The sequence below is a fragment of the Cryptomeria japonica genome, chromosome 7 (assembly GCF_030272615.1).
Source record: "Cryptomeria japonica chromosome 7, Sugi_1.0, whole genome shotgun sequence".
In the NCBI taxonomy this organism is placed as follows: Eukaryota; Viridiplantae; Streptophyta; class Pinopsida; order Cupressales; family Cupressaceae; genus Cryptomeria; species Cryptomeria japonica.
Genome location: NC_081411.1, coordinates 315,219,712 through 315,291,800, shown reverse-complemented (window position 1 = coordinate 315,291,800; position 72,089 = coordinate 315,219,712).

Sequence of the window (72,089 nt, the reverse complement as noted above, 5' to 3'; positions counted from 1 at the left end):
TCGAAAAATCAAATTTGGTCACAACAAAACAAATTCACAGATAGGAAAGATCGCACTAAGGTTACAGAAACGCGTCTGTGTCTGTTATAACCGCGTCTGTGTCGGATAAACGCGTCTGTGAAGTACAGAATAGCGTCTGTGTTTTTATCAGCGTCTGTGTCAAACAGAGACACGTCTGTCTCTGGGAATCGCGTCTGTGAAGTATACAGGCGCGTCTGTGTCCACAATTGCAAAAAAAAAAAAAAACTGTTACAGTCCCGGCAAACATCAACAGGAAAATCTCAGAATCACGTCTGTGTTTAACAGAGTGGCGTCTGTGTCAGGAAACTGCGTCTGTGAAGGATACAGTCGCGTCTGTGTTTAAAATTGCAAGAAAATTTCAGAGTCCATCAAACAAAGAAAATCAGTTTCGGCATACTTGAGCTTCCTAGGTTGTCTCTTCAGGTTTCATCTAGCATTCAACCTGTCTTTGGGTCTCACATAGTCCATCATTGCTTCATACTTCATTTTACATTCATACTTGTCTAAACTTGAGTCAAAAGGTCACTTGCTTGTCCTCATCATACTTTGTCAACACACTACATACTACTACACTTTGCTAAGTGGTCCCTCATCAAGGTTTCTTACCTTTGGGTTTCATTTGGTCTTACTTAGAGTCAAGGTCAGCTTACCTCATCAAGAGAAACTATCCTCTCTTTGGAAGTCACACCTACTCTACTACTTACATACTTGGTCTTACACTTTGGACATTGCAAGTACACCTAAGATTCATTTACACTCCATACAACTCTTGGTCTTCCATACTCTTTTCATATTTTCCATCTAGTCTCTCACATATTGGTCAAACACCTAGTTCATGGTTGAAACCCGCCTTCAAAAATCTAGGAGAATAGCTAAAGAAGCTCAAGAATCTGCAAACATGAGTTCTTATGAGTATGACAATGATCTATTCTACAATCCTGAGCACACTACATTACCAGACATGAATGTTTATAGACACAATCCAAATGTGGAAAGCGCAAACACTATAAACAACAATGCTACACACAACGACAATGTTGACAATTCTTCAATACTATCAGCAGACATACAAGAATCCATAATGGATCCTCAATTCAATAGATTGGTTGAAGAGATAATGAGGAGAGATCGTCAATACTTTTTAAACATGATGGCACAAAGTGGAGCTAAAATACCACATGATTTTGACTTATCTCAACTTATGGAAAGTCGACCCTCACAACAAACTCAATCCAACATGGATCAAAGGAGACCAAATAGTGGAGGAAATAGAGGACCGAACATGATGCCTGAGTCACCATCAGTTTTGCTTCAAAAACCGGCAATCCCACATACACAAGCTCAAATATATGATACTTACACTCAAAGACCATCATGGAGGCCTTATGCTCAAACACATGCTCAAGATATGGGTCAATTAAGACAAGTGGATACTCAAGGACATCCTCAAAATTTTGACACAAGGAGACCTCATGTCAAAATTGGGGGCAACACAATGGAAAATGAAAGACCTATTGAATATGGTTTATACACACAAAACAGATATGGGGTCCCTCAACAAGAAGTTATGCCAAGTGCTCCACATATGTCGCAACAATATAGACCTCCATATGGACATGTCTATGATCAGTATCATCCATACATGCAACAAGCTCCTCCTCAAATGGGTGTTTCAAACATGGGGTATGCTACAAGAAATCAGTCTCCTCCCAAAAATAATTTGGAGCAACAAATTAGAGATCTACAAAAGAAAGTGGAAGACATGGGCACATCAAAACCCACATATACTATGAGAGATATATGCCCTTATCCCTTCGATAAGAGCATTCCAATGCCTCCGTTTCCTCCGCAGTTTGTAACACCAAAATTTGACAAATATAGAGGGAGAGGAGACCCCAAGGCACATATAAGACAATTCTTCACAGCTTGCATTGAGGTAGCAGCAGAAGAAACATACTTGATGAGGTTGTTCCCACAGAGCTTAGGAGATCAAGCGATGGAATGGTTTTCTCAATTACCTCCCGATATTAAGTCATGGGGCGACTTAGCAGAGGCATTCATTCAGCATTTCTCTTACAACATTGAAACAGATGTCTCAGTTACTACCTTGTGCAATACGAAACAAAAGGAAGGAGAATCTTTCGCAACATTTTTACAGAGATGGAGAAACTTAGCTAGCAGATGCTCTTGTGAAATCCCGCAAAAACAAATGGTGGAAATGTTCACACAAAATGTTAACAAGGCTATTGGCTATGATCTCAGAAAAGCTTGTTTGTCTACATTCAAGGATGTCATTGAAAAGGGCCTAGCAACAGAAAGAGTCTTAATTGAACAAGGAGTTATCAAACTATTCAAAGAAAACAAAGAGGACTTCAAAGGAAAGGACAAACCAAAATTTTGGAACAAGAACAAGAACACGGTTAATGATGGTGTTGTTGATGCCAACACAGTAAGACCAAAGTTCGTCTTTTCTGGTTCAAGTTCTACCAACAATCAAGTGAACAATCAAACGGCTGCTAAACCACGAAGGAAGTACACTCCATTGGGAGAACCACTTGAATCAGTATTCAAAAAGCTTGTAGCAAACAAAGTGATCACAGTCCCAGATTTTCCTCCATATGAACCAAAGGTAAAACCAAATTGGTGGAATGATGATGAGTTTTGTGAGTTTCATAAGAGCAAGGGTCACAAGACAAGTAATTGCCATCGATTGAAAAACATTGTGCAAGATCTCATTGACAGAGGAGATATTGAGATTGAGGGACATTCATCTAACCAAGAGCATGAGGTGTTTAAGGAACCATTCCCAAAACATGACAAGGGAAAAGGCAAAGTCACAGATGATCAAGCCAATTATACTAGAGCACCTTACAATTATGATTCCACTATTAATCACATCTCAATGGACAATCATATTTCTACCATTACTATCAAAAATAAAAATCCTGAGAATTCTTCTCAAAGACCCAAAATTGTCCTAAAAGGTGTGGGATCTTCGTCCGCATCTACCTCTGAATGTCATGTTACAACCCGTTGAGGTAAGATTACATTGCCAGGTACCTCTACTAAGAATACCAATCTTCCGTCAACTAAGCCTGAGTACGACCTTGTAGAGCAATTAGGGAAAACACCCGCACTCATCTCCATTCTTGAGCTCTTACGTATATCTCCTGCACATAAAGCTATCCTTGATAAAACCTTGAGAGATACTGCTGTCCCTACTGATTTGAACGTGGAGCAGTTTCAAGCCATGGTGGGATACCTATCCATTCCACACTCCCTCACATTCACAGAAGCCGATGACGCCTCCATAAGTCAGCCTCATAATGCACCTCTACACATTGAAGCCTTCATACATAAACACCGAATAAAATGAGTCCTGATAGATGGAGGAGCAGGTCTTAATATTTATACATTGAGCACCATCAGACAATTGGGATATTCTGACAAAGCTGTAAATTCTACAAACCAAATCACTATTAAGGCTTATGATGATGAAGAGCGTTCGTCCAAGGGCACTCCTTCTTCAGCACTAAGAATAGGGCCAGTCACAAAGGACGTGGTTTGTCAAGTCCTGAATCTAGACCTCACGTATAACATATTGCTAGGACGTCCGTGGATTCATGAAATGAGGGCAGTCCCATCAACATACCACCAATGCATTAAGTTTCCTCATAATGGAGTCGAGGTAACGGTCAATGGTGATCCAAATCCATTCATATATTGCAATAACTTGAGATCACATACTGAGACTATCATTCCCAGCAATCGTGAGGCTACTCCTTCTTCAGCATATATTGATCCTGAGTCATTAAAGCCCTCGACATCCAAACAAGGTGAACTTAGAGCCAAGTTTCAAGACAAAGGCATGGGAGAATACACTCTGAATCAAACAATGTTCTTACGACAAGTCATGAACTCCCCCAAGGAATATGGGAGGCCACATCCTAATAAGCAAATCTCCATCATGCTACTCAAATGGGATCCTACCGTCTTTCAAAAATGGGGCGAACTAGAGGAAGAAAATTTATATAAAATGCTATATAAGGACGCTGAAGAGGATACACATGATCAAATTATAATACCCTGTGAGAACTATGGCAAAGGTTTCAAAATTCTGCAAAGATTTGGGTATGATGGAAAAAGTCCTCTTGGACTACGCAAAGAAGGTGTCATGGAGCCTTTACAACCTGAGCTAACTACAAGAAGGGAACGCTCCAAGGGGCTTGGTTTTCTAAATCCCAAGATTCACAATAAAAGAACAAAACAGATATGGCGAGTCAAAGTGGTTGAAGTTCAACAAGAAGATGCCTATTCTACAGATTCCAACGAATGGGAATGGGGTTCAGACAAATCCTCCAGCGACTATGAGCTCAACGAGACATTTAGAGAGCCAGAGGAACCTACAGAGGAGGAGGAGTTTTACAAGAAATTCAGAGTTGGTCAAGAACCGACCCATGAGGATCCCGCACAAGATTCGTTTCAAGGCCCTAGGTCAAGATCACATAGGATGAGGACACCTGTCCCTGAGGGTGCTACTAGTGATGATAATTTGGACTCACTCACGATCGAAACTGATGAGGAGAGTGCCATTGATGACCTCGATGACTATCTTGACATACCTGAATATAACCACATCTTCACTATTAGCCTTGCGAACTCTGAAAACACTAAAGACCTTCCCCTCGTACACCCCCAACTCATTGACTGGGATCAGGATGGACCAGCACAGCTGGATACATTTCAAAATGACAAAGCTATTGTCGATTATCTTGGCATTCGCGACGATCTTCTTCTTGGAGACCATAAAGCAGGATACGCCATAGAGCTTAATAACATGGCATACTTTGGTGAGGGTGTCGGGCCTTCTAGTCGCAAAAATGTGAAAATAAAAACAAAACAAGGGTCTTATGGCGAAAACCACACTGTGGCGCTATTTGACTTTAAAAAAGTAAAAAGAAAGGACGTATCTGAGGGTGAAAACCTCTTTGAGGCGCCCGAAGATGGAAGGCTTGACATTCTCCCAGCATCATACGAGGAAAAATCATCCATGTTGGTAGAGGAGACTATAAAGACAAATATTGGTACAGCAGAGGTTCCACACAACATATTTTTGGCTCAATCATTGACAGAGGCTGAGAAAGCAAAATTCATAAGCTTCTTTAAGGAATGACAAGTCAACTTCGCATGGTCTTATGCTGATATGCCTGGACTAGACCCCGATTTAGTAATGCATCATTTAACAGTCAAACCGGGGGCAAAACCAGTAAAGTAGAAATTGAGGAAAATGCATCCACAAGTGGCATTATTAGTCAAGGCAGAGCTGGAGAAATTACTGGATGTTGGATTCATACACCCAATTGATTATCCCGAATGGATTTCCAACTTAGTACCTGTTAGCAAACCAGATCACAGCATCCGAATATGTACAAACTTCAGGGATATCAACAAGGCTTGTCCGAAGGACGATTTCCCATTACCAAACATTGATTTAATTGTTGATCTCACAACAGGCCATGAGATGTTATCTTTAATGGACGGATTCTTTGGATATAATCAGATCAGGATTGCACCTGAAGATCAACATAAAACATCATTTACTTGTCCATGGGGAACCTTTTGCTGGAATGTCATGCCCTTTGGGCTAAAAAATGCAGGTGCCACGTATCAATGAGCTATGACTACTATCTTCCATGATCTCATGCACATAACCATGGAAGATTATGTTGATGACCTTTTGGTTAAATCAATAGACAAGAATACACACTTGGACATACTTTCAGTTGCTTTTGATCGGTTGGAAAAGTACAAGGTAAGGCTAAATCCTAAGAAATGTGTCTTTGGAGTAACCTCCGGGAAGCTCCTAGGATTCATTGTGTCTAAAAGAGGAATAGAAGCTGATCCAGCAAAAGTCAAGGCTATCTTAGACATGCCGCCACCCAAGAATATTAGTCAACTTCAGTCTTTACAAGGGAGACTTCAGTCCATACGAAGATTCATAGCACAACTTGCAGATAAGTGCAATCCTTTCCAGCACCTGCTACACAAAAACATCAAGTTCAAATGGGATGAGAACTGTCAACAGGCTTTTCAGGCGCTCAAAGACTATCTTTTGAACCCGCCAGTTTTGATGCCACCAATTCCAGATCAACCATTGCTACTTTACATATCAGCTACTCCAACAGCACTGGGGGCACTTCTAGCACAGCAAATACCTGAAGGCAAGGAAAAAGCAGTCTACTATATCAGTCGCACATTGGTGGGATATGAGCTGAACTAGACACCAATTGAGCGTGCATGTCTCGCTGTGGTCTTTGCTTCACAAAAATTACGACATTATATGCTCACTCACAAGACTAAGTTGATTGCCAGAATTGATCCACTAAAATATCTTCTCAACAAAACTACACTTACTGGGCGGCTAGCCAAGTGGGTAATGATCTTGAGTGAATTCGACATTGAATACGTGGACAGAAAAGCCATAAAAGGACAAGCCATCGTAGATCAACTGGCAGATGCTCCCATGATAGATGATGTTCCTCTACAGTCGGAATTTCCAGATGAGTCCATTCTAACAATATCACCTGCAAAGCCATGGCAACTATACTTTGATGGCTCATACACACAGCATGGGGCAGGAGCGGGAATACTCTTTATAACTCCTCAAGGCGATTCTATACCAAAGTCATACCGCTTATCATTTCCTTGCACCAACAATATAGCGGAATACGAGGCATTAACAACTGGGCTAAGAATTGCAGTTCAGTGGAAGATCCAAGAACTTCATGTTTTTGGGGATTCTCAACTGGTCATCCGTCAAGCAACTGATGATTATCAAACAAAGGATGAAAAGCTAATGCCTTACAAACAACTGGTAGATGATCTAAAACAGCACTTTGCAAAGATAGAGTTTGAGCAGATACCAAGAGAACAGAATCGTGCTGCTGATGCCATGGCTACAATTGCTTCGCTCATTGATCTACCACAAAATGAGACCTGCTATGAGTTCCTGGTTGACAACCTGCTGATTCCGTCATATGAGATCACTCCTACGGAAATGATATGTGTTGTTGGTCTTGAATCCCAGTTATATGGTTCCATATTCACATACCTTCGCAACAATATCTTACCTCCCGATCTATCGAACAACCAACGCCGCACTTTCATTCGCTAATCCTCCCGATACGTTATCCTAGCTGATATCCTATACCGACGAGGTCTAGATGGCACCCTCCTTAGATGTTTAGAGAGTGACGAAGCTCAGATTGCATTACGAGAAGTGCACGAAGGGATATGTGGTCCGCATACTAGTGGTCCTACCTTGGCCAAGAAACTCATCAGGACTGGATACTACTGGCCTACTATGGAAAAAGATGCATATCAGTTTGTCAAGAAGTGTAAGCAGTGTCAAATTCATGGAGACCTCATACATGCACCAGCACAGGAACTACAACCACTTGCATCTCCTTGGTCCTTTTGTCAGTGGGGACTCGATCTCATAGGCAAGATTCACCCTCCTTCTTCCAATGGACATAAATTCATTATCACAGCCACAGAGTATTTTACAAAGTGGATTGAAGCCATGCCTCTCACACAAGTTACTGGGAAACAAATTGCTACTTTCATTCTGAACTACATCATTTGCCGATACGGGATCCCTACTTCCATTATTACCGATAACGGGCGTCCTTTCAAAAATCAGGATGTTCGTGAACTCTGTGAGCGCTTCCATATCTCTCACCGTTTCTCCACACCATATTACCCCCAAGGTAATGGCCAAGCTGAGGCGTCTAATAAAACAATTCTCAAAATCCTTAAAAAGACAGTCGACGACGCTGGCCGTAACTGGCATGTCCAACTCAATCCTGCACTTTGGGCCTACCGCACAAGTGTCCGCACACCTACAGGAGCTACACCCTACTCACTTGTTTACGGCTCTGAAGCCATCTTGCCTATTGAGGTCGAGCTACCTTCTTTACGGGTCTCTTTAAGAAACATAATCAACGATGAAGGCTATAGGGTCTCTCGCTTACAAGAACTCGAACTGCTGGAGGAACGAAGACACACTGCTTTTAATCATCTCAAGGCTTACCAACAAAGAATGAGTCGCAGTTACAATCACAAGGTCAAGCCTCGCACATTTGAGGTAGGTGACTTAGTCCTCAGAGAGAACCCCAAGAATCAGCAAGACAGAGATAAGAAGGGCAAGTTCGAACCAAACTGGCTTGGTCCTTACATCATCACAGTAGTATATGGATCTGGGGCATATCAGCTCTCAACTACAGAAGGTGAACCCTTGGAGGATCCTATCAACAGCATGCACCTTCGCAGGTTCTACACATAATTTTTGGAATATCCTAATTCAAAAATACAAAAAAATCAAAAAATTCAAAAATACAAAAAAAAATTATAAAACAAAAAAATCGTTACATGGTGAAAACCTGGCAAACAGGGACCTTGTGACAACAAAAAAATTGAAAAATCGAAAAAAGTAAAGAGAAATAATTTCGTCCAATGGTGAAAACCACTTCGGTGGCGCCCTGGGCAAGTACCATGGTGAAAACTGGGTCACCAGTGCCATGCGTAGAGACATTGCTCCTCCCTCCTTCAGGATTCACTTTCATCCTTTCACTTTGCACACACTCACGACCAATTCATCCATAATAAACTTACCCATTCCCATCATGGCTTGTTATTGATCTACCTAAGATTGGTTAGCCATCCATAACCCTCCCTTTTTCACTCCCTTTCCATCCATAATAAATCAGATCCTATCTGTGACTACGGCCAATCCTACGTCTAGTAATGGGTGTGGAACTGAGAACGTCACGTGTTTGAGGAGTACAGTTTCTTCCAGCTTCCTTCAAGTCTATCCGCGCACAATCCGCAATAAAGCAACATTTGCATCACAGATCCGCAATAAAGTTTCATCTTCTTCGCAATAAAGTATCAGTTTCGTGGATTCAGTCAGTTTTAGATGAGACACAGTAGTAACAATGGGCTTCAACAAATCAAATCTTTCAACAGACTCAGACAACATTATGGTTTAGTGCTATCTATCCTTTTTGTGAAAGTGAACATTGTGACCACAATCAAAATTTGACTTATACAAGTGACAAGAGACACTAAACTTGAGGACTACAGTGGATGTTGGTGTCGAGTCTTGGTTTTCTTTTGATTTTATCTTTTTGGTGACATGTCTTTTAGCTTTTCCAGGATGTCTTTGACTAGAGATTCTATCTCTAGGATGTCTTTTACTAGAAAGGCGAGGATGGGGTATCGTCACCTATTTGCATTTGCTGTCTGTGGATTGTCTTTTAGTAATGCTATGACTTGTCCAAGGATATGAGGACACTGTGAGTCTAGTATGAACTGGGGCATTCCTTGTTTGTGACTGTCTTATCTCCATGCAAACAGGTACAATGACTTTCTGGGCCGAACAAATGCCTCGATTGTCATAACCTATTCTGCCATAATAAGCTCAATGATGATAATGCACAAGAAGCTCTTTCACGTTCATATCTTCTGTCTTCCATCCCCCTTTCTTGATTGACTTCCGTTGTCCTTCTCGAGTCCGTGTAGCCCGCTATCACATGACTGAGTATAATGACACACTGAAACATTTGCATTTCATATAGTTACACCTACATCACCACATATAAGCATTTCATACATACATATAGATATCACAATTGCATCACATCCTGCACACAACACTTGTTAGCACAATTTACATTTGCATTACATACATTCACATTTGCATCATGCATCACATATACAACATAAAAGAACAAAAATATATTGCATTGCATCATATAAGCATCCATATCATAAAACATGTATCACATAAGAACATCTCATCACATAGGTATGCATGCATATAGCTGCCGCAAAAATGGATCATCTCTCATATATAATCAAAATGTGTCATGATACAATGATGTCAAAAGAATCATATGGCTACAAAAGAATCACCCGCAGGTGTCTACAATACAAGAAGTGATACATATACTGATACAATGGGAGCCCACTATAGCTATGAGGAACTCCCTCCCTCGGAGCCGCCTGGCCTCGACGGAGTCTGAGCTATAGATGGACCCGCTCCAGGATCCCCCTGTCTCTCTGGTGGTGGTGGAGGCCCCATGACCCCACCGCTGGATGCCTGTCTCCTGCGACTCCCTCCCGTAGCCGTTGCTGTGCGCGACGATCTATGGAAGCTCCTAGCCCGCTGATCTGCTGGCACGACTGCATAGTATAGATCCCTCCAGTAGGCGATCTCCTCTCCGGCTCGCAAAACATATGCGTAGCCTGCCCCTGCATTCTCTGCTGCCCGCCTACCTACCCTCAGAGCTATCTCGGCCTCTGTGTATCTCTTGATGGCCTGATCCCTCTCCCGCTCTGTGTCTCTGACCCTGATCCTGAGGTGGTCTCTCTCCCGCACCAAATCCTCAATCTCATCTGCCTGGCCCTGGCAGATCTCCCGCAGCCTCAACACCTCATCCTCCTCAAAATCTCCGCTCTTAGCCTCTGCCTGTGGCTCCTCCCCTACAGGTGCCTGTCCCTCAGCCTCTGCCTGCACCTGTCCCTGTGCCTGTATAGGTACCTGTGGCTGTACCTGTCTCTGTCCCTCTGCCTGCACCTGTCTCGGTCCCTGTCCAGGACCCTGTGCTGCTGGCACCTGTAGGGGCAGTCCACCCCGACCTCTCACCACTGGAGCTGCTCTCTCCTGTCCTCCCTCCCTCCGAGGTGCCACCCGCCTCTCTCCCACCACTCCCCTCCGCCTCCGCCGGCCCCTACCTCCATCCCCTCCACCATCATCGTCATCTCCTCCACCCTCTCCCTCCAGTGGCTCTGCCGGATCTGTCAACCTGGGAAACGGATGCTCTGCCCAATACGCAGAGTACTCTGCGTCCATCCCTGCATCATCTACCTCTGGCCACATGTCCCAGGGCATCGGCATCATCTCTGCTAGCTGTGTCACCGCCTGATCATAAGATAATAGTGGCCCAAACTGTAACTGATCTCTGACCGTACGGGCATACATGCTCGAGCCCCGTGGCATCCGCTGGATCCGCCCAAACTGCCTGCATACCCTGTCTACGAGCTGCCTCTCCAGAATATAGGGCGTCCGCCCAATCAGATATCTGCTCCTGAATACATATGGTAGCTCCAATGCGTCGTCATCCCACTCCTCGCACCCCAGGTACGGCCTCCAGATGACCATGTCTATGTCATCTATGACACGCCTCCAATGTTCCAATCTACCAATCCGAGGCTGGGAAGTAATCATGTCGTACAAGTGCACGAAGCTCCGCCCTTGTCCTCTGCCTCTGAAATGAATGGGCCGTGTGATGGGAAGGTGCTCATAAGCCCACACCTGCAAGAGAGTCACGCCGCAGCCCAAACCCACTGATCTGTGGTACACAAACTGATGCAGCTCATAATATAAATGTGCCAGGACACATGGCCCCCATGCATACCTAGTGTGCTCTACCATCAGCGTCTCCAATGCCCCTCCCCAGCCCACTACCAATCCTCGTGTGGCCCTGTCTGGACACAAGTACCCACTGATGACTCCCCCAATAACTGCCGGCAATGCTAAACCTGTGGCAGTCATGGTATCCCAGGCTACATGACCTGCTCGCATCTCCAAACCGGGATCCTGAAACACCCGTCTCAATGCCTCCCTGTCACCGTCACGGTCATAGGGAATCAACTCTCCATCAATGGGGATATGCAGTATCCTGTAGACATCCTCTAATGTCATTGTCATCTCACCCATCGGCAGGTGAAACGTGCACGTCTCCGAGTGCCATCTCTCGGCCAACGCAGTCAGCAACCCCATGTTTGCCCGAAACTCAGGCACATAGAGCACATGTGTGAGACCCATCTCCTCAATAGATATCATGTCCTGGATCGACAACTCTAGTCGCAGTCTCTGAGTCGACGGGAATCTCTCCCGTGACTCTAACATCGGCAAATACTCCTGCAGTCACACAATCAATCTTGTCAGTTATCGTGGCATTCACTGTTTATCACAAAATGCTACTTGCTACCTAAATGCATCTGGTTATCTATCCTAGTGACACTCACTGTTCATCACAAAGTGTTGCTATCTACCCTAAGTAGTGCTCCCTGTTCATCACAAAGTGTCACTCACATTCGCACTCCCTGTTCATCACAAAGTGCTGCCTATCTTGGTGCTCCCTGTTCATCACAAAGTGCCTTGATCTATCATAATCTTCCTAGAGGACCTACTTGAGTGTATCCTCTCAGCAGCTTATCTAATCGACAGCGTATGTTCATCACAGAACTGCCGATTTGACCTAAAAGACTAAAACCATGCATTTAAACACACAAACGCACTTTTAACACACACACGCGCTTTTAACTCATAAACGCGCTTATAGACTGCACAAACGTGCTTCTGCTACACAGACGCGTTTTCTGAACACAAACATGCATATGCCAGACACAAACGCGACCAGAGAACACAGACGTCCCTACATGACATAAACGCTCCTAAAAAGCACAGACGCTGCTACATTTCACAAACGCGTCCGCATTCAACACAAACGCGGTTCCAGACACAGACGCGCCTGGACCTGACACAGACGCGCCTGTTGGACACAGACGCGCCTGGAACTGACACAGACGCGGTTGCGCATTTTTGCACTTTTCAACTATCCTATTCCTAGCGCATTTATTGCTCCTAGCATGCATTAATGACAAAATTGAAATGCGTGAAACTACGAGGAGGTTTTCGGGTACTCACTGGCTCTCCTGCCTCCGTTGGCCTCTAGAATCGGCGAACATAGTCAAATCTATGAACCAAAGCCATCGCTGCTGACTGCTGCTTCTCTTTTCTCGCTCTGCACTGTGATCTCGTAAGGGTGTGGATGACAATGAGGATGTCTTTTGCCCGTGGTCTATCTTATAGCCTAGCCTAGCCCTCGTCTTCATTTCCCGAGTCAGTCTTTCTCATCCCGTGACTTTGTCACTTTATTCGCTCAACCCATTCTATCCCATCTTTCTTATCGAGAGATTGTCTGCAATCTTTTTAGACATTTTCATCCAATCTCTCGAGGGGGCATATAATTCCCATCTTGGGGCAACTCTGTATCAGTTCATCTTATCTTCTTTGAAACAACGCGACAAGCCGCATTGTCTCAAAGAGGGGCAAAATGTAGACACTCAAAATTGTCATGTCTAATTAAATAAATATTTTATTTATTTAATTATCTAAGCCTAATTCTTCTATTAATTAAATAAATTTTTATTTATTTAATTAATTCATTTATCCTCTTCTAGCCTTATTTCTCATTTAAATAAATACATTTATTTATTTAAATTATCCCTTTCCTAAATTAAATAAATATTTTATTTATTTAATTGTCCTACTTCTTCTATTAATTAAATAAATCTTTATTTATTTAATTAATTCATTATCTTTTTCTACACATGACACATGTCATTCATCTCTTAATTCCTACACTACCTACCTCTGTCATTATTTTATTATTTCCTCTACCTACCCTCTAATCCTAGCCAACCTCTCTTTTTACACCTCTCAATCTTAACCCTCCATTTCTTATTGTGTCTTCTATTTAAGGAGATGCTTTCTTCATTGTCAAACCCTAACTACTTGATCAATTGACTACACTACAATTCCACTTGCAACCACATTCCGTTCTTTGTTGAGCTCTTGTGCATACAAAAATCTGAGAGCAAGTATATCAAGCAAGATCAATGGAGATAGGAAGAATGGAGATCAAAACCCTATTGGACATGTGATGGTATAATCTTTATGATTTTGAGTTATTTTGCATTGTCTTAGGTTATCTTCATATGTTATGGTGGATCTTTGTTCATTGTTAGGCTAGGGTTTAGTGGTTGAATCCATTTTAGTCTTTCAATATTGTTGTTTATTGTTATCCATTTTCACCATATACAGGTAGTGTAAGAATTAAGAGATGAATGACAAGTGTCATGGGTAGAAAAGGATAATGAATTAATTAAATAAATAAAGATTTAATTAATTAATAGAAGAAGTGGGATCAATTAAATAAATAAAATATTTATTTAATTTAGGAAAAAAGATAATTTAAATAAATAAATGTATTTATTTAAATGAGAAATAAGGCTAGAAGAGGATAAATGAATTAATTAAATAATAAATATTTATTTAATTAATAGAAGAATTAGGCTAAAGTAATTAAATAAATAAAAATGTTTATTTAATTAGACTGGACAATTTTAGGTGTCTACATTTTGCCCCTCTTTGAGACAATGCGTCTTGTTGCGTTGTTTCAAAGAAGATAATATGAACTGATACAAAGTTGCCCCAAGATGGGAATGATATGCCCCCTCGAGAGATTGGATAGAAATTTCTGAAAACATCGCAGACAATCTCTCGATAAGAAAGAAAGGCTAGAATGGACTGACCAGATAGAATAGAGTGACAGAGTCATGGGATAATGAAGACTGACTCGGGAGATAAGGGCTAGGGCTAGGGCTAGGGCAGTCTATAAGATAGACCACGAGGGGAATACATCCTCATTTTCATCCACACATCCAAGAGATCAGAGTGCAGAGAGAGAATAGAGCAGCAACAGTCAGCAGCGATGACATTGGTGCATAGATTCGATCGCATTTGCCGATTTTAAAGGCCAACAGATGCAGGAGAGCCGGTAAGTACCACAAAACCTTCTTGTACTTTATTGTAATAAATGTTTTTATTAATGCATGCTAGGTAGTGCAAATATGAACAACACTTTGTGATGAACAGGAAGTGCAAAAACATGTAGTACTTTGTGATGAACAGGGAGTACCACTAGGATAAACAACAACACTTTGTGATGAACAGTGAGTGTCACTAGAATAGAAGCAACACTTTGTGATGAACAGTGAGTGTCACTAGGATAAAACACCATATGATAGATATAAGCACTTAGGATAAAGAGCAGCATTTTGTGATGAACAGTGAATGCCACGAGAATAGAAGCAACACTTTGTGATGAATAGTGAGTGTCACTATGACTAACATGATTGATTTGCTTGACTGCAGGAGTACCTACCTATACTGGAGTCACGGGAGAGATTCCCATTGACTTAGAGCTTGCGAGATGAGCTGACAGGTGATGTGATGGGCTTACACCATATTTTGTATGTGCCTGAGTTTTGGGCGAACATGGGATTGCTGACTGCACTGGCTGAGAGATGGCACTCAGAGATTTGTACGTTTCATTTGCTGATGGGTGAGATGACAGTCACCTTGGAGGATGTTTACAGGATACTAAGGATACCGATTGATGGGGAGTTAGTTCCCTATGATCGAGATGGAGACAGGGATGCACTGAGATGAGTATTCTAGGATCTAGGACTGGAGATGAGGGCATGACACATGGCATGGGACACGATGACACAGACTGGATTAGCACTACGAGCAGTACTGGCAGAAGTGATCAGTGGGTTCCTGTGTCTAGATCTGGTGACACAAGGGTTGGCTGTGGGTTGGGGGAGCACCTTAGAGACACTAGTTACATAGCATCCCAGATATGCCTGGTGACCATGCGTGGTGGCACACTTATACTATGAGCTGCATCAGTTTGTTTACCATGGATCTATAGGATTGGGCTGTGGAGTTACATTGCTATAGGTTTGGGCATATGAGCACCTTCCAGTTACCCGATCGATACATTTCAGAGGTAGGGGTTACGGAGGTAGTTTTGTTCATCTATACGATATGATTACATCACAGCCTCGGATTGGAAGGTTGGAGCATTGGCGTCGAGTCCTGGATGAGATCGACATTGTGATATGGAGGCCATACCGAGAGTGCGAGCAGTGGGAGGATGATGCAGCAGAGCTACCCTATACCTTTAGGAGCAGATATCTGATTGGGGAGGTGCCCTATGTATTGGAGAGGCAGCTGGTGGACAGGGTATGCAGACAGTTTGGCAAGATCCAGCGGATGCCATGGGGTTCTGATATGTATGCACAGATAGTGTGGGACTAGGCACACTTTGGGCCACTGTTGTCATATGATCAGACAGTGATGCAGTTGGTTGAGATGTTTCCCATGCCATGGGATATGTGGCCGAAGATTGAGGATGCACGTATGGATGCAGAGTACACTACTTGTTGGGCTGAGCATCCATTCCCATGCCTGATAGATCCAGGAGAGATGATTGATGGGGATGATGGTGGTGGGGATGAGGATGATGATGGAGATGGTGGGGGTAGAGGCCAATGAAGGAGGCGAGGTGCAGTGGGAGATAGGAGAGTGGCTTCATGGAGGGAGGGTGGAGAGGAGAGACAGGCTCGGGTGGTGAGGGGCCGAGGTGGATTACCAATACAGGTGTCAGCAGCACAGGGTCCTAGATAGGTGCAGGGACAGGGATAGGTATAGGCAGAGGCATAGAGACAGCCACCAGTACAAGGGGAATCGCAGGTAGAGCCACAAGTAGAGGGGGCTAAGGAGGAGGAGCAGGATGAGATACTAGAGTTGAGGGAGATCTGCCACGGATAGGCAGATGAGATCCAGGATCCGGAGAGGGGGACAACTAGGCTTAGGTGATAGCTGAGGGACATAGAGCGGGAGAGGGATCAGGCTATTCAGCGCTATACAGAGGTTGAGATGACACTGAGGGCAGGGAGGCAGGTAGCAGAGGACACAGGGGCTGGGTATGCAAATGTTCTACAGGCAGGGGAGGAGATAGGCTACTGGAGAGACCTATACTATGGGGTAGTGCCACCAGAGTAGCGGGCTACGAGCTTCCGCAGACCATCATGGATAGCGATGGCCACGGAAGGGAGTCACAGGAGATAGGCATCTGGTGGTGGGGTCATGGGTCCTCCACCACCACAAGATAGGGGAGGCAGGAGAGATGATCCTGGGGTGGGTCCTTCCAGGGCTCAGACTCTGTCAAGGCCAGGCGGCTCCAAGGGAGGGAGTTCATCATAGCCTTAGAGGGCTCCCTATGTATTAGTTTTTGTACCATTTTGTATGATGATGTAGACACCTGCGTGTGATTGTAGCCATATGATTTTGACATCATTGTATCATGACACTTATGATTATATGTATATGAGATGATTCATCTTTACGGCAGCTATATGCATGTGTACCTATGTGATGAGATGTTTCATGATGTATGTTTCTATGTGATGGTTATGATATGGATGCAAATATGTACATAATGAAATGCAATATTTTTGTTCTTTTATGTTTTTAATATGTGATACCAATGTGAATGTATGAATATGATAATGCAAATAACTATTTACATGATAAAAATGTAAGATGTGCTAACATGTGTTGTGTGCAAGATGTGATGCAAATGCTGCTTTATTGTGGATTGTGCGCGGATAGGCTGAAGAAAACTGGAAGAAACTGTACTCCTCAAAACATGTGATGCTCTCAGTTCCACACCCATTACTAGATGTAGGATTAGCCTTAGCCACAAATAGGAGCTGATTTATTATGAATGGAAAGGGTGAAAAGGGGGTTATTATGAATGGCTAACCAATCTTAGGTAGATCAATAACAAGCCATGATGGGAATGGGTATGTTTATTATGAATGAATAGGTTGTGAGTGTATGTAAAGTGAAAGGATGAAATGGAATCCTGAAGGAGGGAGGAGTAATGTCTCTATGCATGGCGTTGGTGACCCAGTTTTCACCATGGTACTTGCCCAGGGTGCCACCGAAGTGGTTTTCACTGATGGATGAAATGTTTTTCTGTATGTTTTTTAATTGTTTTTGTGTCACAAGGTGCATGTTTGCTAGGTTTTCACCAAGTAACGATTTTTTATTTTTATGATTTTTTATTTTTGTATTTTTGTATTTTTTTTGTATTTTTGAATTAGGATATTCCGAAGAGCTATGTGTAAAACCTGTGAAGGTGCATGTTGTTGATAGGATCCTCAAAAGGTTCACCCTCGATGGTTGAGAGCTGATATGCACCAGATCCATATGCTGCTGTGATAATGTAGGGACCAAGCTAGTTTGGTTCGAACTTGCCCTTCTTCTCTCTGTCTTGCTGATTTTTAGGATTTTCTCTGAGAACTAAGTCACCCACCTCAAATGTACGAGGCTTTTCCTTATGATTGTAGCTACAATGTTCCTTGACTAAATGATGTGTAGCTTGAGTGTCTGTCTTCCTTGATAAAGGAACTGAGATAGAATTACTAGTGTGTGGACTACAGAGGCTCCTATGTGTGTCACTTGAAGAAGTTTGGGCATCCCTGATAACAAAGTCCTTTGAGGAAGCTCCATTAAAGGTCCATGATGTATCACCAGAAGGGAATGGATGTGTGGAACATGTGGATGAGTAATGAAGGCTTGTGATTGTGAAAAGAAGTGAAAGTAGGATAGCATGATGGAGACTTAGGATCAACAAGTTTGCTTTTTGACTTAAAATTTTAGAACTTTTGCCCCCAGTTATTTTGATATTAGGGAAGATCAACTCTTGTTCTTTTTCATTCATAGGATTTTTATCCTTGACTTTGATTCTTGTAGAGTCCAATAGCTTTTGATTTTGATTGTGACTAAAGGAATTTTCTTTATTTTTGACTTTTATATGTTTATTTTCAAAGCTTGATTTTTGATCCCCAATGAGTAAGGGCTTTTGTAATTCTTGTTGATCCAAGTCTGGAAGTGGAGTGGAAATGGAATGAGTGGATGATATGGTAAGGCTATGTAAGCTCTCAAGAGGGTTGGTGATACTCTCAATAGATTCTTTGTTGGAACCACTCTTAGGATTATTGATATCAAGAGTTGCTTGCACCACTAGAGGAGATTTACATTCAGACTTAGTAGCCACAACACTAGGTGGTTCACACCCAATTCCTTGCAAATTGTTTATAGATTGTTCCTATCAACTGAATACCTTAGGAGATAGTGGGAGTTGATCAACATGAAAGATATACTCACCACATCCCATGTCTTTAAACTTGAACTTTTCTTTGATCTCTGCTTGTTTTGATGTAGAAGCTTTTAAGGATTCTGGATCCACATATGCTGATGAAGGAATAGCTTCTCGATTGACTGGTATTGTTATTTCTGATCTATGTCGCAAATTATTGCAATATATGAATGGATTTGGGTCAGCTTTGACAGTCACTTCAACTCCATTGTGAGAAAACTTGATACATTGATGATATGTAGATGGTACGGCATTCATCTCATGAATCCATGGATGTCCTAGCAATATGTTGTACGTGAGATCCAGGTCTAGGACTTGACAAACCACATCCTTTGTAGCTGGCCCAACTCTGAGAGGCAAGGTGACTGTGCCTTTGGATGAACGCTCTTCATCATCATATGCCTTGATGGTAATTTTGTTTGCAGAATTCACAGCTTTATTTGAATATCCCAATTGTTTAATAGTGCTCAATGTACAAATATTTAGACCTGCTCCTCCATCTATCAGGACTCGTTTTATTTGATGTTTGTGTATGAAGGCTTCAATGTGTAGTGGTGCATTATGTGGTTGACTTACGGAGGTGTCATCGGCTTCTATGAATGTAAGGGAGTGTGGAATGGAAAGGTATCCCACCATGGCTTGAAACTGGTCTGCATTCAGATCAGTAGGAACAGAAGAGTCTCTCAAGATTTTGTCAAGAATAGCTTTATGTGCGGGGGATATGCGTAAGAGCTCAAGGATTGAGATAAGCGTGGGTGTCTTCCCTAACTATTCTACAAGATCATACTCAGGTTTGGTTGAAGAGGAAGCAATTTTTTTAGCTAGAGAACCTTGCAAGGTGAATTTACCTACGAGTTGTAACATTACATTCAGAGGTAGGTTCAGATGAAGATCCAATGCCTTTTAGGACAATCTTGGGTCTTTGGGTAGAATTCTCAGGCGTTTTGTCCTTGATGATAATGGTCGAGACATAATTGTCCATTGAAATGTGATTAATAGTTGAATCATAGTTATAGGATGCTCTGGTATAGTTGGTTTGATCATCTATGGCTTTAGCTTTTCCCTTGTCATGTTTTGGGAATGGTTCCTTAAACATTTCATGTTCCTGATTGGATGAATGTCCCTCAATCTCAATGTCACCTCTATCAATGAGATCTTGTATAATGTTCTTTAGTAGATGGCAATTTCCTGTCTTATCTCCCTTTCTCTTATGAAATTCACAATACTCATCATCATTCCACCAATTTGGTTTAACCTTTGGTTCATATGGAGGCAAATCTGGAATAGTGATTACCTTGTTTGCCACTAGCTTCTTGAAAACCGACTCAAGTGGTTCTCCCAATGGGGTGTACTTCCTTCGTGACTTTGAAGTTGTTTGAGTATTCACTTGATTGTTTGTAGAGCTTGATTCAGAAAAAATGATTTTGGGTCGTATTGTATTGGCATCCACAACACCATCATTGACTGTGTTCTTGTTTTTATTCCAAAATTTGGGCTTATCTTTTCCTTTGAAGTCCTCTTTGTTTTCCTTGAATATCTTAATGACTCCTTGTTCAATTAGGACCTTCTTTGTTGCTAAGCCTTTTTCAATGACGTCCTTGAAGGTGGACAAACAAGCTTTTCTTAGGTCATAACTAATGTCCTTGTTAACATTTTGGGTGAACATCTCTACCATTTGTTTTTGTGGAATTTCACAAGAGCATCTGTTGGCTAAATTTCTCCGTCTTTGTAAAAATGATGAAAAATATTCTCCATCCTTTTGTTTGGTGTTGCACAAAGTAGTGACTGATATGTCTATCTCTATGTTGTATGAGAAATGTTGGATAAATGCCTCTGCTAAGTCACCCCATGACTTAATACCAGGTGGAAGTTGGGAGAACCATTCCATAGCTTGATCACCTAAGCTTTGTGGGAATAATCTCATCAAATATGTCTCTTCTACTGCTACCTCAATGCAAGCCATGAAAAATTGTCTTATATGTGCCTTAGGATCCCCTTTTCCTCTGTACTTATCAAACTTAGGTGTCACAAAGTGTGTAGGAAATGTAGGCATTGGAATGCTCTTGTCAAATGGATAGGGACATATGTCTCTCATTGTGTAAATTGGCTTCGGTGTATTTATGTCCTCCATTTTCTTTTGTAAGTCCTTGATTTCCTATTCCAAATTATTCTTAGGTGGAGACCGACTTCTTGGACCATACCCCATGCCTGAACGACCGAGTGGAGGAGGAGCATGTTGCATATATGGATGATATTGATCATACACATGTTCATATGGTGGAGGTCTATAATGATGTTGCGTATATGGACCACTTAGTATAGAGTCATGTTGAGGAATGGAATATCTGCTTTGTCCATGTATACCATACTCTACAGGTATTTCATGAGTTTGTTCTAGTGTGTTGCCCCCAAATTTGACATGGGGTTTCTTTGTGTCCAAATTTTGAGCATGCCTTTGAATATCCAATTGCTTTGGTGGTTGATCCTTAGCATTAGTATGTGATTGAGCATATTTTTCTGCATAAGACTTCCATAATGGTCTATGAAGGTGAGTATCATATGCTTGCCCATGTGTGTATGGGACCTCTGGTTTTTGAAACAATGATGATGGTGATTCAGGCACCATATGTGGTCTTCTATTGCCTCCACTATTAGGTCTCCCTTGATCCATGTTGGAGTGAGTTTGTTGCAAAGGTCGATTTTCCATTATTTAAGACATGTCAAAATCATGAGGTATCTTGGCTCCACTTTGTGCCATCATTTGTAAGAAATATTGTCTATCCCTCCTCATTATTTCCTCAACCAATCGATTGAAACGGGGATCCATAATGGATTCCTCCACATCTGCTGAATGTACAAAAAATTTGTCGATACCATCATTGTGTGTATCATTGTTGTTTATAGTGTCCATGTTCTCAACATTTGGAATGTTTCTATAAGCATCCATGTCAGGTAGTGTGTTATGATCAGAATTGAAAAAGACATCATTGTCATACACATAGAAAAACTCATGTTTGCGGACTCTTGAGCCTCTTTAGCTTCTCTCCTAGATTTTTGGGAATGGGTTTCAACCATGAACTAGGTATTAACCAAGATGTGTGAGACTAGATGAAAATGGAAAGAGTATGGAAGACCAAGAGTTGGATGGAATGTAAATGAATCTGAAGTGTACTTGCAATGTCCAAAGTGTAAGACCAAGTATGTATGTAGTAGAGTAGGTGTGGCTTCCAAAGAGATGATATTTTCTCTTGATGAGGTAAGTTGACCTTGACTCTATGTAAGACCAAATGAGACCCAAAGGTGATAGACCTTGATGAGGGACCACTTAGCAAAATGTTGTTGTATGTAGTGTGTTGACAAAGTAAGATGAGGACAAGCAAGTGACCTTTTGACTCAAGTTTAGACAAATATGAATGTAATGTAAGGTGTAAAGCAATGATGGACTTTGTGAGACCCAAAGACAGGTTGAATGCTAGATGAAAAACCCCGAGAGATAAACTAGGAAGCTCAATAAGTCTGCAACTGACTGTTCTTATTTGTTGAATTATGAAAGTTTTCAATCCTGAACACAGACGTGCTTGTATACTTCATAGACGTGCTTAAATGACATAGATGCTACTCTGTTAGACACAGACGCGTTTCTGAGATGTTGTAAATGAAATGTTGCTCAAAAGACATAGACACGTTTCTGCCCTTCACAGACGCGATTATATGACACAGATGTGGTCTATCAAACACAGACGCGTTTCTGAGATGTTGTAAATGTATTATTGCTCAAATGACATAGACATGTTTTTGTCCTTCACAGATGCGGTTAGATGACACAGACGTGGTTCTGTTAGACACATACATGTTTCTGCAAAATTTGTGTAATTTTTCCAATCTATGAAGTTGCTTGTTGTGACCAAATCTGAATGTTTGACTATTTTTTATGACAAGAGGACACAGTGTTGTTGAAGACTCAATGTTTGCAGGTGTTTAGACTCAAAATGACTCCAAAGAAAAGTGTGTTGTTTGATGTAAAATTGTTTTGCATACACTTGAAGACACAAAAGACAATGTTTTGATGTTTGGTCTTGAATGTTTGAATGTTTAACATAAGTCAAGCACAATTCTTATGGCTGGCCAGGACAATAGTTGTTGATCCCACATGGAGTTTCCCCCGAGGCTACGCTATTCAGAGTGGATACTTAGATGCTTGATCTCACTAGCTCCACCCTCGGCACTCACTTCTCAGGTTAGCCAAGCATCAGTCCCCACGAAAACTCCCCGTGGTGAACTTTATATCTCTACTAAGAACCATATGTGTGTGGGCTACTACCAGAGGTCTGACCTCCTACCTCAACAATTAGAAAGATTTTGGCTTCTAAAACAAAAAGGTGCTAGTAAGGGCATCCGCTAGTGTGGCTATACATGCAGCACTTTTAGCTCTGTAAATACAGAAGGCTCCCAGCTGGTAGGGGTTACGCCCTACAACTGATCAAATAAATTTGATCAAATGGGTTTATGGGGAGACATAGTGTCGATATGAACTAATCAGCACATGTTATTCATAGTTTTCACCATGAATACAATTATTTATAGTTGTTTGGAAGAAGATGGCTTTTCTTTTGCTACCACTTGGGTCGTTCTCTCCTCACTATTAGTCCTAATGACCACATAGGGAGATAGGCCCTCTAAAGATTAAACAAAAAGAGCCTATTGCTCAAGACACAAAAGACAACGGTTCAATTTTAGTGCACCAATTGAAGTGTTAGCTAGTCTATGAGAACAAGGCACACAATAAAGATCAAAACCCTTGCCAAGGTCCTGCAACAAAGATCTATTAGTAGATTGGATTGTTTCAAATGATCACCCCTTCCTACAAGCACACAAGTTAGGTAAATTTTAAATCCAAAAGAATTTGTGAAATAAGGGCCTTTGACAAAACAATTTTGCTTTCAAGACAAGCTGCACCAATTTCATTAGCTAGATTTGTAGATGTTAGCTCAAGATAAACCAAATCTGAAAACCCGAATGACGAAAAACAAAGTCAAAAGAAACCCAAAATGAAATAACTACACACAGACGCAGTTATCAGAACACAGATGCTATACAATTTCACAGATGCGACTAAATGTAACAAAGACGTGGCTCCAGAACATAGACGTGCCTTCCGAAAGTAGACACACCTGAAGACCTCGCAGATGCGCTTCTAGTACACAGATGTGGTTCCAGGACACAGACGCAGTTCCAGGAATCTGCAAAAAAAATAAAATGTTTTCGAAGACATAGACACGATTCCAGATGTCTTAGACGTGGCAGAAAATAAAAAATGCGATCCAAAAGCACACAGGTGCGAAAATATTGAAATGTTGTCGGAAATGTCAGATCTGCAACTTCAAAACACAAAATCTACAACAAAAGATGTTAAATGCAAAGGGACAAGAGTCCCACCGGGCGTGCCAAAATGTATATGGTGAAAATGGATACAATGACATTGAAAGACTAAATGAATTCAACCACAAAACCCTAGCCTAACAACAACAAAGATCCACCATAACATATGAAGATTACCTAAGACCATGCAAATCAAATGAAATCACAAAGATTATACTATCACATGTTCAATAGGGTTTGAATCTCCATTCTTCCTATCTCCATTGATCTTGCTTGATATATTTGCTCTCAGATTTTATGTGCACAAGAGCTCAACAAAGAACGGAAATGTGGTTGCAAATAGGTTCACATATGAATGTTCAAAAGCGTAGTGTAGTTAGAATGCATAGTCAGTCAGGGTTTGATAATGAAGAAAGAATCTCCTTATATAGAAGACACTATTTGAAATGGAGGGATAAGATTGAGAGGTGTAAAAGAGGTCGGCTATGATTAGAGGGTAGGTAGAGAAAATAATAAAATAATAAGAGGGTAGGTAGTGTAGGAATTAAGAGATGAATGACATGTGTCATGGGTAGAAAAGGCTAATTAATTAATTAAATAAATAAAGATTTAATTAATTAATAGAAGAAGTGGGATCAATTAAATAAATAAAATATTTATTTAATTTAGGAAAAAGGATAATTTAAATAAATAAATGTATTTATTTAAATGAGAAATAAGGCTAGAAGAGGATAAATGAATTAAATAAATAAATAAATATTTATTTAATTAATAGAAGAATTAGGCTAAAGTAATTAAATAAATAAAAATATTTATTTAATTAGACTGGACAATTTTAGGTGTCTACAGTAACCAACCGGATACAAGGTTGAGATAGGAAACCACATTCTATTGACACTTTGACAACCTTTGTCATTGATGCCAAAGGGGGAGTAGTGGTAATGAGAAAAATAATTATCAAAAGACTCATCTGCTCAGGGGGAGTTCTCATATTCTTTTGGTACACATTTTTGGTAAAATTTTTGGACTTCAATTTTTGGTTACACTTTTGAATTTTTTTCATGAGTGTTGCCATCAATGCCAAAGGGGGAGATTGTTGGCAAATGCACACTCCATTGAGACATTGTAGGTGATTGAAGGTTTTGTCATTGATGGCAACCTTATAATCCTATGACATCAGCAAGGCAATCCACCCGCACTAGCAAAGTCAGATTCTACACTGACACACAGACCACCGACACCAGCAGTGAAAGGAAGCATACCCACACATAAGCCAACATGAATTTTGTTTATTATTGTAAAATCATTGTAACCTGACTTGGCAAGTTGTAAAATGACTCTTATATATAAGAGAGTTCATTGTAGGTATAATGTAATCATGGAGGAATATAATTAGGTGAAATAAGGTAGACCTATTATGCGAATTATAGGTTAAAGGTTTATGTAAGAAGCAAAGCTATAAACTGGTACTGGATCTGGCATAGTAGATGCTATTTTGAAGTAGTACAAGACATTGGATTTACATAATCCATTTTGTAAGTCAGTAAGACTTCCCATTTTGTAATTGAGCAGTGAGCTCTAGGCACTTGGCCTTCTTGCATCTGCAGGCCCCTCTTGTAGCAGTAATATTCACTTATTGGCTAGTAAGTGAATATTTTGGGTCACAAATCCCACCGAGATTTTTCCCACACCGGGTTTCCTCGTTAAACTATTGTGTTATGGTGTGTTTTTCATGTGGTTGCTCTTATCTCTGTTTATTGCATTACTTTCTGTTTACCGGTATACAGTATTAATATGCTCTACATGTTTTAAGTTAAGAAAATCATTAAACTAGTTAGATACTGATTCACCCCCCCTCTCAGTATCTGTGGGAATCCTAACAAAAGCATGACCATTGAATTTCATAGCAATCTCATCACATCAATCAAGAAAACCTCAACCGCCCCTTGATTACTGCTTCATCAAGCTTAGTAACTCATCACTCACTTTGCATTAGATGCAATACATTTTGTTCCTTCCCTAGACAAACAAACATGCAAAAACATTTTGAACTTTTCTTCATACAATGACCTTACGTGTCACCGTCATTACCACTCAACATCAGTTCATAAACCAACATAACCAATTCAACAACCTTAATCGGTTAGGGTTTAACAAAAACAACTAGTAGGGTTTAGTAGTTACATAACATAGAAAGGGTTTAATATTTTACTCCGATTACTGGTTCAAATTACAAATTTACATACCGATTTACAATAAACTTCACAAAGCTCTTCCTACCAGTTAGAAGACAATATCAACAAAAATAAAAATATCACAATCATCATTAATATCATTACCGGTTCAATTGACATTAATGACAACATAACATACCATTAATGCAATCTTCACTCAAATGCCAACATGCCCCTCCTGATCAAAACTAAGATGCATTGGTATGCATTAGTCTGGTGCATTTCACAGTCATATCTTGTGATCCAGATTGATGAGTGGTGGCTACTACTCAGGGGGAGTAGTTAGTAAGTCAACTTTGTGAGTTAGTTTTGTGGTTTGATTGCAAATATGTGCCTTTGCCATTGATATAAAAGGGGGAGAAAGTCATGTGAAAAATCATGTTGGGAGAGAGTCATGTGAAAATCTGTGAAGTAATTTTGGGAGAGAGAGCCATTTCTTCTTTCTTTGTCATTGATTTTTTTTCACATCATATGTTGCCATCAATGCCAAAGGGGGAGATTGTTGGAGATTGTTGTAAGTATGCTACAAATATGTGCATGAGTGATATTTGAGATATGTGTTGTCAATGATGTCAACATATTTCTCTGTTTGTGATAGTGATGCAATGAAGTTTGGTGAGTTTGTTTGTTTAGCATAATCAGTATGATGAAGATAAGAGTTTGCAGATTAAAGGGTTTGTAGAGGGTTGTCTATAGATAATTTGATAATATGATGAAACAATAAGGATCCAGTCAACTACTGAGAGGGAGGGTGAATCAGTAGATAGAAAAAAAAACTAAAATTTCACTAAACTTAATCCCAACTCACAAACCAATCATTGAACTAATTGGTTTAGACACTGTATCAAAAAACTGCAATTGCACTGTCAAACTTTACCGGTTGATCAAAACATTAACGATGCAATGTAGCATATCTGAAACTTACATACCATTTAACAAAAAAATTTAAACACTTTACTAACATTAGTAATAGCTCATTTCAGATCACTTCCATTCATCTAAACATATCTAAGTGGATTTACCAGTTAATCATATCAACCATATCAAAACATATCCACAAAATCATTCACTACTTGACACAATGATTTTTTACGTGGAAACCCAAATGGGAAAAACCATAGTGGGGATGAATACCCACAAGTATTTTGAACTCTTTTGAAGTTCGCCTTGTTAGGAACCAAGCCTTGTCAGAAGCTTATACAATAATGTCCTGTTAAGAACAGATCCGGTTAGGGACCACCCAATTAAGGGATTGACTACAATACTCTATTAGAGGCAATACCCTTTTAGGAGTAACCTTGGTAGAGGATTTCAAATCCAAGCTAATGGATCACTTGGTTAGAGGATTTAGACAACACCAAGCCTGTTAAATCTTACCCAGTTAAGGGATTTAACTATTGTAATGGTTAGAGAACAACAAGGTCTTTTCTGATCTTGTAATAACACTATCTTGCTTATTCAGATCTTTTTTTGCTCCTATCTACTTTCAAAACATTCTGCAGACACTCCTTCTAGTTTGGCAACAATCACACTACCATACTTAACCAAATTGCCAACACAATTACAAACAATTCATTGACCTTAAATACAAATATAATAGGTCGGTAATACATCACAAAACCTACAAATCTCATAGAGATTACAGACATATCGGTTCAATCATGACCATTGGATTACATAGAAATCAACTACACATTGTTCAAGATAACATCAACTACTCCCGGATCACCGCACATCGAATCCTGTAACTCATCATGTATTTATCACTTCATGCTATGCATTTGCTCATTCCCAAGATAAACAGTTATCTTCACATGCCAAAACCACTTCAAAACTCATCATGTGCATCATGCATATGTGGCATCATCATCTCCAATCACCATTTGATCATAGATCATCATAACCGATTCACCAAGCTCCATCGGTTAGGGTTTGACTTATCGACTGGTTAGGGTTACCGGTTGATAACTCTGATTCAAATACCAATACCGGTTTCATTGCTGCATCACTACCAGTTGCAATACAACTTCATTACTAGTTACTATTGACATCAATGACAAAACTATACTTCATCAATGCAATCGTCATGTAATGATAACAATCTCCCCCTTTGGCATTGATGGCAATACAAATATCAATACCCTTTGATTGTGATGATTAAGAGTAAACACATACACATGTATAGGAATCTTGGTTTACATTTTTCCATGTACTCTTCTTCAATTGTATCTCCATTTCTTCAGCTAGTAACTGGCTATCAATCATATACAGCTCTTCTCCCCCTTTGACAATAATGCCAAAGTGAATACAAATAACAATTGGTTAACCATTGCATGCTTCAATGATCTACAACAAGCTACTCCCCCTGTAGATTAGCTCCACTCTACACCAATCTTGCTTCAAGATTTTCAATAAGCTTTGGGACTGATGTCTTTCACATCTACTTAATTGACTTCATGTAGGGGTACAACCCCTAACTTCCCTCTAAGATAATCAAAAGTAGCCTTAGACAAAGGTTTAGTAAAGATATCCATTGGTTGTTCCTTAGTACATACATGCTCTAGTGACACATCTTTACTTTTCACTTTCTCTCTCAAGAAATGATACTTCAACTCAATATGCTTTGTCCTAGCATGCAACACTGGGTTCTTAGAAATGTTTATTGCACTAGTGTTATCACATAAAATCCTTACCGGTTCTAAATTCTTCAACTTGAAACCATCCAAAATGTGTTTCATCCAGATTGCTTGGGTACAATTCATATACGGTGCAACATATTCAGCTTCTATAGTTGATTATGAGATACAACTTTGTTTCTTGCTGCTCCAAGGCACTATTCTTCCTCCAAGAAAGAATGCTCCTCTGGTTGTACTCTTCCTATCATCAACATTGCCTGTTTGGTCTGCATCTATATAGACTTTTAAATCAAAGTCACATGCATATGCATACCATAATCCATAATCAATTGTGCCTTTCAGATATCTAAAAATTCTTTTGGTCCCTACCATGTGTGTCTCCTTTGAGATTTTTGAAAATCTAGCAACCAATCCTACTGCATGAGAAATGTTCGGTCTCCTATGGACAACATAATATAGTTTACCTATCATTGACCTATAATCCTTTTCATCCACTGATGCAAAATCATCCTCAATCAATTTATAACTTGTAACCATTGGTGTTCCGATTGGTTTACAGTCTCCCATTCCAAAAGTCTTCAATACTTCTTTCACATACTTAGACCGTGTGATGAAAATACCTTCCTTCATCTATTGGATTTGGAGACCTATGAATTTTTTTATTTCACCTACAAGAGACATCATAAACTCATTCTTCATTTCACTGGAAAAGTCATGGCACATATCATCGTTTCCTCCAAAAATGATATCATCCACAAATACCTCACTTACCAGTATCTTGTCACCTTCTGAATTGAGATATATGTTACCATCTTCACTGGTTCTCTGAAAACCTATCTTCACCAAGTGAGAGTGCAATCTTTCATACCATGCTCTTAGTGCTTGCTTCAGTCCATATAATGCCTTATGTAATTTGCACACCATGTCCTTTTCTACAGTTAAAGCATAACCATCTGGCTGTTCAATGCAGACTTCCTCTTCAAATATTGCATTCAGGAATGTTGACTTCACATCCATCTAATATAATTTGAATCCTCTGTATGTTGCAAATGCAAGTAGAGTCCTTACTCCTAATATTGCAACTGGTGCAAATGTCTCACCATAATCTTCACCTTCTTCTTGTGCATATCCTTTGCATACCAGTTTGGCTTTATTTCTGACTACTACTCCATCTTCATTTAGTTTATTCCTGAATACCCATTTTGTATCTATTACATTCTTGTTCTCTGATCTGGGTACCAATGACCATGTATTGTTCTTCTCTATCTAGTCAAGTTCTTCTTACATAGCCTTGATCCAGTCTTCATTTGCAAATGATTCTTTTGTAGTTCTTGGTTCAATGGTGGAAATCATACATGAGTTCTCTCTAAGCCTTGTTCTTGTTTGCACACCTGCATTCATGTCACCAATAATCTGATCAGGGCTATGATTGAGTCTAACATACCTTGGAATGACATGATATTTATTTCTAGGTCTTTCTTCTTCTTCTTCACTTTCTTCTTCGTCTGCTGGACCTCCCCGTTTTAGTTGAACTGGGGCTTCTCTGTTCTATTCTACAACTTGTAGCTTCACCAGTTCTGGTTCTAAAAATAGTGTGTAAGGTTCTTCTTCCTCCTTCTCCTTATTGGTTTCTCCTGATTTCTCAGGAAACTCATCGACTCAGAAATTTACACTTTTAGTGATCTTCTTGGTTCAGTTGTTGTAACACTTGTAAGCTTTGCTCTTGGTGGAGTAACTAAGAAATATGCCTTCATCACTCTTAGCATCAAACTTACCAGCATAATCACCTCTCTTGATAAAACATCTACTACCAAAAATCTTAAAGTAACTGACATTAGGTGATCTACCATACCAGTACTCATAGGGAGTTTTATCCTTACCTCTTTAAACCAGTATCCAGTTCATTGTGTAAACAACTGTGCCACAACTTCTCTCTAGAATGTCTTAGCTCCACCTCCTTATATTAGCATAGTCCTAGTAGCTTCAACAATTGACCGGTTGTTCCTTTCTACTATACAATTCTCCCATGGTATCCTATGTGCAGAAAGTTGCCTCTTAATTCCATTGTCTTCACAGTAACTAGTGAATTTCTTTGAAGTAAATTTACCACCTTGATAAATTCTTAAGCACTTTATCTTCTTTCCACTCTCATTCTCAACTAAGGCTCTGAATGCCTTAAACTTGCTAAAATCTTCTGTCTTGCCTTTTAAGATTGTGATCCACATCATCCTTGAGCAATCATCAGTAAAAAACATGAAATACCGATCACCTTGAATACTCCTAGTCCTCATTGGTCCACAAAGGTCAATATGAAACAAATCTAGAAAATGATCTACTGAGAAAGATTTGCTCTTGAAAGTTGAGGATGTCATCTTCCCTAACTAACATTCTTTGCACAAAGCATTCACCGGTTTGTCCAACTATGGAAAACCTCTTACTAATTTGGACTTATTGACTTTTATGATGTTATTAAAATTTACATGAGATGACCTTCGATGCCAAAGGCAACTATCTTCTACTTTTTTAATTAAACAATTGTTGACTTTAAAACTTAAATGAAACAAGTTACCTCTGGTCTGTTTTCCAGTTACAATCAACTCACCTTTTCTTCCATAAATCTTGCAGACTCCATTCTTGAATTCTAGTGGGTAACCTTTGTCATTGAGTTGAGTTACACTCAAAAGATTGCATTTCAGTACTTCAGCCCAGTAGACATCATCTGCACTACTTTTTCCATTCAAAGAGATGGATCCTTTTCCTTTCACCATGCAGGGTGAGTCATTCCCAAATCTCACAACACCTCCATTAAACTCTCTCAAAGTAAGAAACTTACTCTGGTCACCAGTCATGTGGTGTGAACAACCACTATCTATAATTTAATCATCATAACTATCCATGTGAGAGACTAATGCCTTTTGATCTAATGTCTCTTCTTTAATAGAAACAAAGACAATGTCCTCATTTGCATCTTCTTCATATTCCTCATCTGTAATTCCTCCATCCACTGCAATGAGACAATCTCTTTTACCTTTGCCTTTATACTTCTTATACTTCTCTCATTTCTTCTCATTGTCTCCATTAGGACAGTTAGCAACAATATGTCCAATCCAGGTACATGCAAAACACTTCAAAGGTAATTTACCTTTGTACTTACCGGTACCTCTGGGCAACCGCTTGGCCAACAATGCTTCAAGCTCAATCAATCTATCTTCATCATCAACCTCTCTACTAGATCTAGACTCATTAATGTAGCTATATTCTTTGCTTTTCCTTACCGGTGGGTTAGAAATTGAGGCTCTAAATGCAGATTATGATCTCTCAACACTTCAATCAAAACCATTTAATTCAAATGCAGTTAATTTACCAATGATGGAGTCAAGAGTTACCTTTGTTTTATCAATAGACTTGTGTTCTTGAATGGCTACAACTTGGATAGCGTAGACCGATAGAAGGGTTCTCAACACCTTGCTAACCACTATGGTATCCTCCATTGTACCTCCAACATTTTTGATCTCTCTGAATATCTCCTGGATCCTCTAATCATACTGTTGAATGTTTTATCCTTTAGCCATTTGCATATCATCAAATTTACCTCTCAGACTCTCTTCTTTGGAAATATTAACATGCTCATCACCGCTATAGATATCCTCAAGTTTCTTCCACACTTCATAAGCAGTCTCCAATCCATGGACATCAACATACTCTGAATCAGACAAGGAATTGATAATGGCCTCCAATGCTTGATTGTTCTCTTGTTACTCCTTCTTTTGATCATCTGACAAAATCCCACTAGGCAAGTTATATTTAGTAATAACATGTTCCCAATATTGACTTCCTAAGCTCTTGATATAGATCTTCATCTTGTCACTCTAGATTCTATAGTTTTCCCTATTGAATTAAAGACCTTATTTCTTCATCATGTTCTCCTAGATCTTTTCCTCAAGCTATTAGGCTTAAACACAAGAGGACCTGAAATGCTCTAATACCAATTGATAATATGATGAAACAATAAGGATCTGGTCAACTACTGATAAGGGGGGGGAGGTGAATTAGTAGATAGAAAACAAACTAAAATTTCACAAAACTTAATCCCAACTCATAAACCAATCACTGAACTAACTGGTTTAGACAATGTATCAAAAAACTACAACTACACTGTCAAACTTTACCGATTGATCAAACCATCAATGATACAATGTAACATATCTAAAACTTACATACCATTTAACCAAAACATTAAAACACTTTACTAACATCAGTAATAGCTCATTTTAGATCACTTTCGACCATCTAAACATATCTAAGTGGATTTACCAGTTAATCATATCAACCATATCAAAACATATCCACAAAATCATTCACCACTTGACACAATGATTTTTCACATGGAAACCCAAATAGGAAAAACCACAGTGGGGATGAATACCCAAAATTATTTTGAACTCTTCTGAAGTTCACCTTGTTAGGAGCCAAGCCTTGTTAAAAGCTTATACAATAGAGTCCTGTTAAGAACAGATCCAGTTAGGGACCACCCGGTTAAGGGATTGACTACAATACTCTGTTAAAGGCAATACCCTTTTAGGAGTAACCTCAATAGAGGATTTAAAATCCAAGCTAATGGATCACCCGGTTAGAGGATTTAGGTAGCACCAAGCCTGTTAAAGCTTACCTGGTTAAGGGATTTAACTGTTTTAATGTTTAGAGAGCAATAGGGTCTTTGCTGATCTGGTAATAGCACTATCTTGCTTAGTTAAATCCATTTCTACTCCTATCTGCCTTCAAAACATTCTGCAGACACTCCTTCTAGCTCGACAACAATCACACTACCACACTTAACCAAAGTGCCAACACAATTACAAAAAATTCATTGACCTTCAATACAAAGACAATAGGTCGGTAACAGATCACAAAACCTATAAATCTCATATAGATTACACACATATCGATTCATTCATGACCGTTGGATTACATGGCAATCAACTACACATTGTTCAAGATTTATGATATGACGAATCAATAAGGATCCAGACAAATATTGAGAGGGGGGGGGGGTGAATCTTTAGATAGAAAAAAAACTAAATTTTCACCTAACTCAAAACCTAGCTCATAATTCAATCAATGAACTAACCAATTCAACACTGTACTATAAACTACAACTGCATTGTCAAGTTTACCGGTTGACTAGCATACCAAAATAACAATGTAATAGATTTGAAACTCTCAAACCATTTAACCAAAACATCAAACCACTTTACTAACATTACTAAAAGCACATTTCAAATAACTTCTGATCATCTTAACACATCTAAGTGGCTTTACCAGTTAAACAAATTAGCCATATCAAAACATAACCACAAAAACCATTCACCACTTGACACAATGATTTTTGATATGGAAACCCAAATGGGGAAAACCATGGTGGGGATGATACCCACAAGTATTCTAAACTCTTCTAAAGTTCTCCCTGTTAGGAGCCAATCCTTGTTAGAAGCTTTACAAAAATGTCCTGTTAGGAACAAATTTGGTTAAGGACCACCCGGTTAAGGGATTGACTACAATACCCTATTAAAGGCAATACCCTATTAGGAGTAACGTTGGTAGAGGATTCCAAATCCAAGATAATGGATCACTTGGTTAGAGGGTTTAGAAAACACCAAGCCTGTTAAAGCTTACCCGGTTAAGGGAATAAATTGTTGTAATTGTTAGAGAACGATAAAGTTTTTGCTGATTTGGTAATAGAACTATTCTCCTTGATCAGATCCTTTTTATGCTCCTATCTACCTTCAAACATACTGTAGATACTCCTTCTAGTTCGATAATCAATCACACTAACACTTAACCAAAATTGCCAACACTATAACAAAATAACTCATCAACCTTATAAGCAAAATAATAGGTCAGTAACACATCACAAAACCTAAGATCTCATAGAGATTGCAAACAAATCGATTCAAACATGACCATTGGATTACATAACAATCACTGCATATTGTCCAAGTCAACCTTCACTGCTCCTGGATCATCGCACACTAGATCCTGTAACTCATCACATGGTTTCCACTTCATGCAATGCACTTGCTCATTCCCGAGATAAAAGAATTATCTCTACATGCCAAAAACACTTTGAAACTCATCATGTGCATCATGCATACATGACATAATCATCTCCGATTACCTTTCAATCATAGATCAACACAATCGATTCACCAAGCTCCATCAGTTAGGGTTTGACATATCGTCAGGTAGGGTTACCCGTTGATCTCACTGCAATAATAGTAATACCGATTTCCTTCACTACTCAACTACTGGTTGCATTACTGTATCACTACCAATTGCAATATAGCTCCATTAATAGTTACAATTAACATCAATGATAACACTTAAACTTCATTAATGCAATCTTCATGAAATGCCAACAATCTCCCCCTTTGGCATTGATGACAATACAAGTATCAATACCCTTTGATTGTGATGATTGAGAGTAATGCACATACACAGGTATAGGAATCCTAGTTTACATTTTTCCATGTACTCTCCTTCAATCGAGTCTCCATGTCTTCATCTGGTAACTCACTATAGCTCATCTCCCTATCAATCATACAATTCTTCTCCCCCTTTGACAACAAAGCCAAAGTGAAAGTAGAACATTCAGTGTCATACTTTACTGTTATGCAAGAAGCTATTCCCCTTGTGGAGTAGCTCCACTCTACACCAATCTTGCTACAAGATCTACAATAAGCTCTACGATTGATGTCTTCCACATTGACTTAATTGACCTCATGTAGGGGCACAACCCCTAGCTAACCTCTAAGATACTCAAAAGTAGCCATATGTAGAGGTTTAGTAAAGATATCTGCTAGTTGTTCCTTAGCAGATACATGTTCCAATAACACATCTTTACTCTGCACTTTCTCTCTCAAGAAATGATATTTCATCTCTATATGCTTGGTTCTAGCATGCAACATCAGGTTCTTTGAAATATTTATTGCACTAGTGTTATCACAGAAAATCCTTACTGGTTCTGTGATCTTCAATTTGAATCCTTCCAGAATGTGTTTCATCCATATTACCTGGGTATAATTCATATACACTGTAATATATTCAGCTTCAACAGTTGATTGTGATATACAACTTTGCTTCTTGCTGCTCCAAGATACAAGCCTTCCTCCAAGAAAGAATGCACCTCTGGTTGTACTCTTTTTGTCATCAACGTTTCCTACCCAATCTGCATCTGTATAGAATTTCAAATCAAAGTTACCTGCATATGGATACCATAATCCATAATCAATAGTACCTTTCAAATATCTGAATATCCTTTTAGTTGCTACCATGCGTGTTTCCTTTGGGTTCTTCTAAAATCTGGCAACTAATCCAACTGCATGAGCAATATCTGGTCTGTTGTGAACAACATAATGTAGTTTCCCTATCATAGACCTGTACTCCTTTTCATCAATGGATGCAACATCATCCTCCTTAGACAATTTATAGTCTGTAACCATTGGTGTCCCAACTGGTTTACAGTCTCCCATTCCAAATATCTTCAATACCTCTTTCACATATTTGGATTATGTGATAAAAATACCATTCTTCATATGTTGAATTTGCAAACCTATGAAGAATTTTATCTCTCCTACTAGAGACATCTCAAATTCACTTCTTATCTCATTTGCAAAGTCATCACTCATGTCATCATTGCCTCTAAAAATGATAGCATCCACAAATACTTCACTAACAAGTATCTTATCACCTTTAGTCTTGAGATATATATTGCTGTCTTCACTGGTTCTCTAAAAGCCTATCTTCACCAAGTGTGAATGTAGTCTTTCATATCATGCTCTAGGTGCTTGCTTCAAACCGTATAGTTCCTTGTGTAGTTTTCACACCATATCCTTTGTATCAGTCAAAGCATAACCATCTGGTTGTTCGATGTAGACTTCCTCTTACAGTATTCCATTTAGAAATGCTAACTTCACATCCATATGATATACTTTGAATTCCCTATATGCTGCAAATACAAGTAGAGTACTAACACCTTCCAATCTAGCAACTAGTGCAAATGTATCGCCATAGTCTTCTCCTTCTTCCTGTGCATAACCTTTTGATACCAATCTGGCTTTGTTTTTGACTACTACTCCATCCCTCATTCAGTTTATTTCTGAATACCCATTTAGTACCTATTACATTTTTGTTCACTGGTCTGGGTACTAGGGTCCATGTATTGTTCTTCCTAATCTGGTCAAGATCTTCTTCCATAGCCTTGATCCAGTGATCATCTTCAAATGCTTCTTTTGTTGTTCTAGGCTCAATAGTGGAGATCATACAAGAACTCTCTCTCATTCTTCTTCTAGTTAACATACCAACATCTTTATCTCCAATAATCTGATCAGGATTATGATTGAGTCTTACATACCTTGGAATAACATGATCATTATCTCTAGGTTCTCCTTCCTCACTATCTTCATCTTCTGCAGAATCTACCTGTTCCGGTTGAACTAGTGCTGCAACAACATTCATTTCACAAACTTTTGGCTTCACCGGTTCTGGTTCCAAAATCAGAATGTAAGGTCATCTTCCTTCTTCTCCTCACTAGTTTGTCATATATCTTTAGGACTCTCATCCACATAGAAATCAACACTTTCAATGATCTTCTTTGTCTAGTTGTTGTAACATTTTTAGGCTTTGCTCTTGGTGGAGTAACTAAGAAATATACCTTCATCACTCTTAGTATAAAACTTACCAACATAGTCACCTCTCTTGATAAAACATTTACTACCAAAAACCTTAAATTAACTGACATTAGGTGATCTACCATACCATTATTCATAAGGAGTTTTATCCTTCTTTTAGCCAATATCGGGTTCATAGTGTAGACAATTGTGCAGACAACTTCTCTCTAGAGAGTCTTAGCTACACCTCTTTGTATTAGCATAGTTCTAGTAGCTTCAACAACTAATCAGTTGTTCCTCTCTGCAATACCATTATGCTATGGTGTCCTAGGTGCAGAAAGATGCCTCTTAATTCCATTGTATTCACAATATCTAGTGAATTCCTCTGAAGTAAATTCACCACCTTGATCAGTTCTTAAGAAATTTATCTTCTTTCCACTTTCCTTTTCAGCTAAGGCTCTGAGTGCCTTAAACTTGCTAAAGGCTTCTATTTCATCCTTCAAGAATGTGACCCACATAATTCTTGAGCAATCATAAGTGAAGATCATAAAATACCGACCACCTTGAATACTCCTAGTCCTTATTGGTCCACAAAGGTCTATGAACCAAATCTAGCAAATGTTCTGCTGAGAAAGATTTTCTCTTAAAAGTTGAGGATGTCATCTTCCCTAACTGACATTCCTTACACAACAAAGCATTCACCGGTTTTTCCAACTGAGGCAAAGCTCTTACCGACTTGGTCTTGCTGACTTTCACAATGTTATCAAAATTTACATGATAAAATCTCTAATGCCAAAGCCAACTATCTTCTACCTTAGTAATTAAACAGTTGTTGACTTTAGGATCTAGGTGAAATAAGTTACCTTTTGTGTGCTTGGTGGTTGAAATTAGTTCACCTTTGCTTCCATAGATTTTACACATTTCATTCTTGAATTCCAGTGGATAACCTCTGCCATTGAGTTGAGAAACACTCAAAAGATTGTGTTTCAATCCTTCAAACTAGTAGACATCATCTATACTTCTCTTTCCATTAAGAGAAATGGTTCCCTTTCCTTTTACCATGAAGGGTCAGTCATTTCCAAATCTCACAACACCTCCATCAAATTCCTTCAAAGTAAAAAACTTGCTTCGATCAGTGGTCCTATGATGTGAACAACCATTGTCTATAATACAATCATTAGAACTATCCATGTGAGAGACTAATGCCTTCTGATATGCTGTCCCCTCTTTAATGGCAACAAAGACAATGTCCTCATTTGCATCTCCCTAAGATTCCTCATATGCAAATTCTCCATCCCCTGCAATGAGACAATCTCTTTTGCCTTTGCCTTTGTACATATTATACTTCTCACATTTATGCTCATTGTCTCCTTTTGTGCAGTTAGCTACAATATGTCTAATCCGGTTACATGCAAAACACTTCAAAGGTAATTTACTTCTATACTTACTAGTACCTCTGGGTAACCGCTTGGCCAACAATGCTTCAAGCTCAATCAAACTGCCTTCATCATCAACTTCTCTATTCGATCTTGACCCACGACTGTGACTAGCTTTTCTGCTTTTCCTTATAGGTGGATTAGAAACTGTAGCTCTAAATGTGAATTCAAATTTTTGAGCACTACCATCATAACCATTTAAACTAAATGTAGTTAGTTTAGCAATGATGGATTCAAGAGTTACCTTAGTTTATCAATAGACTTGAGTTCCTAAATGGCTGCAACTCGGATAGCGTAGACTTGTAGAAGGGTTCTTAACACCTTGCTAACCACAATGGTATCCTCCACTTTACCACCAACACTTTTGATCTCATCAACTATCTCCTTGATCCTCTGGCCATACTGCTGAATATTCTCACCTTCAGCCATCCACATGTCATCAAATTTACCTTTCAGAATCTCCTCTTTGGCAATCTTCACATTCTCATCACCGCTATAGATATCCTCAAGTTTCTTCCACACATCATAAGTAGTCTCCAAACCATGGACATCAACATACATTGAATCAAATAAGGAACTGATAATGGCCTCCAATGCTTGATTATTCTCCTATTGCCCCTTTTTTTGATCATTAGATAGAATCCCACTAGGCAAGGTATATTTGGTAACAACATATTCCCAATATTTGTTAGATTCAATGATAGTCCCAAAGACACTGAGAGGGGGGGGGGGTGAATCAGTGTCTAACCGGTTAATGGAATATTTAAACCTATTTATAACTTTGCAATCCAAATCAATGTATCGGTAAACAAGAAATAATGCAGTAAAGAGAAATAACAGAGACAACATAAATGCACACCATAACACAAGATATCTTGGCGAGGAAACCCGGTGTGGGAAAAAACTCAGTGTGATTTGTGACCCACAATATTTGCTCACTGGACAATATGAATAAATATTACTTATAATAAGGGCCTGCACATGCAGGAAGGCCAACAGCCTGGAGTGCATTGCTCAATAGAAGAGTCTCATTGACTACAAAATGGATAATTAAATCCAATACAATGTACTGCTCAAAATAGCATCTCTAATGCCTGGTTCAGTATTGGTTTAAGATCAGTCAGATACCTCAACCAAAACCTTTCGCTGTCTTACATATACAAACAATAATTGTCCTATCCTTCTACTTCATCATCCATGTCATCATTATTCTTTTCATACAAAAATGATCTGTAAGATATCATACATATATGAGTCTTTTACAATATACCAAGTCGGCTTACAAATAATTAATTATATTTACAATACAATTTATATAAGCAAAACTTTATCTCATGTCGGCCTGAGTTCCGGTATACTTCATTTCTGGTGTAATCTGGATGCCGGTGAATGTGCCTGCCAGTGTATATGTAGAAAATAGTTATTGGTTGGTTGCCATCAATGACAACATCAACCATTTCTCATAAGAGTGTAGAATGCTAACAATCTCCCCCTTTGGCATTGATGGCAACACTCATGAGAAAAATCCAAAAACTATTGTCCAAAAATGAAGTCCAAAAATTGGTCCCAAAAAGATGTGCTTCCCTTGAGCAAGTGATCTCCTCTGTATATTTTTCTCCATACTACTCTCCCTTTGGCATCAATGACAAAGGATGTCAAAAAGGAGTCAAAATCCTACCTTAAAGCTTGTAACTAGTTAGTTACAATTTGAAAGATATTTGCCATAATTATATTCAGGCTCTACATAAATTTGTTATTGTCTGCAATAGTGGCTTCTGTTTGCTGGATCATATCGGTTAGATAATGCATTTGCTGCTCCAGTGATTGTTCTCCTTGAACTGTTGCCTTAGTTAGCTCAACCCGTTGAGTAATAAGATTGTCCAATCTAGGACCAAGTCCGCTTTTCAGTTCCCAGGCCTTTAACCTTATTAGTTTTTTCTATTTCTCAAGTTTCTCTATCTTCTCCTCAAAAATTGTCATTTCTTGTTCAAAAATAGATGTAAGTTCCAAAGAACCTATCATATTATTCGCAATGTCATCTATCTCCTTCTATGTTTTCTTGATTTTCTCATCAATGTCTTCTGTCAAATGGTGAGGCTTGCAAGTTTCTCTATACAACTCCTTATACTCCAAAATTGTTGAGTTAAGTACCAGTAATAATGAACCAATGTGCTCATTACAGTCTTTAATAGTTTTCTCAAAGAATTCTTTTTTTTTCTTTATCTACTCTTTCGTTTATAGTTTCCTCATTCACTTGATCTATAGTTAGAACATTTCCAACAATGAATTTGGACAACGTGTCCAATTTATCTAAATAATCCTTAATATGATCTATCTTACAGGTTGGTGCAATCATCTGCAAAATAGGTAATGTGTCATCAATAGCCTTAAAAGATAATGCATTATAATCTGTTATCCTCTTGATAGAATCCAATAGAACATCTATTGCATTAGTAGGTCAGAATTTTCCAGTTGATGTGCTTGGTTCTGCAATGGATTTCCTTTCAACAGATACTTGCCCAATTACCTTAACTATTTCTTCCTTATTTCCATCAATTGCTTCCTCTTTACTTATATTTTCTGCCGGTTTATCTATCTGTAACCTTTGCTTCTGATGTTTTCTCAGTGTTAGTGTTTTTAGCCTCTGTCGATTTCTCTATCTTTGGTTGCTTAGCTATTGCCGGTATCTCAATATTTTGAGAGTCAACAGTGTGTGCCGGTGGCTCAGAGATCTTACTGTGCTTAGCATCGGCTACCTTAACCTCTACAGTATCTTTATCCACAACAATATTTACATCCTATGTATCAACATTCATGGTGAAAAGAATTTCAGATTTTGGGTTAGTGTGATCATGTGTTACTTCTTTAGTTGCCTTATCCAGTTGATTGTTTGTATGTACCGTTGATGCTGAAGTTATTGGAGGAGTGTCCTGTGTTGGTGGAGGAATGTTATCTATGATTTTTATAGCAGGAACACCACCAATCTTGCCTTTAGCTTTGTCCTTTTGCTATACCTTCGTAAAAGACTTATCCATTTTCTATCTCTCCCTTTCTTCTTTCTTTTCTTTTTCAACAAAATATATCCTAACTGTACCCAATTTCATAAAAAATCTCTTTTACTCTCCCAACCATTAGGCTGACCTGCCGGTGTCCACTAACAAAAACTGACCGGTTTGCTTCAGAAATCAATTCATCAATTTCCTCTTTAGAGTTTATAGGGTGCACTGCCAATAATGTTTCAACTTTTATCTTTTTATCTAATTCCATTACAGACATTCTTTTAGCCTCTAGTCTTAGATACAAGTCATTCGGCAAATCACCTACATCTTCAATCAAAACTTTCCTATAGATGTCTAAATGCAAAATGATACTTTCTTCTATGGTATCCATGTCAGAATCCTTGAATGAGTGATACTACTTATTTACATTGCATAGATTACCATCTTGTGTTATCTCATTTACCAGTTCCTCGAGTGAAAGGGTATCTGGTGTCTTGGTTTGTTTCTTCTTAGGAGCTAGCTTTTTCTTAGGTTCTCTTACTGCTTGCTACTTCTTCCTTAACATTCTTTCCTTTTTAGGTGAAGGAGAAGGTACCGGTGAGGGTTTTCTCTTCTTCCTTTCCACTCTTTTGAATTCTGCAGCAGGTGAACTCACAAAGTTGGTTCCCACTTTTTGGTACGTCCTGATTTTTGCTGAAATCATACATTTTTAGAAAATATAATGATTTAAGCTTTAAGAGGTCCCATTTTAAGTAATTAATTGAAGAGAGTTAAATCAAAGGCTCTTAGATCAAAATTTCTTGGATAGAACCTCTCTACTTCTAAATCATACTTGCAATGGAGTCTCCTTTGCATCTATCAAATGTTGATAAAAAACCAATTTTACATTAGCTTTTGGGGGGTGAAATTAATTCATTTAAAAGTTTTTTTTAAAAAAGTATTTAGTCCTTATTATAAGATTTCCAAATAGTATAACTTTTAATATATTTAATTTCATTAATATATTTTTATTTTATTTCTTATGAATGTAGGTTTTTCACCAAACATGAACTTCTTTGTTCAATGTATTGGGAATAATAGTAAACTAATTCAAAAAAATTCTGAAAAATATCTATGCACTAGGTATTGATGTTTTCTTTCTAACAAAAAAAAGAAAATTGAATTTTGATAGATATAGAACAAGTTATGTGTTCAAACGTACACCTATATCTAAATTATAATTAGTCAAACTTTAAAACTTAATAAAATGAAAAATATTCAACATATCACTATCAAACCAACTGTATGCCCCGGGTATTGATGTTACAAACCAAAATTCAAAAGAATTAAGTTTTTATCATTTATAGAAAAAAAATTATGCGTTTCGGGATACACATCACTCTTAAAAAATGTTGTTTGCTGTAAAAAATTACTTTTTGAGGGAGATGGAAAAATCAATAAAATTTTATTCAAACAAATTTGAAAAAAATATATTTAGAATCTACAAACAAGTTGTTAAAAATCACTAGTTTATATCATCTTCAAATTCTTAACGGTTTAAAAGTTATAGGTGTGCGAAAGTGAAGGTTTTTTTCAAAATTTTCATATAAGTGTCAAAGTTGGTCAAAAAGTGGGAACCAATATTGTGAGTTCACCCCAGTGCTGGCCTTACCACTGTCTATATCTAAAGAAGTGTCAACTGGTGAAACATGAGCTTCCGGTTTCAATCCTTCCAGTTCACTAGCTGTAATACCACTAATTTTCATCACATTTTATTTTACTTCCTTTGCCATCTTGGATGCATCTCGGATAAGTTTTTCTCTTCTTTTTCTCTATTTTTGCATTGAAACAACACTCTCAATAGTCTCAGCATTACCAAAAATTTCTTCAGATGGTTCCTTATGTGCATCAAGAAGTGTCTTAGGATATGCTTCAAGAATATTCAGGTCAACCTCATAACCCATTTCTGTTATCCAAATGGTTCTAGGAGTAACAAGTTCCATCCATATTTCATCACGTTTGATTACAAAACATATTTTCTTGTCATATTTGTTTACTATGCTCTGTGGTATCCTTTCTCTAGCCTTCATTTTAGTTTGGAAGTTTTCAAAATAGGTCTTTGCTATGTCAACACTATTAGCACCAATGTCCGTAATAGCTTTCTTAATATGTCTACCTACCGAGATGTCATATCCAAGGTCCTTATGACCAATACCGGGTATCTCTTTGGTGAAGTAAAGCATCAGACACACAAGTAAGTTACCAAAATAGAATATCCCCTTCTTGTCACCCTTAATCTTTTTCAAGTTGCCATTCACAGATGTCAATCCTAGCATTGTTCTTAACCATCTCATGTGCACTATGAATACATAGATTGGAAACTGAATTTAATCTATTTGCATGAGTGATTCTATAGCCAAGTACCATACTCACATATCTCACATTCGCATCTTTGATATCATTAACCCTAAGAGATATGTTGTCAAATGTAGCTCCGGTTAGGTCCATTACACCCTTGTTTGGTATCTTTTTCTTTTTGTCGGGTCTAACACCGGTTGAAGGTAAACCAGTAACTACCTTTATTGCCTCCTTAGTGATCTTAAAAATAGAGTCATGCCACATAAACTCTCTATGAACTCTGCTTAGTACAACACGCACTACCTCATCCAGAAATTCAGGAATGTTCAAAATTTCAACAAATCCTAAGTCTCCTACAATCTTATGCTCAGATTTAATTAGGCCTTGTTCATAAGTAATAACATCATTGTACATATTATTCAAATCATCAGTCCCTAAATTCTCAATGTAGTAGTGAATGTAGATTCTAGGGTCTTCGGCAAAAGCGTCTCCCTTTGGAATTTTTGAAAAAGCTTCGATAGAATCATCTTGCTTGGCAATTTCAGGGATGATCTTAAACACGGGCCTAGGGCGCTTAATGTTTTCTACCACAGTAGGGTTTGCAATAAATTCAGGTATAGAAGATGAAGATGCCATTTCGAAAGATAAATACCTCTTGCTTGAAATCCTTGAATGCCTGAAAAACACTTCGTTGCTTTTCCTTAGGAATGCCTTAGCTCAATTTCGCGCTCTCTGAATGCTTGAATGCTTGGTGAATGAAAATGAGGATTTTCTGGTGCTTTATAGCCAAAAATTCTCTCCAACTACCATATTAAATGCTTGCCAGTTAAGTGAAAACTTAACCCATCTGCTGGTAAAAAAGAAATGTATCTTCTTCCCATCAACCGAGGGTAGAATGCATGAATTTCAACTTTCTGCCATACCCTCTAAGGATTATTATTTTAGTTAGATGAAGAATATCCTACCGTTGGATGATTACTCTGTTCTACCAGTACAAAGATAGATTAATTAGCTGTCTAATCTCTCTTCTTAGTCCATTGTTTTGAGAATTCTTGCTTTATTTCGTTTAATTTTTCTTTTCCCTTCTCATTAGATCCTTTATTATTCTCCGGTATATCCTTGCTTCTACAAAATTTCACAACATGCCCAATCTTTGTTACATGCATAACAAGTTACATTATTCCTCTTAATAGCCTTTCCATATCCTTGACTGGTTTGTGTTATGCATTGATTAGATAAATTTCCAAATCTACCACAAACATTGCATTTGACATTCATTCTGCAATTTTTTGAGTTTTCACCAACTTTATTGCATTTGGAACATTGACCGGTGGGTAAATTTGTATTCTGATTATTTCTAAATCTGCACAGATTTTCTCTATGACCAAATTTGTTGCAATTAAAATATTTCCCATTAAATTTATAAACATGGGGTTGTCTTACCAGTTTATTGTGATCTTGATTGTTTGCAGTCCCAGAACTTTCTCCATGTTCAAATCCAAGTCCAACTGTACCTCCATCAGGTTTTTTGTCTTTTTAACATGTCATCAAGTCTTTCTGAACTTTTCTTGAATTTGTCTTTGTGTTCATTTGTAGTGATCGACTCATTTTCCAGAGTCCCAACTTGTCTCACAAGTTCCTCTTTATCATGTTGTATGTGAATCAGATATGTCTTTAGCATATCATTCTCATGACAAAGTCTTAGATTTTCATTACCTCCATCATTAAGTCTTCTAATCAAGTCTTCTTCATTCTTCTTCCTATGTTCAATATCCTTACATAGCCTCATGGTTAAATCTTGCATTTCATTCCTCATATTAGTGTTTTCTTGTCTTAACTTTTCTGCAATATCTCTAAAAGTTTCTTTTTCATCATCATGTTTCTACATTTTCTCATGAAGTTCCTTCCTCTTGTTCTGTGCTATAACCAGGTTCTCCTAAAGTCCTTTAATGAATTCCTGGGAAGTCCTCAGATCATTTTCAAGTTTGATATTCTTCAAATTTTCTGCATCAAAATCTTCAAGAGCTCCTTCCAACTGTTTTCTCAAACTCTCCATCGGTACTAGTTTCAGAATCTTCCTCAAGCTGTTAGGATTTTGTAAATAGAGGAACAAGCTCTGATACCAATTGTTAGATTCAATGATAGTCCCAAAGACACTGAGAGGTGGGGGGGGTGAATCAGTGTCTAACCAATTAATGGAATATTTAAATCTATTTATAACTTTGCTCCAAATCAATGTACCGATAAATAAGAAATAATGCAGTAAAGAGAAATAACAGAGACAACATAAATACACACCATAACACATGATATTTTGGTGAGGAAATCCAGTGTGGGAAAAACCTCGGTGGCATTTGTGACCCACAATATTTACTCACTAACCAATATGAATAGATATTACTTACAATAAGGGCCTGCACATGCAGGAAGGCCAACAGCTTGGAGCGCACTGCTCAATAGAAGAGTCTCATTGACTACAAAATGGATAATTAAATCCAATACAATGTACTGCTCAAAATAGCACCTCTAATGCCTGGTTTAGTACCGATTTAAGCTCAGTCAGATACCTCAACTAAAACCTTTTGCTGTCTTACATATACCAACAATAATTGTCCTATCCTTCTACTTCATCATCCATGTCATCATTATTCTTTTCATACAAAAATGATCTATAATATCTCATACATATATGATTCTTTTATAATATACCAAGTCGGCTTACAAATAATTAATTATATTTACAATACAATTCATATAAGCAAAACTTTGTCTCATGTCAGCCTAAGTGCTAGTATACTTCATTTCCAGTGTAATCTGGATGCCAGTGAATGTGCCTGCTAGTGCTGATTCGTGCCGGTGTATGTGTAGAAAACCATTACTGATTGGTTGCCATCAATGAAAACATCAACCATTTCTCATAAGAGTGTAGAATGCGAATGTTAGGTCCTGGAGACAACTGAGAGGGGGGGATGAATCAGTTGTCTAATAAATTCAAACCAAAAACAACTTAACCAACTTAATGCTTAATACCAGTAAACTAGTCTTTTATACCGGTGGATAGTTTTATCAGTTAATTGCAATACCGGTAAGGATTAATGCATGAAATAAAAAGACAAAGTCATCTACAACAGATAACACCAATATTTGTAAGTGGAAACCCTGTAAGGGGAAAAACCATGGTGGGAAACCTTACCCACAATCAGATGATACTACTGCATATAGTATGTGTATACAAATGGGGTCTGCACATGTAGAAAGACCAAGCATCTAGAGCTCACTGCTCAAACATAAATAAGAGTGACACTAACTACAATTGGATGGTTAAATCCAATAAGGATGTACTGCTCAAATTAGCATCTTTCTATGCTGGATTCAGTACTGGTGTAGTTCTGATTGTCTTCACAAAAATCTTCCTTCAACCTTTAAATGATGTTTACGTGTATAGCTCTGCTTATTCTCACATATACCTTCACACAATTCTTTTTCGCATTCCAACTTGATCTTACAAATAAGATCTTATATTTATATCATAACCTAAGACCAATTTTAGTAGGTCAACTCTAAAGGATATTACAATAAATTCAATTTACAAACAAAACAATGTCTGATGCAATAACCAATTCAACATGTCAGCTTGATGCATTTACAACAATAATAAGACATCTCCATAGCATGCCGTGCTGATCTGGAAAAGATAAACCTGCCGGTGTATATCCTGGACCTATTTGCCGGTAATAACAAATATGCAAATATGAATATGCCAATGAACAAAAATCCAAGACAAAGTGTTGAAACAATGTCTTCGACATAACCAAGTGTTTTCCATGCGATTCCAAGTGCTGATGAACATTATATCCTGCAGGTGTGCCAGATACCGGTGACTGTGCATAAGTCACTTGCTTGCCGGTGAACGTTACTGATTCTCCAAAGTGCCAGAGTTGATAAGTGTTTAGTAGGTGTTGACATCAATGACAAAACCATACCAAAATGCCAACAATCTCCCCCTTTGGCATTGATGGCAAAACAAGATGGAAAAACTATCAAAGTGGCAAAACAGAAATGCCAAATACCAAAAATCAATAATCTCCCAAAAAGAGATCATAACCAGAAATCAAAATACAGAGAGTAACAATCTCCCCAAAATAACGATCTCTCCCCAATGAATAATCTCTCCCCAAAAGATAATGTGTTTTTCCATATCTATCTCTCCCCCTTTGACATCAAATGCCAAAGTAGGAAGAAAACCATTTCTAGATACAAAATACCAACCAATTCACTATACCAACTACTCCCCTTGAGAAGTAGCTTTCTCATCAAAGCCAGAGTAAAAGATTTCTCTGTTGTTTTTGCCAGTTGATAACTATCATCAACTGTCTAAGTTTCTACCTGTGGGGGTATGACCCCAAGCTTGTCTCTGAGATATTCAAAAGTTTCCTTAGGTAGAGGTTTAGTGAAAATGTCTGCAATCTGCTCTTTAGTATTCACATAAACTAGTTTAATTTCTTTTGCCTCAACATTTTCCCTTAGAAAATTCAATTTGATAGAAACATGTTTGGTTTTAGAATGTAATACCAGATTCTTAGATATATCAATTGATATACTATTATCATAATAGATAGTAATAGGTTCCTTGCATTTTACCTTTATATCCTTCAACATTTGCTTAAGCCACAGTACCTGTGTACAGTTAGTTGTTGCTGCAACATATTCTAATTCAACTGTTGATAAATATGTACAACTTTGTTTCTTACTCAACTAAGAAATTAATTTGTTTCCAAGAAAGAATGATCCATCGATGGTGCTTTTTCTATCATCCACATCTCCTGCCCAATTTGTATATGTGTATGCAAATAATTCAAAGTTTTCATCTCTAGGATACCATAATCCAAGATTTGTAGTGCCTTGTAAGTACCAGAAAATCCTTTTTACTGCTGATTCATGATTTTCTCTAGGATTACTCTATAATATTGAAACAATACATATTGCATTCTTGATATCGAGTCTGGTTTGTGTCAAATATAGTAAACCTCCTATCATAGATTTTTACCTAGTCGGATTAACAGGTGTAGATTCATCCCTTAGTGATAATTTGTCATTTGTAGTCATAGGTGTGTTTACCAACAACCAATAATATTGACTTCCTAAGATTTTGATATAGCTTTTCATCCTATCACTCCAGAGTCTGTAGTTTTCCATATTCAACTTCAAACCTTCTTTCTTCATCATGTTCTTCTAGATCTTTACCTCAAGATGTTAGGCTTAGACACTAGAGGACTTGAAGTGTTATGATACCAATTGATGATATGATGAATCAATAAGAATCCGAACAACTATTGAGAGAGGGGGGGGGGGTGAATTGGTAGATAGAAAACAAACTAAACTTTCACCAAACTCAAAACCCAACTCATAATTCAATCATTGAACTAACCAGTTCAACACTGTACTATAAACTGCAACTACACTGTCAAGTTTACCAGTTGACTAGCATACCAAAATAACAGTGTATTAGATATGAAACTCTCAAACCATTTAACTAAAACATTAAACCACTTCACTAACATTAGTGAAAGCACATTTCAGATCACTTTCGACCATCTTAACACATCTAAGTGGCTTTACCACTTAAACAAATTAACCATATCAAAACATAACCAGAAAAACCATTCACCACTTGACACAATGATTTTTGACATGGAAACCCAAATGGGAAAAACCATGGTGGGGATGAATACCCACAAGTATTTTGAAGTCTTCTAAAGTTTTCCTTGTTAGGAGCCAAGCCTTGTTAAAAGCTTTACAAAAATGTCCTGTTAGGAGCAGATCTAGTTAAGGACCACCCGGTTAAGGGATTGACTACAATACCCTGTTAAAGGAAATACCATGATAGGAGTAACCTCAATAGAGGATTTCAAATCCAAACTAATGGATCACCTGGTTAGAGGATTTAGAAAACACCAAGTCTGTTAAAGCTTACCTAGTTAAGGGATTTAATTGTTGTAATTGTTAGAGAATAACAGGGTTTTTGCTGATATGGTAATAGCACTATTTGTTAGAAACCAATAACACTGAGAGGTGGGGGGGGGGTGGTGAATCACTGTTATACCAGAATAGTAGATTTTAGCCTTAACAAAACATTTATATACCAACCGGTATAAAAATAATTGAAATAAGTAAAGAAACCAATAAGTGAAACACATAAATGAGAATCATAACATGCAGATTTATACATGAAAAAAATCAATGAGGAAAAGCCACTGTGGGATTTGTGACCCACAATATCAATCCACTGGCCATATGAAGAGATATTATTAAATATGATGGGCCTACACTTGCAGGAAGGCTTATAGCCTAGAGCACACTGCTCAATCACAATAGGAGCCTCATTGACTACATAAAATTCTAGACAACAATCCAGAGAAGTGTAAACTACTAAGATAGAATCTTCTATACAAAAATATAGTTCCGATTTAAGCTTTGTCTGTTCTGGTCTCAAACCCTAAACCCTTTACCGAAATAACCATTACAATAAATTCCTCACATACATAATCTCTTTGAGTAATTTTGCATTACATTACATTTGCATCATTATCCATTACATCCATTCAAAATGATCTAATCAAACTGACCTATATACCCTATACAAATTTATGCCTTATGTCGGCTTACAAAGATATATACAATATCGGATTACATGTCGGCCAAATATCACAAATGTATAAACATTAAAACAAATTGTTGATGTCGGATCTAAGATATATTGGCCTCCAATATCGATAACCTTTTTTATACCATGTCGACCTGTATTGCTAGTGACCAAAGAAATCCTTCTGACTTGCCAGTGTCGGTGCCGGTGTAGAATCTGTGAAGTGCCTGCCAGTACACCATATGAAGCCATAACATAAAATCATGTTGCCATCAATGACAACATAGTTAAACCAACCAATAGAGTGTAAATTTCCAACAATATCCACCTTTGGCATTGATGGCAACACTGATGTGAAAAATGATCAAGGTTTCATCTGCTGGTGTCATCCTGCCTGCTCCCCCTAAGCTGAATATGCAAAATACTCCATATCTCCAAAAAATACAAAACTTTGTAACTCCCCCTAATGTATGCAACCCCTTTAATTGTTTTTCACATTTATACTACTCCCTCTTTGACATGAATGCTCCCAAAAAATTGTAAAGAGAATGTCAAAGAATAAGAACTGTACATTGAATACTTCCAAAAATATCTTACTGAAGCTTGACCAATTTCAAAATTTCCGGATAAGATTCCTCTAGTAACTCCACATAAGTATCCTAGCCAGTTTTGAATGTACCAGAAATAGGTACAAGACCACTTAATAATGTGCAAAAGATTTTTTCACATTTGCCTTTGCCGGTGTGGGCTTTCTCAGCATATCCATGCCTTCTTATGTACACAGAGTGAATCCAATCTTGGAATCACCAAGCCTCTCAGACTTTTGGCTCTCCAAATTATTTTTTCTCTTTACTTCTCAAGAGAAGAAATTTGATTCTCCAAAATCAAAATTTGACCATTAATTGATGTAGTCAATGAAATTAATCCATCAAAAGAGTTAGCAATACTAGCAATTTTCTCCTGTATCTCTTTTATCTTTTTATCTATATTTGTTGTAAGTATTTTAGTATTGCAACACACCCTATATATATTTGTACATTGTTTCAAAGAATTTTCTATTAGAATTAGCTTCTCCTCAATCTTTTTCTTCTCTGTCTTAATTACCTAATTAAAAGCGGCTTTCTTAGCTCGAGTAAATCTTTCTAATGCTTGTCGGTTAGAGATTTGCTCTAAGGATTGAAAGTCTTTTGATATGTGCTCAGTGATTACCTTAAGCTTGCCGAAAGGGCTCGCTTCATTTTCAATCTTACACTCCGGGACCAATCTATGTAGAATAGTGATTGATTGATCTATAATCTCCTTGTCTGTGGTTCCCTCCTTCATCGGTTTCTGAGCATCCATCATCATTAGTACAACATGACTCAAATCTATGATGGTTTTCTTTTCTACCTAAGAAGTGTGAATTGTCAATAATGATGGGACAACAAATGGTACCTTTCCAGATTCTCATGTTTTGTCCTCTGATGTTTTATCCTTTATTACCTCCTCACTTGCACTGGTGGATTTGCCACTTGGTACTGTCTGTGTAATTGCCGGTTCCTTTGTAGGAACAATATCCTCAAACTGTACATTAGTATCCAGACGACAATTGTCCTCAATGTTAGTATCCTGTACAATGTTGCTTTGTTCATTCTCTGTATTAACAGTGTCTCAGTATTTGTCTGTACATCTGTATTTACCGGTGACTCAATTTTCACTATCTTAATATTTTTTTAAACTAAGGGTGAAGTACCCATAATCCCTTTTCCTTTCCCTTCAATCGGGGTATCTACAATATCTTTCTTGGTCTCTGGTGAAGTAAAGAATCCTCTATGTTCTCCCAAAAAATTGATCCATGTTTTCTGAGTTTCCTTTATTACTTCATTCACTCTCCCTAGCATCAGACTAGTTATCCTTTGTTTTCTATTGAAGACCTTTCTGTCTGCTGTCTCAATTATCTTATCCATTTCATTCAGAGTTATAGTAACACAGATAGCTAGTAGTTCTTGCATTTTAATGTGTTTATCCTCTTTTATAGAAGATAATCTTCTATCATCCAACATGTTATATAACTTAGCCAGTATTTGATTTTCTATCTCTATTAAGGCTTTCTTATAGATATCTAAGTATAATAGGACTGGTTCCTCTACCTCTCTCTGCTCATCATACTCTAAGTTTTCATAATAAAATTTAACATTCTTCAACATGCCATCTTTTTTAATTTCATCTACAAGATGTAGTTGTAGGTGTGGCTTTAGGTGCTTGCTTCCGTGCCGATAACTTGATTGTGACCTTCCTAATTGGTTGCTTCTTTGCTTCCACTTTTGTTTCCTTTGGTTTCTTCTTAAGAACCCTCTTTAATACTAACAGAGTGTCATCCTTTGATTTAGATTTAATAGTAACAGGTTCAATATAATCTTCTGGATCCTTCCTCTTCCTACCTTTCTCTGAGACAACATCAATTAGTGCCTTTATGTCCTTTGAGACCTTCTGTACAAATTTACTTGTTTTTCCTTCTTGTTTCTCCCTTTTCTTCTAGTTGACCTCTTTTTCAACCTCTAGAGTCTTCTGCTGTGTAGTTCCACAGGGCTTCTCTACCTCATCTATTGGTGCATCAATTATGATTTTTACATAGGCATAAAAAATCTGTGCACCTACCTCATAGCCCATTTCCTCAATCCAAATCTTTTGGGGCTTAACTACTTCCATGAGAGTCTCATCCTTCTTTACCATGAAGAGAATGTTGGTAGAGCATTTATCTACTATATGCTCAAGTACCCTTACCCTAGACCTCATAGATATTTGAAATGCCTTAAAATACCCCCATATCTTATCATCTCTGTAGCTCCCGAATGCAACAATTGACTATTTTAATTGTCTTCCTACCAGAATGTCAAAAGACCATTATTTCCTACTAGAACAAGGCGTATCATTCAAAAAATATAGCATCAAGAAGACTAACAAATTCCCATACCGGAAAGTGCCCTTCTTCTCACCCTTAATCTTTCCTAAGTTGTTTAACAACTCAACAAGCATCCAACTGCAAAGATCTAACTTTACATTGTCTCTCATCATTTTATATGCAGTCAAAATGCATTAACTGAAAACAAAATTCAGTCGGTTTGACCGAGTTACCTTATATTTGATAATCATCCTACCAAATTTGATTTCCATGTCGGTGATGGTGCTCACTTTCATGGATCTCTTGTTAGATGTAGCACCAATGATCTTCCTCATGAAGTTGTTTGAAACTTTCTTATCTGGATGTTTCCCTGCCGATGACAAACTAGTAATTGCTCGGATGGCTTCCTTAGTGATTTTGTAAGGTCTACCCAGCCATATGAATTCCCCATGTACTCTACTCAATACATATTTGATTATCTCATCCTCAAACTCCAGAACATCTAGAATGTGTGTAAACCCTAGTTCTTCAATATGTTGATATGATGGTTTTATCTTTCCATATTCTCCCATTAGCTCACTCATATACATTCCCTTGATCTCTAAAGTTCCTAAGTCCTCTATATGATAGTGGATGTATGCCCTAACATCCTCTACATACATAACTCCCTTCGGAATGGAGAAAATACTCCAACCAAATCTTCCTGGGTAGCCACATATGGATACTGCTTGAAAATCGGCTTGAGGCAGTCCTTGACCTCTACTACAGTTGGGTTTGCAACAAAAACATGAATAGAAGATGATCCCACTTCCATGTTTAAGGATGAATACCTTTTTCTCGCTTTCGATGAAAACCTTCAACAAATTCTTCCAAACACTAGTGAAATCGCTCAAGAAGAAATCTGATTGCCTCTAAATAGCCTCTGATCGCACTTGGTCACTTTGAATCGCTCTAAAATTGTTTTGAATGCAGGGTGATTAACAATGAAGTGTATTCGACCTTTTATCCTTCGAGAGAAAAAACCTAATCTTCCATTGACATAAATGACTGCCGGTGAAAGATACCAGATCTCGGTCAAAACATATCCATGCTGGATAATCCTCTCCAATATCTGGAACATCTTCCAGAACCTCTTCTCGGGGCATATGCATCATCTGCATGAATTTTGCCAACCCCTAAGGCATCTGCCTTAGTTACTGAATGAGCTCACTGCCAATGCAGGAGCAACCTCTTTTGCTTGATAAGTAACTGAGACATTCCCATCAGATGATTGTTCTTCAGTCTTCCACACCCATCTCTGAGTATGATCTTGCCAGATTTCACTAACCTTCTCTTTCCACTTTTCATTTTATCCTCCATTACTAATCGATGGATTTGTGCTTCTACAGAACTTAGCAATATGTCCAATTTCATTACATGCATAACATGTAACATTGTTCTTTTGAATTGCTTTTCTAAAACCGGTGAGATTGCTTGACCTGCACTGATTAGCGATATGCGTAAATTTTCCACAAGCATAGCATTTAACATTCATTCTGCAATCTTCTTTCTTATGACCAATTTTATTGCATTTAGAACATATACAAGGAGCAGAATTAGGATTCTGATTTGCTTTGTTTCTACATTGCCTATCCATCTGGCCAAATCTATTGCAAACAAAACATCTACCATTGAACTTATAAGCATTGAATTGTCTTACTGGTTCCTTATGGTTTTGATCTTCATTAGCAGTACCATAACTCTGTCCTTGCTCAAATCCAAGTCCACTAGAATCTCCAATTTGCCTCTGTCTCTTCAATAAATCATCAAGTTGTGTTGAGCTGATCTTGAATTTTTCTTTGCACTCACTTGCAGTAGTTATATCTTCTCTTAGTATTATCATTTGTCTCTCAAGCTCTTGCTCATTGCTCTAGGATTGTACCAAATCAGTTCTCAACATATCATTTTTATGAACCAACCTACCACATTCTTCAAACTTGTTCTTTAGGGACACAACAAGATTTTATTCTTTTTTCTTTCTATCCTCAATCTCCTTAGACATCTTCATAGTTATAACTTGCATTTCATTCTTCATAACCATGTTCTCCTGACTCAATTTTTGACATTGATCCTTAAGTGCATTTTTCTCTTCATCATCCTGATTTTGCAAAATTTCATTCCTCCTAGCTTAAACAGATTATAGCCTCTCTTGTAGGACAAGAATGAATTCCTTAGCAAAATTAAATTCATCTTGTAGCTTTAAGTTCTTCAACCTTTCAACATCATAATCTTCAAGTGCCATCTCAAGCTATTTCTCCAAAGCCATACTCAATGTTTCCGGTTTCAGGATCTTCCTCAAGTTGTTAAACTTCCTCCGAGGCACAGGGCTTTGATACCAATTGTTGGAAACCAATAACATTGAGAGGGGGGGGGGTGTGAATCAGTGTTATACCGAAATAGTATATTTTAGCCTTAATAAAATATTCATACACCAACCGGTATACTAGTATAAACAAAATTGAAAGAAGTAAAGCAACCAATAAGCCAAACACATAAATGAGAATCATAACACATGGATTTATATGTGGAAAACTTCAATGAGGAAAAACCATGGTGGGATTTGTAACCTACAATATCAATCCACTAGCCATATGAAGAGATATTATAAAATATGATAGGCCTGCACTTGCAGGAAGGTTTACATCCTAGAGCACACTACTCAGTCACAATAGGAGCCTCACTGACTATATAAAACTCCAGAAAACAATACAGAGAAGTGTGAATTTCTAAGATAACATCTTCTATGCCAGAATACAATTCCAGTTTAAGCTCCGTCTGTCCTGGTTTGAAACCCTAAACCCTTTACCAGAATAACCCTTACAATAAATTCCTCACATACATAATCTCTCTGAGTAATTTTGCATTACATTACATTCGCATCATCATCCATTACATCCATTCAAAATGATCTAATCAAACTGACCTATATACCCTATACAAATTTATGCCTTATGTCAACTTACAAAGATATATACAATATCGAATTACATGTCAGCCAGATATCATAAATGTATAAACATTAAAACAAATTGTCAATACCAGATCCAAGATATGTCGACCTCCAATACCGATAACATTTTTTATACCATGTCGACCTATATTGCCAGTGACCAAAGAAATCTTTCTGACCTGCTAGTACTAGTGTCTGTGTAGAATCTGTAAAGTGCCTTCCAGTACACCATATGAAGCCGAAACACAAAATCATGTTGCCATCAATGACAAAATAGTGAAACCAATCAATAGAGTGTCAATTGCCAACACTATTCTCCTTGATCGGATCCTTTTGTTTCTCCTATCTGCCTTCAAACATACTACAAATACTCCTTGTGGTTTGACAATCAATCACACTGACACTTAACTAAAATTGCCAATACTACAACAAAACAACTCATAGACCTGATAATCAAAACAATAGGTCGGTAACTCATCACAAAACCTAAGATCTCATAGAGATTACAAACAAATCGGTTCAAACATGACCATTGGATTACATAGCAATCACTGCACATTATCCAAGAGAACCTCGAATGCTCCTGGATCACCGCACACTGGATCTTGTAATTGATCACACGGTTTCCACTTCATGCAATGCACTTGTGCATTCCCAAGATAAAACAATTATCTCTACGTGCCAAAACACTTTGAAACTCATCACGTGCATCATGCATACCTGACATAATCATCTCTGATCACCATTCGATCATAGATCAACACTACCGATTCACCAAGCTCCATCGATTAGAGTTTGACATATCAACAAGTAGGGTTACCGGTTGATGTCACTACTACAATAGTAATACCGGTTTCCTTCACTACTCAACTACTGGTTGCATTACTACATCACTACCGGTTGCAATACAACTCTATTACCGGTTACAATTGACATCAATGAAAACACTTATGTAATACCCTAAAAATGCTCATTTAAACCATGAGTCCCTAATCTCGATTTCGTGACCAAGGTCCTAACCAAAGGCAATTCAAATTAATCTTGAGCACACAATTAATTTCTTAAATCATCAAATGTCACATGGCAAATTAACCACTTTGACTTAATTAAATATTTATTTAGTTAATTGATCATTCCAAGTAAATCAGTTTTAAACAATTATCCTATTTATTTTATTAAATATCCTAGCATATTTAATTAAATAAATTAATTTGCCATTAAATCATCAAAAAAGGAGTTAATTGACAAAAAAAATTAAAAATTAAGAAAAGAAATTAAATGGAGATAATCTTTAAAAATCAAATTAAAAATTGATAAATAATCTCAGAGAAAACAATTAAAACATTTAAATATCAAAATTTAATGAAATAGAGAATACACCAGTTTTTTCTAATTTTATCTTAATTTTAGTTCAATTTCCTTTAAAACTGAGAAAAGCAACCAATCACATCAATTCACCTAGATTGTGCTTCCTCTTGGAAAATCTTGACCGCTCATCATCATTTGATCTCAGCCGTTGGTTTCTTTCTGAATTTTCTATAAATTCAAGTTCTCATATCTCATTCAAGGATCCTAGAGAATATATTGTTATTATGTTGTATTTGCTCTAGGTTCATTAAGATTTGTGCATTGAGATATTACATATTAGTTATTACATCCTTATTAAATCATCTAGCTCAATATTGCTTAAATCATGTTAGATAAATCTTGCATATCTTGCATTTATCTAGCTTAATCCTACATCCATTTAGCTCAAATTCATGCTCATATAGATTAAATCCTTCATATAGGTGTCGTCTAGTCATTGGTATTGCATATGAAATCTGAGAGCAAGACTAAACTTGCATCTACTAGAAGGCAATAGGTCACTTTGTAATGGTTTATTATTCATTGATTATTGATTTACTAACCATGCATCTAATAACTTAATTGAAGTGTTGTGTATACAAATACAGATGCAGGTCCACTTTTCACACACATTTTTGGCGCCCACCATGGGGCTTGGAATTCAATCTTTCGACCTCAAAATCACTTTTTTATTTTTCAGGTCTCCTCCGTATAGTCTCTGCTAAATATCGTACGAGTCTACTTCCTTCATCGTACGACATTTTGTCAAGACCCGTGTTTTATAATGTGAATCAGAAAAGGAGCTCGTATGATTTTCTGCTTTGATTATTTGACTTTGTGTTTTTTCGTTCGAGCCTATGAGAATACTCGTGCGAAAAGGTATAATATGTCATACGAATTTCTATTTTATTGTTTCAAAAATAATATACTTTTTTAGGGTTTTTCGTAAATTGAATTTAGATTTTGGCTAACGCTGACGCTAACCCTGGTCTATCTTCTATTTGCCTAAAATTTTTTACAACCCAACTAGTTTTCTTGTGGAATGCTTGAAAAAGAATCTATCAATCAAACATATATGTGTCAAGGATTCGAAAACAAAGGACTACTGATGCGTTGGTTTTGCAAGTTGCCTAAAGAAATTCAATCAAACATCTTGTATTCTTTAAATTCATTTTTTTTAGGCACTTAAATTGCTATCTGGTTAAAGAACAAATTTGCCTTTTGTGTTTTCAGAAAAATCAGAGAGGTAGGGGAGTATGCTCTTGTCTTTTATAGACAATCATAAATCTAGACCCTTGAATCTTTTTCTAAATTTTGAGATTTGTATACCTTTAGCGGTCCTATCATAGTGGGAAAAAGTAACCACCATATGAGAACGACCCAAGTGAGTACAGCTGGACCTGAGCATTCCAACTCACTATAATAAATAGGCCTCTAGTGATTAAAGTCTCAAAGGACGGGATTATTTGAGTTTTCTCTTTGAGACCTCTCATATTGATCATTTTGTAGGGCCTTGCGGTCTCAATCATGTTTACGTGACTACAACTTGTTTCAGCACCTTGCCGGGCTATAGGCCTCAATCATGCTTGTGTGACTTTAAGGGGTAATTTCAAATGAAATTCCTGACTAAGAACTATAAGATAGAAGCTACCCGATTCACCTCTGAAAGGGGGATAATCTTTATGCAAGAGAGATAGTAACTCTCCCAAGACACTTGCCATATCGTGCCCCCATTAGCATTTGGAGTCGGCTAATACGACATTGAGAATCTATTGCATGAGACTCAACTACCGTATTCTGATTATCTATTGGGTGTGTACCTAAGTCAACAAGAAAAGGTTTTCTTCTCTAAGCCAACTTCCGTAGGGTTAGCATGTTGTGATTGAAGTTATTATACATCTTGAGTGTTTTTTGTGTTTTCATCCCTGAAACTAAAACTAAAATACTGAAACTGGAGAAAAAAAATCAACAAATCAGTAATAAAATTCTGTCAGTGTCCAAAACTGGTCTCTATCAGTCTATGTCCAAAAGTTGGTCTTCATCAGTTGTTAAAAAAAAAAGTCTACCTGTCAGAATTTCGTCTCTATCTAGTCCTCTATCATATAAGTCTGCTGAATTGTCATCCTGCTACATACCTCTTATCATATGAGTCTTCATTGATCTTAATAGTTTATCATTTGGCTCTGCAAAACTTGTCGTACGAATCTGAAAAAACTATCGTATGGTCGTTAACAGTCTTCCCTACAAATATACATCACAGTTAGTAGATTATCATCTGGAGTCTGCCCAACTATCGTGCAAAATCAGGAAATGTACAAAAAACTATCTTTATCGTCTGCAAACAGCTAAAATATCATCTGGGTCTAAAAACTCTATCGTACGAAATCTTGATCTTGTCAGTCAAAATAGTCAAAATTGCCCAAATCAGTTGCATTGATTTTGTCGATCATCTTCCAACTAGTTTAATCAACATCTTATCAAACCTAAGTTAACTTAGATAACATCTTACACATGATAGATCATTCCTAAAACTAGACCAGATCTTAGTTACTTCTCTCAATCACTACGTTAAACAAACAACTAGCTTCAATTTGATCTTGACTTTGGCACCACATCTAGCTCTTGGTCCCGTCGGTTGTAAATGCCTGTTCAAACCAAAAGTTCTAGCAAGAAAGTAGAAAAAGGTAAAGGAGTATCCTTTTCATCAAATGACAATCCATTCTTTGTAGAAGAACTCATTCCAAATAAACCTTCATCGTCACAAATACCAATTTTTAATCTACCAATATTTGATCAGCCCCTATCTTCCACCATGTCCGGAGAAAGGCAAGAAAGACAAGCTACTAAACAAGATACTTATGACAACCTCAGAAACCATGCTACTGATAGTGATTCCTCATTAGATGAATCTGTAGCCTCTAAACCTACATAAACTATTATCAATAACTATCTAAATGATAAACATTTTCAGAAAATGATGAAGATCATCATGTCTAGAGAAAAGGAAGAGCATTTTCTAGAGCTAGCAAAGCAAGGTGCTAAACCTCCTATAAATTATGACATTGAAACCCTCATCACTAAAGAGGAAGAGACAACTTTAGTGCTAGTAAACAAACAATTGCAAGCCTTATAAACAGAAATCACAGAACTGGAAAACAAGGATAAAACATCAAAGTAATATTCTCTAGACACGATATGCCCATTCCCATTTGACAAAAACCTTTACATGCCTCCATTCCCTTCAAGAGTGGAGATTCCCAAGTTTGACAAATATGATGGGAATGTAGATCCTCAAGACCATGCTAGAGAATTTTGTGCTTTATGTATGGAATTCATACACAAACAAACATACCTCATGCACCTCTTCCTGCGAAGTTTAGGAGGACAAGCTATGGAATGGTTTTCAAGTCTACCCATGGGAATGAAAACTTTTGAGGAATTAATCCAATTATTTCTACAACAATACTCCTATGACATTCGTCATCGAGTCACTATGATTGAGCTTTGCAACACTAAACAGAAAACAGGAGAACTTTTTCTCACATTTCTTCAACATTGGGCCTATTCCAGATTTTGAGAAGATGGATATCTTCGTCAATAACCTAATCCCTGAATTGAAATATAATATCCAAATGCAAGTGTATCCTTCATTCAACAAAATGGTAGATAGTACCATAAGAATGGAATATGTGCTCATAAAGAAAGGAGATATATCACTTTGGAAAGAAACATCACAAGGTTATAGTTCTAAAGAAAAGAACAAATTCTGGAAATATGACAAAGGTAACAACAGAAACGTTGTTAATGATGGAGTGGTAGACACTGTTCAAGTAAAATAAAAATCCACAATATTTAACCTAGCCAGCGACACACAAGCACTCAAAGTGGCTGAAACTACAACATAAAATCCTCCAAAAAAATCAAAAGAATGGTTTAAAGAGAAACCTTGGCTTTCAAAGCCTAAGCATGATTTTAATCCTCTAGATGAATCATATGAATCAGATTTTAAAACTTTATTGGAAAATGATCTGATAACATTGCCAGGCAATTCTAGACCATATTATCCAGAAGTTAAACCCAAATGGTAGAGAGAAAACGAATACCGTGAATACCATCAAAATAAGGGCCATACCACAAACAACTACATGAAGCTCGAACATGAAAATCAAGATCTCATCGACACTGGCAAAATCATTGTTGGAAATCACATGAGTAATGCTGATCACAAGGCTTTTAAAGATCCCTTACCTTCTTATGAACAAGGTGATTCCTCAAAATCCAAGGGAAGTGCTAAAGTCAATTACACCTACACTAACAATGACAACGTGATCAACATGATTGAATCTTCCCAACTTGAATATTGCAATGTGATCATAATCAAAGATAAACAAAATCAAGCAAAAACTTCCAGTGCTATGACCCACGCTCAAAAGAAGGTTACTTTCCAGGGAGCCAGTTCCTCAACTTCTGCTCAAACAACATCAAATCTACCAATTTCTTTAAATAGACAAATAGATACAACCACAACTAAATCTAAGCAACTGGCTTCATCATCCTCTCCTAGTTATAGCATCATCGAACAATTGAAAAGAACTATCACTCAAATCTCCATTTTAGAACTATTTAAAATCTCTTCTGCTCATAGAGAGATCTTGGACAAAGATTTGCTCACTAGTAATGTTCCTAAAGATTTAGATGTAGATCGGTTTCAATCTATGGTGGGTCACTCGACTTCACCTCATTACCTCACTTTCTCTGAAGAAGATAATAACTCACTGAATCACCCGCATAACCAACCATTACACATCGAAACTATGATGCATAAATACTGAGTTAAATGTGTTTTGATAGATGGAGGCATTGGGTTAAATATTTGTACCTACAATCTACTGACACAACTGGGATTTTAGGAAAATGTCATTGATCCAACAAAGAAAATAATGATCAAAGCTTATGATGAAGAAGAAATAACCTCTAAAGGTCTGGTACTATTATCAATTAGGGTAGGACTTATGGAAAAATATGTTATTTTTCAGGTCCTTGACCTTCCTCTTTCATACAACATCTTACTGGGCAAGCTATGCATTCACAAAATGAAAGCAGTCCCATCTACATATCATTAGTACTTGAAATTTCCTTACAATGGAGTTGAAGTCAGTGTTCCTGTAGATAAAAGCTATACTTGTAATGCATTAACATAGAGTGCTGATGCTTTTGTTCCTCATAATAGAACAACCTCTATGGCTGAAAGTTCAGAAACTTTGCTAAAAGATTTAGAGAAGAAATTGAAAATCACAAATACTGGTATGGATGGATATAAAATAGAACCTATACTCTCACTAATGTCTCTTCCTCCATCACCAAGACAGTCGGGAAAACCATCCAAGGTTATGAAGCCACAAAATTCAACTCCAAGTGTCATTTATGATGGTCTCTTTATACAATCCTCTACGTCCTTTGCAGATGAAATAGAAGAGGATGTTGTTCTCAAATGGCTTTTCAAAGAAGATAGTACAAACAAAGAAATACAACATTGTGAAATTTCTTCGACACAATATGGTCCAGGCTATAAGATGCTTCAACGCATGGGATATTTAGGTACCGATCCTCTGGGCAAGCATCAAGAAGGTATTGTTGAACCTATTCAGCTTCAAACTAAGTCTGCAAATGATAAATATGGACTCAAGTACAATCAAAGGAAGTCATTAGATCAGAGACATACTTCTCACCATCAACCTAAGTGGAGGAAAAAGATACTACCCTCTATTGGCATTATAACAAACAAAGGGAGATTGTTGGCATTCCAATTACAATAAGAGATCGTTGGCATTTCAATAAAGATATTGAGAAGGTTGTTGATGATTATGGATATAACTGATTAAGGATATTTACTGTCTTAATATTATTATTTTGTCATTGATGTCAAGAAATTGATTTTCTAATTCAATATGATGTTGCCATATCTTAAGAAGTATGTTTTGAAGAGAATTAAGGTGTTGGTAAAAGACACAGAAAGAATATGATGAATAAGGGGAGGAATAAGTTATTCAATGGGCAACTATTACCGAGTTAGACAATGATGAGATCATGATGTTTAGATTGTTTTGATATCCTACATATGTTGTTGATTGTAAGGTTAATACTATACTATGTTATTGAGCAAAGAACCTAGTCGGTAAACACTAAGGAACCTAGTCGGTAAACCCTAAGGTTATCGCTATTGGTTAGTGAAGGCGGAATGTCTACCGAGTGAATTTTAGTATTCACCAAGTTGCAACAGAGCTGTAACAGAATGCATTGAATGAATAAAAGTGTTATTTAATGATGGAAGTTGATGAGCCGGTTATGATTAAATGATTGGTACAATGTGTATGAAGTTTGTTAAGAATCTATGGCAATGAAAGATCGGCAGGAAGATCTACAGCTTAGATTGAACTGCAATACCTTAGCACAAGTTCCAAGGCAAGGTAAAACATTTTTAGATCGAAGGATACATTGAACTTGGTCAAGTTTGAAGATCTGATGACTATGATTGATCATGGGAAATGTGATCAAGGAGATTAAGCGGTTAGCAAATTGTTTATAAATAAGGAACTGTTGATAAACAATGTATGTGGGCAAATGTAAGCATAGGGATGGTACATAGTGATTACTGAGCATAGAAGCTTGAAAACCTATTTGATTAACAGAGTATAGAGCCCAGCAGATGGACAAGATAAGTCCTATGACTAGATTGTATTGAACAAATAAGAATCTGCTTTAGCATTTTTAGATGTGAAGTTGCAGATATATTTTTACTACTGTTATTTTGTGAAGTTACAGAAAATCTCTTAACCGAGTGGACTTAATAGTCTTATTTGTAAAAGCCTCTAGCAAGGTGACATTCTGATTGAGTGTTTGAAATCCTTTAACAAGGTCACTTCTAACAAGGTGAAGATCCTAACAGATCTGAGGGAAATCCCTTAATCGGGTCACATCTAGCAATGTGTTTGTAATCTTTAACAGGATTTTGTTTTAATCGAGCATACTCTAGAAGAGTATATTTCTTAGTGGGCCTAAAATCCCACAGTGGTTTTTCCCTATTTGGGTTTCCATGTTAAATCTGGTGTTATATGTTTTGTGATCTTATCTATTTATGAGTTTGCATGCTTTACTGTTTTTCTGATAAGGTTACCGAGGTTGAATCTATTGTTTTTATGGAAGTTTAAGTTTGAATGATTCACCCCCCCTCTCATCTTGTTAGCTTGGCATCTGTACTAAATATTTAGTATTAGAACTATCAATTGGTATAATAGCTTTGGACTTCGGAAGAAAAAGTTTAAAGGCACTTGAGGAAAAGATCCAAAGATGTATAAGAGGGATGCACCGAACCTGAACAAGTCAAGTTTCTCTACATGGCAGAAAAGGATGAAGCTACACTTATCAGGAGTTCAAGAATATGCTGTATATTATTTGGAGAATGATTTCATTACATTGAGCACCTATCCATTGACAATGGAAGAGATAAAGGCAAAGCAAGAACATATTCAAGCAATGATTGAAATAACATCTGCATTGACCGACTCAAAGTTTAATGATCTAGAAGGCTACAATGATGCCAAGGCAATGTGGGACAAGCTCATATCTATGTATGGTGGTGATGAACATGTTCAAAGAGAAAAAGTGGATAGTTTAAGAGGACAACTTGAATCTATGAGGATGAATGAAGGTGAGAACATAACCCAGTACAATACAAGACTAAAGGAGATTGTTAATCAAATCAAAGGAGCAGGTGGAACTATTGAAGGAAAGGATATAACAAGTAAGTTGTTAAGAACCCTTCTACCAGCTCATGCAATCCGAGTCTCTGCAATCAATGAATTGAGGTCTGTACCCAATATGCCAGTTTCTTTAGATGCTACTATTGGTAAGCTACATGCATTTGAGTTAAGTAACTTTGATAATAGTGGGTCTTCGGTAAATAAAGTTGAGTCTACATTTAGTTCTTTTCATCTTGATGAATCTGATGATTACAATAATAGTAAGTATAAGTATTTAGAAGGAGATCACAGTGGAGCAATTGAAAGATTTTGCAAAAACATGGAGGAGGTACACAAACTTTATAAGAAATCAGAAAGCAAGAAGAGTTTGAAGCACCATTAGCCAGAAGGCTACGGAGAGGAAAATGTAAGTACAAAGGAAAACTACCTTTGAAATGTTTTAACTATGATTGAATTGGACATATGGCTTCTAACTATCCTGACAAAGAATCTAGTGAAAAGATAGATTACCAAGATGACAGACAGAAAGATAATCATTACAGAGGACACCGAGACTTCAGGAGAAGAGATAAAAAGACATGCCTAATAGCTGATGAGGAATCTAATGATGATAAATCAGATGAAACTGATATAGAGGAAGTTGTTTATGTGGCTATCAAAGATGTATCAGATGAAGAAAGGTATGAAAAAAAGCTTTAATAGCTCATATAAATACTAATGACTCTTGGATCATAGATAGTGGATGCTCACATCACATGATAGGTGATAAACACAAGTTTGTTATATTAGAAGATTATGATGGAGGATATGTAAGATTTGGTAATGATGCACCATGTCCAGTAAAAGGTAAAGGATCCATAACACTTCTTGACAATGCTAAATGTGATGATGTTTATTGGGTTGAAGGTTTGAAATATAATTTGTTGAGTGTAGCACAACTAAACAACACAGGTTACCAAATAGAATTTCAGAAAGGAATTGTCAAAGTTTATGACAAGCATGGAAAGTTAGCTGCTACTGGGACACAAACAAAAGGTAACACATTTCACCTTGACTCAAATCGGAATAATTGTCTTTATGCAAAGATAGATGATACCTGGTTATGGCATAAAAGGTTTTGCCATGTAAATTTTGATAATTTGATCAAAATAAGTAAGAAGCATCGAGTAAGAGGTCTACCGAGTCTTGAGAAACCTGATAATTCTATATGCCGAGGATGCCAGATGGGAAAAATGACAAGATCAAGCTTTACAAGTAAGTCCTACACTTCTAAGGGAAGTTTAGATCTTGTGCATATTGACCTTTGTGGTCCTATGAAAGTTCAAAGTTATTATGGTGACAAATATTTCATATTATTTGTGGATGATTATTCAAGGATGATGTCAGTTATGTTTTTAAAAGAAAAATCAGAAGCCTTTCAAATGTTTAAATGGTACAAGGCAAGAGTTTAAAATGAAACAGGAAGACAACTGAAATGTCTTAGATTGGATAGAGGAGGAGAGTTCACATCTGATGAGTTTAACTTATACTGCAATGATCATGGTATTAAAAGACAAGTCTCTATATTGAGAACTCCACAACAAAATGGAATAGTTGAGAGAAGAAACAAATCTATTGTGGATTGTGCCAGAACCTTGATGATAGAAAAGAAGGTACCCCAAACATTTTGGAGAGAAGCAATTAGCACTACTATTTACACCCTGAATCAAGTACAACTGAAGAAAGGAACTTTGAAGACACCATATGAAATTTGGTATGATAAGAAACCTAATGTAAATTATTTTAAAATCTTTGGAAGTAGATGCTATGTTCACAAAGATGACAGAAATGGTAAGTTTGATCATAAAAGTGAAGAAGGAACATTTCTAGGTTATTCTTCTAGAAGCAAAGCATTGAAATGTCTGATCAAATCATCTAACAAATTAGTAGAAAGTGCAAATGTGAAAATTGATGAATTTGCAGAAATAAATGATGAAAGAAATTCCAATGAACCAGAAGATTATGAAGAATTTGTATATGTTCAACTGAGAAGTTCTACCGAGAAGACTGTCAAAGGAAATGAAGAGAATATCTAGTTATCGAGTGATGAAGAAGATCATACAGAGCCTACCAAGCCTATATTAGCCAAGTATGTCAGAAGGAATCATGCATCAAGTCAGATTATAGGAGATAAGGATGATCTAGTGATGACAAGGAACAAACCGAGACAAAACACGTCTGATATTTGAATTTGAACTGAGGATAGTGAAAGAGGCATTCAATAGTGAAGATTGGATAAATGCTATGACAGAAGAGATTGATCAAATCAAGAAGAATGACACATGGACAGTGGTCCCAAGACCGAAGGACAAAAATATAATTGGTACAAAGTGGATTTTTAGAAACAAGTTAAATGAAAAAGGTGAGGTCATTCCAAATAAAGAAAGACTAGTTTGCAAAGGTTATGCTCAAGAAGAAGGAATTGATTATGGAGAGACTTTTGCACCTATGGCAAGACTTGAAGGAGTGAGAACATTGTTGGCATATGTTGCTTTCAAAAATTTCAAGGTATATCAAATGGATGTCAAATCTGCATTTCTGAATGGTATATTAGAAGAAGTTTTTATTGAACAACCTGAAGGATTTGTTGAAGACAAGAATAAAGATCAGGTATGTAAATTGAACAAAGCATTATATGGTTTGAAACAAGCACCTAGAGCATGGTATGAGAGATTGCACTCTTATTTAATCAAAATTGGTTTTATAAGAATAAGTGAAAACAGTAATATGTACATGAAGAATGATGAAAATGGAATACTGATCTTAGCCATATTTGTTGATGATATTATCTTTTGTGGAAATGACTCTTTATGCAAGAACTTTGGAAATGAAATGAGCAAAAAATTTGAGATGTCATTAATTGGTGAGATAAAGTATTTTATAGGTTTATAGATATTGCAAATGAAAGATGAGATCTTCATTACCCAATCCAAGTACATAAAGGAAATCTTGAAGAAATTCAGAATGGAGGATTCAAAACCAGTAAGCACTCCTATGACTACCAACTATAAATTATCAAAAAATGATGAATCTGCATCTGTTGATGAGACACTTTACTAATCTATGATTGGAAAGTTACAATATGTTGTTCACAACAGACCGGATATAGCACATGCAGTAGGTATAGTTGCCAGATTTTTTGCAGATCCCAAGGAAACACACATGATAGCAATCAAAAGAATTTTCAGATACCTGAGAGGCACTGAAGATTATGGCTTAGTATATCACAAGAGAAATGTCTTTGATTTAAAAGTTTATACTGATGCTCATTGGGCAGGCAACATTGATGACAGGAAAAGCACAAGCGGAGGAGTTTTCTTTTTAGGAGAAAGACTAGTGAGTTGGCTTAGCAAGAAACAAGGATGTGTTTCACAGTCAACAAAAAAAGCTGAATATGTTGCTGTAGCATTGAATTGCACTAATATAGCATGGATCAAACAACTGTTGGAAGGCATAAATGAGAAAGTTGCCGAGCCAGTAACTATATTCTGTGACAATACTAGTGCCATTAACATTTCAAAGAATCTTGTTATGCACTCTAAGACAAAGCACATCTCTGTCATAAATCATTATCTTAGAGAAGAAGTTCAAGACAAGAAAGTGGTGTTGGAGTATGTTAGCACAAAGGAACAAATAGCATATATCTTCACCAAGCCATTGCCTAGAGACACATTTGAGTATCTCAGAAGCAAGTTAGGGGTCCTACCCCTATCTTCCACTCATTGACTGAGTTCGGTGAAAGCATCAATTTGATGACTCTATAGAATATCTTTTAGGAGTTGATGCTAATTTACACACTTTAGGAGGTTTTCTAAAGGTGTGCAGGAAACAATACAAAGAATAGGAATTGAAGACAAAAATGCTCTGGCTGAGACTGAGTAGATACATAACAGCAAGGAATTCACTTCTCAGCAGAAGAAATCATGTTTTAGTTCTTTACTTTTTGGCATTGTTGTTAAAGGGGGAGAAGACTAATGAAAGGAGGAGAAGACTAATGTATGGGTGAGAGCATTTCAGCATTTCACAGCAATCAGAATCCGAATCATATAGGTCAAATCAATTGGTTTTGCCATCAATGCCAAAGGGGGAGATTGTTGGCATTATAACAGACAAAGGGAGATTGTTGGCATTCCAATTACAATAAGAGATTGTTGGCATTTCAATAAGGATATTGAGAAGGTTGTTGATGATTATGGATATAACTGATTAAGGATATTTACTATCTTAATATTATTATTTTGTCATTGATGTGAAGAAATTGATTTTCTAATTCAGTATGATGTTGCCATATCTTAAGAAGTATGTTTTGAAGAGAATTAAGATGTCAGTAAAGGACAGAAAGAATATGATGAATAAGGGGACGAATAAGTTATTCAATGGGCAACTATTACCGAGTTAGAAAATGATGAGATCATGATGTTTAGATTGTTTTGATATCCTACATATGTTGTTGATTGTAAGGTTAATACTATACTATGTTACTGAGCAAAGAACCTAGTCGGTAAACCGTAAGGAACCTAGTCGGTAAACCCTAAAGAACCTAGTCGGTAAACCCTAAGGTTATCGCTATCGGTTAATGAAGGCGGAATGTCTACCGAGTGAAGTTTAGTATTCACTGAGTTGCAACCGAGCTGTAACAGAATGCATTAAATGAATAAAAGCATTATTTAATGATGGAAGCTGATGAGCCGGTTATGATTAAATGATTGGTACAATGTGTATGAAGTTTGTTAAGAATCTATGGCAATGAAAGATTGGCAGGAAGATCTATAGCTCAGATTGAACCACAATACCTTAGCACAAGTTCCAAGAAATGTATGCAAGTTCCAAGTTAAGGTAAAACATTTTCAGATTAAAGGATACATTGAACCTGGTCAAGTTTGAAGATCTGATGGCTATGATTGATCATGGGAAATATGATCATGGAGATTAAGCGGTTAGCAAATTGATTATAAATAAGGAACTATTAATAAACAATGTATGCGGGCAAATGTAAGCATAAGGATGCTACATGGTGATTACCGAGCACAAAAGCTTGAAGACCTGTTTGATTAATAGAGTATAGAGCCCAGTAGATGGACAAGATAAGTCCTATGATGAGATTATATTGAGAAAATAAGAATCTGCTTTAGCATTTTTAGATGTGAAGTTGCAGATATATTTTTACTACTGTTATTTTGTGAAGTAATAGAAAATCTCTTAACCGAGTAGACTTAACAGTCTTATTTGTAAAACCCTCTAGCAAGGTGACATTCTGATTAAGTGTTTGAAATCCTTTAACAAGGTCACTTCTAACAAGGTGAAGATCGTAACATATCTGAGGGAAATCCCTTAACTTGGTCACATCTAGCAATGTGTTTGTAATCTTTAACAGGATTTGCTTTTAACCGAGCATACTCTAGAAGAGTATATTTCTTAGTGGGTCCAAAATCCCACAATGGTTTTTCCCTATTTGGGTTTCCACGTTAAATCTGGTGCTATATGTTTTGTGATCTTATCTATTTATGAGTTTGCATGCTTTACTGTTTTTCTGATAAGGTTACCAAGGTTGAATATGTTGTTTTTATGGAAGTTTAAGTTTGTATGATTCACCCCCCTCTCATCTTGTTAGCTAGGCATCTGTACTAAACATTTAGTATTAGAACTATCACCTTCAACATCATAGAAAATCAATACTTAGCAAACTCAGGAAGAGTATGAAAATGAACAAGAAGAATCAACAATTAGGAGAGAATAATCAACTGGTATGCAAGTTCCAATTGTATCAACAATAACACTACAAGGAGTAGAAGT